This window comes from Muscardinus avellanarius (assembly GCF_963383645.1).
Source record: "Muscardinus avellanarius genome assembly, chromosome: X".
NCBI lineage: Eukaryota > Metazoa > Chordata > Mammalia > Rodentia > Gliridae > Muscardinus > Muscardinus avellanarius.
The window spans coordinates 10,150,264-10,222,352 of record NC_137792.1 but is presented as its reverse complement, the minus strand read 5'-3'; the positions used below and the strand labels follow the sequence as shown (position 1 = coordinate 10,222,352).

At 39.9% G+C, this 72,089-nt stretch overlaps 1 protein-coding gene across 1 annotated transcript; it reads left to right on the top strand.

Moving 5' to 3' along the window:
• Window positions 1–19,417: 19,417 nt before the first annotated feature.
• Window positions 19,418–64,479, top strand: LOC308278786 (mortality factor 4-like protein 2; the record flags this gene model as incomplete). Its single annotated transcript, XM_080718802.1, has 4 exons — window positions 19,418–19,444; window positions 56,914–57,053; window positions 63,364–63,479; window positions 63,590–64,479. 4 exons carry the CDS (start codon window positions 19,418–19,420, stop codon window positions 64,477–64,479), a joined length of 1,173 nt encoding a protein of 390 aa, XP_080574928.1.
• Between the last annotated feature and the right edge of the window lie 7,610 nt (window positions 64,480–72,089).

Below are 72,089 nucleotides of genomic sequence, written 5' to 3'. Positions count from 1 at the left end.
ATAATTGAAACAGTGTAGTACTATTCTAAAGGCAGATATATAAACCATTGGAGTTAAATAAAAGCCTAGAGCTAAATTCTTCCCTATATTGTCAAGTTATTTTTGACAAGGTTTCCACGAACATTTGGTGGTGGAAATAATAATCCTTTAACTAAATATTGTTGAAACATAATAATTACATGGAAAAGAATAAAGTTGGACCCTTACCTAATCCCATATACAAATATTAACTCAAAATAGATAAAAGATCTAAATATAAATCTTAAGACTATAAACTTTTAGGAGAAAATCTGGGGCATAAAACCTCACAACACTGAAATTGGCAGTGATTTCTTGGATATGATTTCAATGGCACAGGCAACAGAAGAGTATACAAACTCCCTAAAAAATAAAAAAATATTGTATATCCAAAGACAACGTAAACAGAGTTAACAGTTACTAATAGAATGGGATAAAATATTTCCAAATGCTATATCTGAAGGTATATTAATATTCCAACTAGAAATCCTAAAAATTAACAACAATAAAGGCAAACAATACCATTTAGAGATAGGTAAAAGACTAACATAAGTAATGAATCTCCACAGATAACCAATCTTAGTTGACTGTTGGATGGAAACTCTTGTTTCTCTGGTTCTGGTGTGTGTTACCTATTTCTTCATTGTAGTTAATCTCTTTGAGTATTTTCTCTAGTGCTGGTTTTGAAGACATAAATTCCTTCAGTTTCTGTTTGTCATGGAAGCTTCTTATTTCTCCATCTAATTTGATAGAAAGTTTTGCTGGGTAGGAAATTTTTGGCTGGAAGTTGTTTTCTTTCAGAGTTTGGAATATGTTACTCCAAGTCCTTCTGGCTCTCGTGACTTGGTTTGGGAAGTCTGGAGTGATTCTAATTGGTTTGACTCTGAATGTCACTTGGCCCTTTGCTTTTGTTGCCTTCAAGATTCTCTGCTTGGCTTCCACATTGGTCATTTTGACAATTATGTGGCGTGGGGATCCTCTTCTCCGATCCTGTCTAAAGGGAGTTCTATAAGTTTCCTGGACCTGTGTATCGACCTCTTGCTCTATGTTTGGAAAATTTTCTGCTATTACTTCCTTGAAGAGATTGTTGATCCCTTTGGTTTCACTTTCTTTTCCCTCCTCTATTCCAATTATTCTTAGGTTAGCTCTCTTAAAATGGGCCCATATTTCTTCAATATCAGATTCCTGCTGTCGGATATTTTTTCCTAGATTAGAAACTATGCGTTCATTTTTGGATTGCTCATCTTCTAAGAGCGAGATTCTGTTCTCCATGTGGTCTAATCGGTTGTTTGTGCTTTGAATTGAGGCCTTTACTTCATTAATTGCATCCTTTATCTCTTTTTGGCTCTCTCTGAGTTCTTTTCGAAGCACCTCTATTATTTCTACACTTATTTTCCTGATTTGATCTTCTAGAAATCTCTGATTTTCAGTTTTATCAGGTTCTGATGTTGTGGGGTTGTGGGCATTCATTGCTCCAGTATTATTCCTCTTTCCCATGATTTCGGAGGTTTGTGCCTTCTCTGGGTTCTTCCCTTGGGTCACTATGACTTCACTTAAGGTGTTCTGGATCTCGAGTCAGTAGTATCTCAGACCCCACTACTCCTTTACTGGGTTGTATCACAGAGTCTCCGACCCAGAGAGTCGATAGAGGCTGCTTTAGACTGTGGGGGGTGCCAGGTTGCACGTTCTCCTATGGTGTGATATCTCTGCCACCGCCCCTCCCCCACTGGTCAAGTCCCAGGGAATACAGTACTGGGATTTCTCCTCTGTGGCGCGCAATTTGACTCACTGTTCTTGAGTACGCAGATGTAGCTGTACTGGATTTGGTGAATTCTCTGCTGCTGCCGCCGGTGTCAATATCTTTTTAAGTTTTATTGATGTACGATCTATGAAAATTTCATTCCTGGCTGAATAATATGGCACTGTACACAAATACCACATTTTATTGATCTGTTCACCAGTTGATGGGCACTTGGGTTGTTTCCACATTCTGCTTATTGTGAGTAATGCTGCTATGAACATTTGTATCTAAGAATTTGAGTCCCATAGACTCTCATTTCTCTTCGGTATATACTTGGGAGGACAATTGGTGATTATATGGTGACTGTTTAACTTTAAATTTGACCAGTAGAGAGTTTCAGGTGATTAATTGCCTTAATAAAAGGTTGACCTCAATCTTATTTTAATTACCAGGTGGCCTGGGTACATTTCAAACAGTCAAGCATTGTTGTGAAGTGCAGATAATGTGGGCTTTGGAGCCGGGCAGATTGAAGCCAGATTCGGTCTCTACCCTATTTATTTATTTATGTTGGTACTGGGGACTGAATCCAGGGGTGTTCTACCTCCAAGCCAGACCCCCAGGCTTATTTTATTTTTGATTTTGAAACAGGATCTCCCTAAGTTGCTGGGGCTGGCCTTCAGCTTTTGATCCTTCTGTTTCAGCCTCTCAAGTCTAGAGACAACTGGTGGGCATCATTGCACCTGACTCCACTTCTAGCATTTGTACCTGAGATGTGGATACTGGGCTCGGGTCAGATCTCCCTTGTGGCACTGCTGTCTGGATTATGGCATATTCTGGAAGAAGGAAGAAAAGAGTATGATTTTCAGTGCTTGGGGATGGAATAAGAACAATTTTTTTCCTATGACTTGATGTACTACAGGTAGTTTTGAGCTGGGCGTGGTGGTACATGCCCGTAGTTCCACTACTTGGGAGGCTGAGAGAGGAGGATCACAGGTTTGAGGACAGCCTCAGCAAATAGTGAGACTGTCATCAACCTAGCAAGACCCTATTTCAAAATAAAAATAAAAAGCTGGGCATGGTGGTGCATGCTTGTAATCCCCGCGCTTGGGAGGCAGAGACAGGAGGATCGCGCTGGTTTGGAGCCAGCCTTGCTGGCATAAGAGACCCTGTTTCAAAAAAAAAAAATATATATATATAATAGGTCTGGGAGTGTAGCCCAGAGGTAGAAGGGCTTCCAGGAAGCCCAGTACCACCAAAAAAAAAAAAAAGAAAGAAATAAAAATAAAATAGGGCATAGCTCAGAAGTAGGATGCCCCTTGTTTCAATAGCCAATCACACACACACACACACACACACACACACACACACACACACACGATAGGGTCTTCTAGTTAGCTGGTTGAGAGAAAATACCACCCATCCATCATGAGCAGATTGCTTTAAAAAACAACCTGATCACAAACAATGCCCACTCATCTCTGCAAGTCCATCGGTGGCTCTTGGCTATCATTTGAAGTGGATTTCCTGAAATCAACGATGCTGTTGTCTGTTGTAACTCGAGGACCAGGAAACAAGGTCAGACACTGCTGGGAAGTGAGATGGCCGTTCATCCGAGGTGGAGCTGAGAGATGCTTTCTCAGCCACTCCAAGGCCAGTGTCACGTGCAGCTGAGCATTTAGAATATTTGTCACTTTCAAGTAATCAGAACTGGTTCCTGCATCTTCTTGTCAAGATATACATTAATAAACTGTGGCTGGGTGTGGTGGTGCATGCCTGTAATCTCAGTACTAGGGAGGCTGAGACTGGAAGATCACAGGTTCGAGGCCAGTCTCAGTAACTTAGTGAGATCCTGATTCAAAAGGAAAAGGGCTAGAGTATTAGCTTGTAGGTAGAACTCCCCTAGGTTCAATCCCTAGTACCAAAACGAACTAACTAACTAACTAACTACTTACTAAATTTATTGTGCATGTGTATGTTATGGTACCTTCTACAGTCATCACTTGTGATTCACGTTAAGCTAGTAAAAGGTTTCGAAGTAGCTCTGAAGGTCATTTGACCTGTGCAAATTCTCAGCAATTTCCTTCCCCTCGATCCGAGGGCTTTCTAATGGCAGGAGCATTTCATACAGTAAATGCATTAAATGCCTCCTCGGATTTTACTATCCCAGCTAATGATTCTATTTTCTTCACAGGGTTATTGATGGAAACGAGGGTGATTTTCATGTGAGAGGCATGATTACACACTTACTATCTGAGGGCTTCCAGCGGTCGCTCTCTGCGCTGTCCTCTGAACCTGCAAGCCATTAGAACTGGAGCGAGTCTGTGATTGAAGCATGCCCCTGCTCCGATGCCGCAGAAGTTTCCAGGGCTTTTGAACATCTTGTGGGAAATCAGTCTCTAAGAAAGCCTGCGTTAACTATGCAGGTGCTAGAGAACATCACAGTCGTCATTCACCTGGGGTGGAGGTGAGTGCACAGGGACCACACACAGGTAGAAATATTCAGACCACGGCTAATCCACGTGCACCTTCCACACCGCATGCAGAAGGATCGCAGGAATCTGGATTATTGTGCAACGAGCAAACAGGCCAGGGCAGGGCGGGGGGTGGGGGGCAGGTCCTCAGATCCTTGCTGGCTAAAAGTTCCGGGAAACACGTTTACTTTAGGGCTCATTTTCCGTGGATTGTTGATCAGAAACTTTAGAAATACCTGCAGAGCGAAGCCCCCAAAGACAGTGCAGGAGCATCAGTGTCTGCCTCGCAGACACAGATTGTCTATTATGTGCAGTTCAGCAGAAGTGAAATAGAGATTATGTATGAAAGATTGCATACTGCATATGATGATCTCAGGTTGCAGGTTCAGAGAGTGGAGTGGGAAGCTTGGCTGCACAAGGTACGTGCAAATATGCAAATACTTATAAGACACACACCCATTCTAGCCAGGCTTGGTGATAATTTAGTGTAATCCCGTTTTAAAGCAAAAATAAATAAATAAATAAAAAGGGCTGGGGGTGTAGCTTGGAAGTAGAATACCCCTGGCTTCCATCCCCATTACCAACCAACCAAAACAAACCCAAAATAACAACAGCAACCCCCCCCCTAAACAAAAACTAACCAACTGCAAACAAGCAAACAAACAAAAACAACAACAAAATACCCATGCTCATTCTGGTTAATAATCTTATGCATATGACAATCATTAACTGTTACTGTAGGCAATCGCAAAAGGTTTTCTGTTATTCTTTTTTGTTTGCGGGTCTGGGAATGGAACCCAGGGGCATTCGACCTCCGATCTATACCCCCTGCCCTATTTTTTATTTTTTATTTTGAAACCGGGTCTCACTGAGTTGCGGAGGGCCTCACTAAGTAGCTGAGGCTGTCCGCGAACCGCGATCCTCTGGTCTCAGCCTCTCAAATGCTGGGATTACAAACGTGTGCCACCACGCCCACCCTGCTAAGATATTCTATTATTCTCTTTACATCAGAATAAAATCTATTACCTCTCCTCCTTAGCATTTTATTTGGTGATTTTTTTCTGGTACTGGGAATGGAACCCAGGACATTGTACCTACAAGTTATACCTTCAGCCCTATTTTTTTATTCTTTATTTGAAACAGGGTCTCACTAAGTAGCTGAGGCTGGCCGGGAACTGTGATCCTCATGTCTCAGCCCCCCCGAATGCTGGGATTATAAGCGTGCGCCAACACACCTGGCTTAACTGGTGATATTGTAAAAGTATTGCCAGGATTTTAAAAATGGTAATAAGGAGTAGGAGAGTAATAGGTGGGAAGGTCCAAATAGTAAAAATCGCAACAAAATGCAATAGTGCCTTGCGCTTTCAAGAGAGAGCCCATGAATTCCCCAAACTATAGACTAGTAAATTTGATATTGATTCTATGTCAGAAGTCGACAAGCTCTTTCTCGAAAGTGCCAGAGAATGGCTATTTTAGTCTTGGTGGGCCACATGGAGTCCACTAAGATCATTTCGCGCTGCTGTTAGAGCACAGAAGCAGTCCGTACACAATGTGTACTCGAGTGAACCTGGCTCCATGCCGGCAAAACTTGATTTTCAAAAATGGATGGAAGGGCTGGGTGTGGTGGTGCACACCTGTAATCCCAGTACTTGGGAGGCTGAGACAAGAGGATCGCAGGTTCAAGGCCAGCCTCAGCAACTTAGCGAGACCCTGTTTCATAATAAAAGGGAATCTCAATGCCAGTCTCAGTATCATGTATGGGGAAGGAGAGAGAGTGAGAGGGAGTCAAGAGGAAGCTCACCCAGTGCTGTGTGTATGTGTGTCCTTATCACTCTGAACTACATCATGATGTGAGACTACAAGAAAGATGCAAATATATGTAACAATAAAAATAAAATTGGCTGGGGGTGTATCTGGGAGGTAGAATGTCCCTGGGTTCAATCCTAGTACCCCTTAAAAATAGAAAAAGAAAAAGAAAAATGGGTAGAGGGCCAAATGCAATATTCTAGAATAGGTTAGAAGAAAAAAGGTCCTGGGTCCTTAAAGAGAGATGTGTTGATCCCCAGGAATTTGCATAAGTGCAGTGGTCCTCAGCTTTGGTTATTACAGTAGAGTCACCTGGGGAAACTTGAAACATCCTGATTCTCAGGTTGCATCTCAAACTAATTAAATCAGAATCTTTGGGGCGAATCCCTGAGTGATTCCAATATGAAGTGAAGTGATTCCAATATGAATTCCACCGCGAAGGCATGAAGTAGTGTCACATTAACCTCATCCCTGTGTTTACGAATTTCAAGCCTACAACACCTACGTTTTTGTCACTTTAGAGAAAATTTTTGCTCACCTCTGACTTAGAATCGGTATCAAATTCATCTGTGTATAGTATGGGGAATTCATGGCCTTTGTCTTTTGAAAAGTATCATTATTTTTTGTTTTTCTTTTGTGTGGTACTGGGGATTAAGCCCAGGTGTATTCTACCTCTGATCTATACCCCTAGCCATTTTTATTTTTATTTCTGCAATTTTCAAACAGGATCTCTCCAAGTTACCATGCCCTTGAACCTCCGATCTTCTTGTTTCAGCCTCCCAAGTACTAGAATTGTAGGTGTGCACCACCACACCCAGTTCATTATTTCCTTACCTGTTTGTTGTTTTAAATATTTGGCCGGCCTTCCTTCCTTCCTTCCTTCCTTCCTTCCTTCCTTCCTTCCTTCCTTTCTTTCTTATTATCCTTCATCTCCTTCTCATTCTTTTTTTGGATAAGTATGGCAATATCAAAATAAAATAGTAGACACTTTTTATAATGCATTTGAGGTGTCAGCTTGACTGGATTACAGAATACAGCTAAGGTTTGTACCTGGAATCTCCCCCCCCCCCCAAAGCTCCTGTGTTGAAGCCTATACAGCAATGTCTGAAGGTGGGGCTTTTAGGAAATGATTGCATTAATCCATTTGGTGGATTAATACTTTGAATAGACTCCTGACTATGTCAACTGTAGGCAAGTGGGACATGGCTGGAAGAAATAGGTCACTGGGGTTGTGCTGCTCTATTCTGCTATGATGTTCTCTTTCACCTTGGGCCCAAATCAATGGATCTGACCCACTCTGGACTGAAACCTCTGAAACAAAATAAACCTTTCTTCCTCTAAGTTGTTTTTCTCACCAGGTGTAGTAGTACACACCTGTAATCCCAGTACTTGGGAGGCTGAGACAGGATGATTGCAGGTTCGAGTCTAGCCTCAGCAACTTAGTGAGATCGTCATCAACTTGGTGTGACCCTATCTGAAAATAAAAATTAAAATAAAATTGGGCTGAGGGTATAGCTCAGAGGTAGAATGTCCCTGGGTTCGTTTCCCAGTAAACACACACACACACACACACACACACACACACACACACACTTGTTTCTCTCCAGTGTTTGTTGCAGTGATGCAAAGCTGATTAACACAAATACACAGAATCCTGAATACATTATTCTGAGCATGTCTGGGAGGTGTGTGCAGAGGAGGTCAGTATGTGAGCTTGAGTGCACTATCTGGGGAAGACCTGCCTCAGTGTGGATGGGTACCATCCAATTGGCTAGGGACCTGGGGAGAATGAATGCAGAACGAGACTCGATACTTCCCCCTGACAGCTGAGGCATGCTCATCTCCTGCCTAGAACATCAAAACCCCAGCCCTACTGGCCTTTGGGCACCAGGATTTACATGAACAGTCCCTTCCCCTGACAGTCAGGCTTTCGGTCTTAAATAGAGTGTGATGCCATTAGCTTCCCTGGCTCTGGGCCTTTGAACTTGGACCGAGCCACGATGCAACTGGCATCTCAGCATCTTCAGGCTACAGACAATCCACTATGGGACTTTTCAGCTGTCATGAATGCATGAGCCAATTTCCCCAACGAATTCCTTCTCATAGATCTATAGAGGTATCTTACTGGTTCTCTCTAGCAAACTCTGGCTAATACATTATTCATTGGGATTTTTGATAGCTATTGCCCAAGCCTTTCAAAACTGTCTCCGTGGACAAATTGGGCCATTGTGGGTGGGTGACAGAGCTGGGCTCTGATGAATGGAATAGATATCACCTCCAGAAGTCTTTGAGAGTCCCATCCCTTCGCACTGGTGACTGCAGTAACAGGCATTCAATAAATCTCGGTTGAGGGCACTGGAAATCCACCTTAGAAGAAATGGTTGAGTGAGCTGAGAATGTTAAGCTGGGAAAAGAAGAAACGTGTGGTGGGGATGGGTATACACGATAGTGGTCTTAAAATATTTGTTGGGCAGTCATACTGAAGGAAACCAGACTTTTGAATTTTCTAGAGCAGAAACAGAAGTCACTGTGGGAAGCCATTGGGAGGCACTCATTCATTTGACAAATAGTATTTGAGCAACTGTTCTGCACCAGGTGTTATTTATTTATTTATATTATTTATTTATTGCTATTGGTGATTGAGCCCAGGGATATTCTGCCTCCAAGTTAGACCCCTGGCCCTATTTTATTTTGAAACAGGGTCTGGCTGAGGATCTTGCTAAGTTGCTGAGGCTAACCTCAAACTTGTGACTCTCCTGTCTCAAACTCTCAAATGCTGGGATTACAGGCATGTCCTACCATACATGGCTCCTACCAGGTACTATTTAGGGACTCGAGATGTGTCTGTGAACAACACAGGCTAAGATTCATGCCATAGTAGACCTTGCAGTCTAAAGAGTTTTTTTTTTTTTTTGTGGTGCTGGGGGTGGAACCCAGAGGCTTTCTACCTTAGGCTATATTCCCAGACCTATTTTCTATTTTATTTGGAAACAGGGTCTCACTAAATTACTGAGAGCCTCACTAAGCAACTGAGACTGGCTTAGAACCTGTGTTAGCTTTCTGCCTCAGCTTTCCAAGCACGGTGATTACAAACATGTGCCACAAGGCCTGGCCTAAGACTTATTATCTTATGTTCAATTATTACAATGGTTGTTAAATAGAATATGCGATGTTAGGAGGGATTAATTGTAGGTTGGACAACCTCTTTTATTTTTATTTTTTGTGGTACTGGAGATTGAACCCAGGGGCATTCTCCCTCCAAGCTACACCTCTCATCCTATTGTCCTACTTTATTTATTATTGTGAAACAGGGTCTTGCTAAGTTGTTGAGGGCCTGGCTAAGTTTCTGAGGCTGGCCTCAAACTTATGATCCTCCTGTCTCAACCTCCCAAGTACTAGGATTACAGGTGTGTGTCACCATGCTTGGCTTATGGCAGAGTTTTGAACCTCAAAATACCTTCAGCCTTGAGTTTCTCAAGAGTCTAGGAAAGCATGCTCCTCCTCTTTGGATTCAGTCTCCCTCCAAGGCATGCCTCTAAGCACACCACTCATTTCCAAGGTAGTAGTGTCAGCAGTTTACAATTCGACCTGGAAATGCTGACTTTCCAGGCAGGAGAATCAACGAGAGGGAATAAAGCTGTGTACAAATTGTCTATCTGTTACAGGACAAAGATAATGGAGGCAGAGAAGGGCTTGACTTTTGCCCTGAGTTTCTGGGAGTTGTTTCATATATAGTGTAACCCAACACATCCCATATAATAAGAGTTTGCAATCTAATGTTTGGGGCCATTAGAATTCAAATTATGTGTCTTTGGAGTTGCAGGGTTTCAGAGACAACCCACTGGCTGGTTGATACATGGTACTGGAATGAGATGCTTCATGTGTATGTATATGTTTCTTCCTTTCAACTGTTACAACCACAGTAGTAATAGGTTGCAATGGGAGAAATGATCCTCTATTTTCTTTCTTAGATCATAGTGATAGTGATATACATGTATATATATATATATCTATATATATATCTGTCATCTATGTCTATCATCTATTTATTATCTATCATCTATCATCTATCTATTCTATATCTATCTATCTATCATCTATCTATCTATCTATCTACAATCACCCATTGGTATCCTTAAGAGATTGGTTTCAGGACTCCCCACAGATAACAAAATATACAAATATTCAAGTATCTTATAGAAAATTACATTAGAATATTTGCATATAACATGCACACATCCTCCTGTTTTATGTATGTATGTATGTATGTATGTATGTATGTATGTATTTATTTATTTTTGCTACTGGCTATTGTTCCCAAGTGTATTTTTCCTATGAGCTCCATCATTATCACTTTGTATTTATTTTTTTGTATTTTTTGGTACTGGGGGTAGAACCCAGGGACTTTTCTACCTCCGGGCTATGCTCCTAGACCTATTTTATGCTTTATTTGGAAACTGGGTATCACTAAGTTGCTGAGAGCCTCACTAAGTAGCTGAGGCTGGCTTCGAACCTGTGTGAACCTCCTGTCTCAGCCTCCCAAGCGCTAGGATTACAAGTGTGTGCCACCACGCCCAGCTATTTTTAAATTTTTAAACAGGCTTTGCTAAGTTACTAAAGTCTTGCCGAGATGCTGAGACTGGCGTCAAACCTGTGATTCTCCTGATTCAGCCTCCCAAGTACTGGGATTATAGTCATTTGCCACTGTGCCTGGCTTATTTTTATATTACAGAGAATATTGAAATTTGCATACTATTTGACGTATTGAGTATTTATATGTCTCCAGAATGTGAAGGACCTGTTGGACTTTGTTAATAACTGAATTGAAATTTTAGAAATATCGGGACAGGTGCCCACTTGAAATGCTAGTACTTGGGAGGCTGAGGCAGGGGATCGCAGGTTTGTAAGTGAGCCTCAACAACTTATTGAGGCTCCCCATGACTTAGTGAGACAATGTTTCAAAATAAAAAGTAAAATAGGGCTGGGGCTGTACCTCAGAGGTAGAGTAGCCCTGAGTTCAATCCACAGCCACCATACACACACATACACACACACACACACACACACACACACACACACACACTAAAATAAAAAGAAGGAAGAAATATCTGAACAATGCAAAAACCATTTAAGTGTTCTTATAGAGAAAGTTTCCATTACAGAATTAAAATATATGAACCGAGTCACCTTTGGTTTCTCTTCTAATGTCACCTATAGTGTTGACATAAAGCAATTCCAAGAAATAGTCTCAATCTCTCCATCTAGGGTCTGGATTTTTCATTGACCTTTGCCTAGAATCTCTCCAAAAATGCAGGCTGGGAGCTGGACTCCAGACTCAAAGTCAGGGGTGGATGATGTAAAAAAAAAAATCAATGTGAAGACATAGCCTTTTCAGGGAGGACAGTTCGTGATAACAATACTGAGCCAGTTTTTAAAATAGCAGAGATACCACCTAACACTGGACTTCTTGTTAGGCCAGTAAGAAACATCCTTGAGGTTTAAATCATTATTGGTCATATTTCCTGATATCCATGGCTAGATTAATTGTCCAGGAGAGAGTACCAGGGATTCTGAGATGAAGTCAGGATTGAAAATATTCCTTTAATACCTTGTAATTTTGGTCCCAGACTTTTGACTACTCACTTAGTGTTTCAGGAAAATCCTATGTTAGGGAGTGTGTGACTAGATTAGGTCAACAGGTATTGGAGTCATGTATTTTTTTTCAGTACTGGGAATTGAACCCAGGGGGCGTTTTACCTCTGAGTTATACCTCCAGTCCTTTTTTATTTTTTGTTTTGAAATAGGATTTCACAAAGTTTCAGAGAGCCTAAGTTGCTAAGGCTGGTTGTGAACATGTGATCCTCCTGTCTCAGATTCCCAAGTACTGGGATTACAGGTGACAGTCACAGTGGTCCAACAGTGAAAATTTAGGAATGATTCTTACAAAGGGGGTTTAAAATCCTTTAAAAAATATTTATACACTTCCATGGGTAACACTTTTCTTGGTAGCTTATAGCAAGGCTTTGATAAAAGCCATTCATACATATCCTTAACTTTTATCCCTTGACGAGAGAGAGAGAGAGAGAGAGAGAGAGAGAGAGAGAGAGAGAGAGAGAGAGAGAGGATGTTAAGAATTGAACCCAGGGATGTTCTGCCTCTTAGCTACATCCACAGACCTTTTTATCTTTTATTTTTATTTATTTTTTTGTGTGGTACTGAGGGTGGAACCCAGGGGCTTTTCTACCTCTGGGCTGTACTCTCAGACCTATTTTATACTTTATTTGGAAACAGGGTCTCACTAAGTTGCTGAGAGCCTCACTAAGTAGCTGAGGCTGGCTTCCAACCTGTGCAATCCTCTCTCAGCTTCCCAAGTGCTGGGCTTGTGGGCATGCACCACCATGCCTGGCTTGACTCTAGGTTTTTGGAGGCTGTATTGAATTGGCTCATAGGTGAGCAGGCCAGAATCATAAACTATGCAATAGTATAAAAAAGAAATGAGATATGACAGCTTTCTACATTCACGTAAGCTCTGGGAAAATGCTTATATAGGGGAGTTTGTCAGCCAATATCTGCAGAATACATTTTTCGTGATAAATGACTGATTTCCTTCAATTTTTAAAATCCTCTCGGCAGAGAAGAAGGAGCCAGTCAAAAAAAATTTTTTTAGTAGAGGAATGGCATGATGAAAACTGGTTAAGGATTACTTACATGAGACTATAATGGATAGATGGCAGGAGAGACAGGACCTCATGACAGCAGTTCAACAATACAAATTATGTCTGTAAATTGAGAGAGCAAGCAACACTGTGGCCAAAAGGCGTAAGAAGGCTTCATAGCAAGGATGGAAATTGATCTGAGACCTGAAAGATGCAAAAGATATTTGGAGGAAGGTGAGAGTCACCCCAGGGTGGGAGACATTTATGATTTGCTATCCAGTCACATTAAAAAAATAAAAGTTTTAGCCAGGAGTTATGGTGCATGCCTGTAATCCCAGTACTTGAAGACTGAGACAGGAGGATTGCAGATTGAAGGCCAGCCTCAGCAATGTAGCGAGACTCTAAGAACCCAGGAAGACTGTGTTTTCAAACAAAAATCAAAAGGGCTGAGAATGCCACCCCCCAAAAAAAAAGAAATAGAAAGAAAAGAAAATGTTAATGTTCTATTCTAGAATCTTCCCTGCTGCCACCCTTGTTGAAATCCTGGCTCACAGTTTTAGAGATTCAGTTCATGGTCAGCCAGCCCCAAGGCAGAAACTGTAGAGGCAGGGCATGTGGTGGAGAAACCTGCCCAAGCCCCCAGTGACTCGCCTCCTTCAGTCATGGCTTCAACACATGAGCTTTTAGGGGTGAGAGAAGATAAAGAAATAAAAGAAACAGGAAAGGAGACCAACAGGGAAGAAAAGAGGGACTGTAGCTTTAATTATAAAAACTTCATGCTCACCCTTCCCTTCACTCTGACGGCCTTATAAGGTCCAATAAATCTTAAAGGACTATAAGTCCAGTTAATTGCTGCCTATATATTTTGTTAGCTTAGAGGATACATTTTAGATTGATCAAAGAAGTCTAGAGAAAGGTATAGGTACAACCCAAGTGCTATCTGTCAACTATATAATGTCAGCCTGATGAGTCTGAGAAGTACCAGACCACCATTGTCTGCCCTGTGCTCTCATTGGGCTGACACCGAACTCAGGCTCATCACCTACAAAGTTTCCTATAAAAGAAGAGCCATGCTCCCCTAAATGTGTGTTGCACTCTGCACACCACCTGTATTTGCCCTTGAGTGTGTATTTCTTGCTTTACTAAAACAACTTCCATCTATGTCTCTGACTGGCATGTGCTAAAATTCTTTTCTGCCACAAAAGCCAAGGACCCTACCAATTCTTAGTTGTGCTTCCCCACTGGAAACTGTTCAGGACCCTTCATGGAATTTACCCTTCTCTTGTGACAAAAGCACAAGTATTATTTAGGAAGCTAGGTCCATATGAGAAACTGAGTTCATAACACAAAGGACTGGGGACAGACTTCTGGCTCTTCCTTGGATGGTCCAAATCCCAGAACTGAATCAGGAGAATGTCTGGAACATCAGGCCTTTGGTTCCAGATCCTCTTCAGCGTCACACAGCAAACACTGGAGAGAGAATTTGAATCTTTCCTCCCAAAGCTGACAATATTTCTCTACCTTGCCCGAAGGCCCTGCCATTCCCAGTCTGTCCCTCCAGGGACTCAAGGCCCAGTGACAGGAGCGAGGAAATCATGAGGAAAAAGAGAGGAGAGGGAATAGAGGGCAGGGAGAGGAGGGTGTCCAGAGCAAAGTGGAGAGCACCAGGAGCCTCTTGAATGAGCAAGTCTAGGTAATGAGCAAGGAGGGTGTTCCTAGCTATCAGCACAAAGGAGCCTAAGAAAGTGAACAGGCAAGGAAGAAAGTCCAGGGTTAATCAAAAGCACCTCAACTGTGGAATTCTTTTAAGAAATTTTTAGAAGTAAATTTCCTGGGCAAATTTTAGTTTATCTTTCATGCCAGGGAAATGTCAGCCTCTCTCCTCTAATTAGCACTACTTAAAGCCACTGTGAAACCAGAGGTAGGCTTTCATTTCCTGTTGCTTTTGTCCTGGGAGCTGCCATCGCAATCGCAGTCTGCAGAGCTTTCATTCTCTTGGCTCTCCTTGTTCTCTTTGACATTAAGAAATTCTCTTCCTCTGTGGAACAAGTGTCATTTTGTTAACACTCGATTAGTCCTTGCAACTAATGTGCATTCTGTCAAAGGGTTCGGATGGTTCCCACAGCTGTTCCACAATGCAGTTGTCCATGGGTGCCATTTTTATTTTCTGGGGCTATTAACTGGCTGGCAATAAAAAAAAAACTATTAAGCAAGCCTGGCATGATGGTGCACACCTGTAATCCCTGAATTTGGAAGGCTGGGAGAAGAGGATCTCAGGTTTGAGACCAGCCTCAGCAATTTAGTGAGGCCCTCCAACAACTTAGTGAGACCCTATTTCAAAATAAAAAATCAAAGCCAGTCATGGTGGTACATGCCTGTAATCCTAGTACCTGGGAGGCTGAGACAGGATTACCATAGGTTTGAGGTCATCTTCAGCAACTTAGAGAGACTCAGTAACCTGGGAGAGACCTTGTGCAATCCCAAGTAACACATAAAACCTAGTAAGAAGTCCTCTTTCCTGAGAAAACTTGGTCTCATAATCAGTGGGATTAAGCATAGACATTAAGAAGAGACAACAAGACCATCGTGCATGTAAACAAGCTTCCATTTAGAGCTTAGCTTATCTGACTAACTTGGGGAATTGTGGGGCACCCCAGGAACTATTTCTGAGATTTAAGTTGCACATTGAGAATTTAGGCTTGTTGCCCAGAAATGGACTCTTCTTAGAGGGAGTGATATATCCATATAACAGCCTTGGGCGGGACTGTAGGTGCTCCCTTAGAGCAAATGAGGGCTTACTCTGGATGGAAAGCAGGCTTTCTCAACTGGGACACTATTGACATTTTGATCTAGGTGACCCTGTGTCGTGGGGAGAGGCTTCTGTGTGTTGGGGAACACTTAGCAGCATTCTTGCTCCTTATTCACTCGATGCCACTGTCCCTCATGTGTGAACCCCAAATGCCCCAAAACACTGTTAAATGTCCACTATAGGAACATATCAATCATGCCTGTTGCAAACCACTGACTCAAAGCAAAATTGTTTCTTCTAATTTTTAGTGGTGCAAGCACTCTACACCCCAGCCCCCATGATTGTTTTTCTGGTGCAGTTGTAAAAGGCTTCACTTTCCTTCAAAAGGCTTTGCAGCCTTAAAAAAACCACTAGAGGGCGAGCAGGGATGCTGATTTGAACTGTTCCATAAAGGTGTCACTAAGGTCCATGGAAGAAACTGGGGAGAAGGGAAAGTCCCCTTGGGAGCTTAATGGAACCATTGATAAGAGCAAGTCCTGGGATTCTAAGAGCTTTAAGGAAGCAGCCACTAGTAGAAACACACTCCACATCCCAGTTGCTGAGAAGACCCTGTATTAGGAAGTGACTGTCCTGTGATAGACTCTTTCACCCAGGCTGAGGGAGCCCTCTGTGGGGGAGGGGTCAGCCTCCTCTGTCTGCTTGATGTGGTGACCTCAGTATAGAGAAGAAGAATGTAATTGTTCCTACCTTGGTTTTCATAAAGGGGAGATAGCATTCATTTCAGTAAACATTTATTTCAAGACTACTTTCTTACCAGGTTCTATGTTTGGTTATGGGGATATTGGCAAATGGTTACTGATATGGTTTGGATAAGTGTCCCACTGTGGCCCATATGTTGAAGATTTGGTCACTGACATGCTGCTATTGGGAGGTGGTGGAACCTTTAAGGGGAGGGGGCTAATGGAAGGAAGTTAGGTCATTGGGGATGTGGCCTTGAAGGGGATAGTAGGACCCTATCTTTTCTCTTCTCTCTTTACCTCTCAGCTCTCTCTTTAACTTCCAACCTTCCTTGAGATAGGAAGCTTCCTCTACTACATACTCCTACTATGGTGTACTGCCTTGCTCCAGGCCCTAAAGCAATAGGGCTTCCTGATCATGGATTGAAATCTCCAAAACTGTGAGCCCCAAAGACATTTTTATCTCTCTAAGTTGATTATATCAGGCATTTGGTTATGGTAACAGAAAGCTGACTATTACAGCCTCAAATTATTTACCATGCCTTTAGGTAGTTCCTTTCCACACTGACTCTGGGCAGAGTGGTGTGATTTGCTCTTGCCAATGGGGTCAATTGCAAATGTGATCCAAGCAGGGACCTAAGAAACTCGTTCTTATTGAAAACTTATCTGCTCTTGAGGCTCCTGGGGCCCTGCCATTGCTATCATGTGAATGATGAGAGACCTGTGGGCTCCTGTTATCCCAGTCGGTAGCCAGCCAATTTCCAGAAGCTGGGATGCCTCACTGGCCAGCAAGTAACTGTCATGGCTAAATACTGCAGAGGATTAGTAGAAGAAAGGCCTGGCTCAAATTGCCAACCTCTCAAATTGTCAGTACCACTAATAGTTGTAGTTTTTAGGTCATTAAGTTCTAGGGAGGTTTGTTATATAGCAAAAACTACCAGAAACACAGATGGGTAAGATATAGTTCTTGCCTTTATCACCTCACAGTCTAATAGACTAATAATTTGTGCTCAAATGGGGAAGCTGCTTGTTTAACTGGACCTTAGAGCCACACTAGTTAGTGATACTAGTCTGTCACAGCTGCCATGCCCCCCCCCCCGAATGCTAGTTAAAAGTATTAACTTGGAAACCAAAGTGCTTGGGCTCCAATCCCAGCTTCATCACTTGCTAGCAATGTGACTGGTTAGGATGCCTGATCGTTGTGACTCTGTTTCCAAAAAAAGAGATAATAATAGGAACACCTCACATAATACGTAAGGGCATTGAAGATACACATTTCTTATAACAGAGCCTGCTTCTTGGTAAGTGTTTTGAAAATACTAGCAATCTATAATTGGTCTAAAATAGAATCGACATGAAAGTTTTTCTTTTTCAACAGCCCTTTCCCTTAATACAAAAGCAATATATGTTCTTTGTGGGAAGTTGGGAAAAAAACTAGGAAACCTGTAAAGAAGGGAACAAATGTTATCCCTTAGATTTTCTGCCAATTTTAGCAATAATACATTTTCTTTGAAATCAAGCTACTCTGATCAGCTGTTGGAGAAAGGTCATTCAAGATACTCAGGGAATAAATGTATCAAGTGCTTAGCCAGGTGGAGCCCTTTATAGAGAATTCACGGAGTGTACATTTCTCTAGTTGGATTGAAGGGGATCAAGCATTTCCTTGTCCTATAGCAACCAGGGAATAATTTGGAGATCCCAATGGACTAAGTGAAACATCAGAGTTGTTAGTCAGCTTTCTGTCTCTGACAAAATACCCGAGAAATTGACTTAAAGGAGAAAAGGTTCATTTTGGTTCTCAGTTTTGGACTTTGCAGTTCATGGTTACTTGGCTCAGATGCTTTTTGGCCTTCAGGGAGGTAGTTTATCATGGCAAAGTCTGGTGCCAGAGGAAAGCCACTCAGCTCAAAGCAGCCAAGAAGGGGAGGGAGGGAAGGAGAGAGGGAGGGAGGGAGGGAGGGAGGGAGGGAGGGAGAGAGAGAGAGAGAGAGAGAGAGAGAGAGAGAGAGAGAGAGAGAGAGAAGCACACACACACACACAGAGAAAATGAATCACTTTTTTATGGTACTGGAGATTTAACCCAGGGGGATTCTACCTCTGAGATATACCCAAGCTCTATTTTTTATTTTGAAATAGGGTCTCACTAAGTTGCCAGGGAGGTAGCTAGTTACTAAGACTGGCCTTGAACCACTGATCTTCCTGTCTCAGCCTCCTAAGTACTGGGATTAAAGGTATGAGCTCATTTTTATAATAAAGCCTCTCCCCTCAAAGTTGTGATAGCACGAATCCACCAATAGGTTAATCCATTGATGATATCCTGAATCAATCACTTCTCAAAGGTCCCACCTCTTAATACTATTGCACTGGGGACTAAGCCTTCAACAAATGAGCTTTGGGGGACACATTGGACCCAAACCATAATATTCCATTCCTAGCCTCCAAAGGCTCATGTCCATTCCACAATGCAAAATTATTTAGTTCTTCTTTAAGAGTCTCCAATGTCTCAATGGTTTCGGCATTGTTTAAGAATCCAACTCCAAACTATAATCCTAGTACTGGGGAGACCGAGACAGGAGGATCACAGGTACAAGGCCAGCCTCAGAAACTGAGTGAGACCCTTTTTCTAAATATAGAGCTGGGGATGTAGATCAGAGGTATAATTCTCCTGAGTTCAATCTCAGTTCCAAAAAAAAATCCAGGTCCAAAGCCTCATATACTCTCAAGATACATTGGCACAGAGTGAACATTCCCATTCTAAAAGGAATGAACAGAATACCAAGAAAGAATAAGACCAAAGCAAGACCAAAACAGGAGGGCAAGCATTAAATCTTAGAGCTTCACATGCAGCATGCAGGGGACATGTTCATGTGAAGCACACATCCAAGGGCTTGGGCAGCCCCAACCCTCATGGCCTTGCTGGTCGCAGCCCTCATGATCACTCTTCTGGGCTTGCTTCGCTTTCTGTCTGCAGCTTCCCTGGTGTTCTCATCTCCATATTTCAAGTATCCAGGGGTTTCCACTGCAGCTGTGACTTTGCTCTCATACATCCTCACAGTCTCCTTTCAGAGACTTCCAGCTCCGACACAAATCACCTGGTCTCATGGGCTTGCCTTTGAAATCTCAGTGGAAGCCTCTGTGATCCCATAGCCCTTGCTTTCTGCATGCCTGCAAAACCAGCACTGAGTGGATGATACCCAGGTCTACCGCCAGGGGGAGAAGTTAGCCAGATCCCTGGGACCATGGCTCTAGTGGCCTCTGAATGCCTGGTGTGTGGAACACAAGGAAATGAATCCTGGAGAATCAACTTCTAGCCCACTGATCCTTGAGATTCCCTCAAAGCAGCTTTCCTATGGTCCAGTGCAGTCCTTGGCAGCTACTCTTCCTCCTCTTCCCCCTCCCCTCTTCCTCCTCCTTCATCCAGGGGTATTCTACCTCTCAGCTATACCCACAACCCTTTTTATTTTTTATTTGCAAATAGGGTCTCATAAGTTGCTGAGGGTCTTGCTAAGTTGAGGCTGACCTTGAATCTGTGATCCTTCTGTCTCAGTTTCTCAAGTTCTGGGATTAGAGGTGGGCACCAGCATGCCCATCTGTGGCCTAGTTTATTTAAAGGGGTCTTTGTTGTTAGGAATTTCCACTGTTTCCAATTTTCTTTAATTTTAAACAAGATTAACCAGTGCTCTTTTTTAAATCTAAATTTTAATTAATTAATTAATTAATTAATTTTTTTATTGGTGCACTGTATTCATACATCATAGTGGGATACAAACTTTTGTAGACATACATGCACACATCGCCCAGTCAGCCCCCACCCGATCCCCACCCCATTCCCTCCCCATCCCTCCTTCCCATGCTTGGCTTAGTGGTTGACATCTAGTATTATAGCAATTTATCCAAAATTAAAAATGATAATCTCACATAACAGTTTCATTTGTCTGATACCAAGCTTTTGATGACTTAAAGATAACATTTCAATATTTCTTTTTTCTTTCTTTCTTACCAGAGAATATTTTTTCTTTTTTTTTTTAGGTGAAACTATCATATATTTATATATTTATTTTTCAGAAAAAAAATCTATCCTAATATGGAATATGGACTCTAGATACCCACAACGATCTTGAAAAAGAACAAAGCTAGAAGATATATATTTTCTGATTTCAAACCATATAAAGCTACAATAATTGAAACAGTGTAGTACTATTCTAAAGGCAGATATATAAACCATTGGAGTTAAATAAAAGCCTAGAGCTAAATTTTTCCCTATATTGTCAAGTTATTTTTGACAAGGTTTCCACGAACATTTGGTGGTAGAAATAATAATATATTAACTAAATATTGTTGAAACATAATAATTACATGGAAAAGAATAAAGTTGGACCCTTACCTAATCCCATATACAAATATTAACTCAAAATAGATAAAAGACCTAAATATAAATCTTAAGACTATAAACTTTTAGGAGAAAATCTGGGTCATAAAACCTCACAACACTGAAATTGGCAGTGATTTCTTGGATAAGATTTCAATGGCACAGGCAACAGAAGAGTATACAAACTCCCTAAAAAATATTGTATATCCAAAGACAATGTAAACAGAGTTAACAGTTACTAATAGAATGGGATAAAATATTTCCAAATGCTATATCTGAAGGTATATTAATATTCCAACTAGAAATCCTAAAAATTAACAACAATAAAGGCAAACAATACCATTTAGAGATAGGTAAAAGACTAACATAAGTAATGAATCTCCACAGATAACCAATATTAGTTGACTGTTGGATGGAAACTCTTGTTTCTCTGGTTCTGGTGTGTGTTACCTATTTCTTCTTTGTAGTTAATCTCTTTGAGTATTTTCTCTAGCGCTGGTTTTGAAGACAAAAATTCCTTCAGTTTCTGTTTGTCATGGAAGCTTCTTATTTCTCCATCTAATTTGATAGAAAGTTTTGCTGGGTAGGAAATTTTTGGCTGGAAGTTGTTTTCTTTCAGAGTTTGGAATATGTTACTCCAAGCCCTTCTGGCTCTCATAACTTGGTTTGGGAAGTCTGGAGTGATTCTAATTGGCTTGCCTCTGAATGTCACTTGGCCCTTTGCTTTTGTTGCCTTTAAGATTCTCTGCTTGGCTTCCACATTGGTCATTTTGACAATTATGTGGCGTGGGGATCCTTTTCTCCGATCCTGTCTAAAAGGAGTTCTATAAGTTTCCTGGACCTGTGTATCAACCTCTTGCTCTATGTTTGGAAAATTTTCTGCTATTACTTCCTTGAAGAGATTGTTGATCCCTTTGGTTTCACTTTCTTTTCCCTCCTCTATTCCAATTATTCTTAGGTTAGCTCTCTTAAAATGGGCCCATATTTCTTCAATATCAGATTCCTGCTGTCGGATATTTTTTCCTAGATTAGAAACTATGCGTTCATTTTTGGAATGATCATCTTCTAAGAGTGAGTTTCTGTTCTCCATGTGGTCTAATCGGTTGTTTGTGCTTTGAATTGAGGCCTTTACTTCATTAATTGCATCCTTTATCTCTTTTTGGCTCTCTCTGAGTTCTTTTCGAAGCACCTCTATTATTTCTACACTTATTTTCCTGATTTGATCTTCTAGAAATCTCTGATTTTCTGTTTTATCGAGTTCTGATGTTATGGGGTTGTGGGCATTCATTGCTCCAGTATTATTCCTCTTTCCCATGATTTCGGAAGTTTGTGCCTTCTCTGGGTTCTTCCCTTGGGTCACTATGACTTCACTTAAGGTGTTCTGGATCTCGAGTCAGTAGTATCTCAGACCCCACTACTCCTTTACTGGGTTGTATCACAGAGTCTCCCACCCAGAGAGTCGATAGAGGCTGCTTTAGACTGTGGGGGGTGCCAGGTTGGTCGTTCTCCTATGGTGTGATATCTCTGCCACCGCCACTCCCCCACTGGGTCAAGTCCCAGGGAGTACAGTACTGGGATTTCTCCTCTGTGGCGCGCAATTTGACTCACTGTTCTTGAGTATGCAGATGTAGCTGTACTGGATTCAGTGAATTCTCTGCTGCTGCCTCCGGTGGCAATATGGCGCTGCTGCCACGCCCTCGGCCGTGAGGCTGGCGTATTTCTTCTTGGTTTTGATTTCCACTCTGAATACCTGCGGTGTGTGCTGAGCTCAGCCACTGGGCGCTTTAGATTTTACCTGCGGCGAGAAATCCCGCCTGGCCGTTCCGCAGTGGCTCACCTCGGCTTGCTGTAACCATCCGGTGAATTCGCCGCTTCCGCCGGCAGTATGGCGCTGCTGCCGCATCCTCGGGCATGAGGCCGGTTATCTCCTCTGTGGCTCTGAGCTCTATTCTCAGTCCGCTTTCTCTCTGGAGCCTGGTGATTTTTTTGTTTCTCTGGTGATGGTATTTTCTGGCTATGAAAGGCGCTGATTTTGTGGTAATGGAGATTGGTTGTTAGCGGGGCTCTTAAGCCCCGCTTTTCTCGGTCGCCATCTTCCCCTCCTTCACCAGTGCTCTTTTATTACATGGTATATTACATTGATTTTCTTATGATAAATTATAAGAAAAGTTGAAGTCTTGGTCAATGCTCATCTGTTATTATGCCTCTTAACATACCTTGTCAAATGGCCTTCCAGAAAGTTGTATCCACCTATAACAGAGCCATCTATGTAGAATAGTGACTGCTTCCTTCTATTTGTTTGAGCCCTTGGCAATATTGCCTTCCCTTTCTTTCTTTCTTGGATTAAACCCAGGGGCATTGTATCTCCAAGCTACATCCCCAGACCCTTTGGCAATTTTTATTTTATTTTTCGGTGGTACGGGGGATTGAACCCAGGGGCATTCTACCTCTGAGCTCCACCATCATCCCTATTTTATTTTTATTTGTTCCACAAGGTGTTGCTAGGTTGATGAGAGTCTCAGTATTTGGTGATCAAACCTGCAATCCTCCTGTCTCAGTCTCCCAAGTACTGGGATAACAGGCATGTACCACCACATCCAACTAGTTTTTATTTTGAAATAGAGTCTTGCTAAATTGCTGAAGTTGGCCTTGAACCTGAAATCTGTCTGTTTTAGCCTTCCCAAGAACTGAGGTTATAGTTATGCATCACTGCGCTCAGCTTTATTATTCTTTCTTAAACTTAATCAAGCAGGACTTTCAAGTATGCATTTAAAATAATTCTTATTTGAATTACTCTGTTGTTTTTCTTCATGAAAAGCCTCTCCCTACTGTCCCCTAGTTCATCCACTCCATTAAAATTTGGCTAAATAACATACGCAATCATTTCTGGTTAGTGTTGACAATTCAGTAAGTTTTTCCTGTTCCTAAAGGTGGGAAGAGCTTGTTAAACTGGCACATAATTTTCTTTCGAATTTAACATTTTTAAAGGGATGAAGCAATAAGTTCAAAATAAGTATAAAAAAAAAATCTCAGAGTATATTTTGAAATTGTTAGATGTTAAACTTTCGGTGAATTCCTAATCAAGAACCTCATAATTGCTAAAACACTAAAGAAAACTCATTAAAAGTAAGCTTCATTATGAAGGTACATTTTCTTTTTTTTGGGAAAATTTTTGGACATACTTTAAGATTAGGCACTAATCTTTGAGTTCTTTAAGACCTCTTCAGAATGTTTTTTTTGTGTGTGTGTCTGGTGTTGGGGATTGAACCTGGGGGCATTCTACCTCTGAGCTACATCCCTACACTTTTTTATTTTTTTTAATTTGGGTCCTCCTGTCTCAGCATCCCACGTACTGAGATTACAAATGTGCCTTTGGCGTCAGAATTTTTTTGAAAAGCTGAGACACTGGGTGGGGCAGCTCATGACTGTAATCCCAGTACTTGGGAGGCTGAAACAGGAGGATAGCAGTTTTGTGGTCAGCCTCAGAAACTTAGTGAGGCCCTCTGCAATTTAGTGAGACCATGCTTCAAAATAAAAAGAATAAAATAGGGCTGGGAATGTAGCTCAGAGGTAGAATGCCCCTGGTTTCAATCCTCAGTACCAAAAAGCAAAGTCAAACAAAACAAAAACCCAGTAAGTTGAGCAGTCTTAATAAGCAATCTAGAATTCTTTGCTATGTTGATAGAAAAAACATAAAGGTAAAGAAAGTACTATATGTGTATAAATGTACATGTATATATCTAAATACATGTTCTGTTTCTCTTTGTTACCTGGAAAGTCACTGGATGAAATAATTTGTGAGAGAATATCGACCAGGCTGCTCAAAGATGAAAGGAAATTAAGAATTGCTGCCACAGTTTGATGTTTTCATCTTTCTGGATTAGTCATCAAATACAGATTGAAGTCCTATTATTATACAGGACTATAGGTTGCCTAAATGGCTTGTTCCAAATTCAAATTTTTCCTTCATGAATAATATCCCCACAAAAGGTAACCTTTCTTTTGTATGAGCATAATAGAAGTGTGTATACAGAAATAACAAAGGTAAATGCACTATAGTTTGTAACAATATTAAGTGGTGAAACAAAATGGCGTTTCCATACTCTGTAGCTGTTCTTTTCTTCTCCTAGATGTGGAGGGTTATGAGAGTGTTGACCTGTTATTGTAGTTGTGTGTGTGAGATCAGGCTCCCATTAGAGGGGAGAGGAAGGGGTCATGGATCCCATGGTAAGGTTTAGCACTCGTCAAGTACCAAAAACATATTTTCTGGTATATACCTCTGGTTTCTCACATTTCTGTTACTTGCTCTCATCAGTTCTTTAATTGCTTCTTGTTAATTTTTCCAGAAATTTTCTTTTTTCCACCTAAAGTCTTCCAATTTTGCCTCTCATGCCATTAACTTTACTAACCTATTCTTCTCTGGACTCCTGGGTCATCCTTCTTCCTTGAAAAAAAAAGTATCTTTCTGTCATTTTTTTGTGATACTGGGGATTGAACTCAGGGGCATTCTACCTCTGAGCTACACCCTCAGCCCTTTTAAAAAAACGTTTTTTAATTTTGAAGCAGGATTTCCCTAAGTTGTTGAGGCTGGCCTCAAACATGTGATCCTCCTGTCTTCACCTCCCAAGTACTGGGATTACAGCTGTGTGCCACCATGCCTGATTATTTCAGGTCATTCTTTCTAGCACTGCCTTGTATAATTCTTGGGCATTTAAATACAGTTGAATAAGTAATACATGCCAGAAACAGAGAAACAAGAATTTCCATCCAGCAGACAACTAAGCAAAGAACAAACAGTATTTCAAACAGAAGTAAAATCTCAACATGATAGGAATTAAAATCATATCTCAATAATCCCACTGAATGTAAATGGTCACAACTCCCCAATGAAAAGACATAAAGTGACAAAATGGATTAAAAACCAGAATCCATCTATATGTTGCTTGCAAGACATGCACCTTACAAGAAACACACCTACTTAGAAGACCCAACAAACTCAACATAGAACTGATCAATGAATTCAGTAAAGTGTCGGAATACAAAATCAATCTTAAAAAATCAGAAGCTTTTCTGTACAACAACCATAAATTCACTGAAAAAGAATTTCAGAAAACATTTCCACTCAGGACTTCCCATAAAATATACTTAGGAATAAACTTAACCAAGGAGGGAAAAGATCTCTACCAAGAAAATTATAAAACATTGAAAAAAGAAATCGAAGAAGATCTTAGAAGATGGAAAGACCTTCCATGTCATGGATAGGCAAAATAAATATCATTAAAATGGCCATCCTTCCAAAAGTGATCTACAGATTTAACACAATGCCCATTAAATTACCAAGATCATTCCTCACAGACATAGAAAAATCAGTCCTTAAATTCATTTGGAACAACAAAAAACAGAAAGCCAAAGTAGTTCTCAGCAACAGAAAACCATGCAGGAGGAATCACAATACCTGACTTCAAACTATACTACAAAGCCATTATAATAAAAATAGCATGGTACTGGCACAAAAACAGATACATAGACCAATGGAGCAGAATAGAAGACTCAGAAACAAATCCACACACTTACAGCCAATTGATTTTTGACAAAGGGGCCAAAAACATACACTGGAAGAAAGAAAGTCTGTTCAACAAATGGTGTTGGCAAAACTGGTTAACCATATGCAGAAAATTGGAAATTAATCCCACTTTCTCACCCTGCACAAGAGTCAATTCAAAATGGATAAAAGACTTGGAAATCAAACCAGAGACTTTGAAGCTCCTTGAAGAGGGCATAGAGCCAACACTACAACACATAGGCACAAATAAAAACTTTCTCAACAAAATCCCAAAGGCACAAGAAACTAAAAGGTGAATCAATACATGGCATTGCGTTAAACTGAAGAACTTCTGTTCAGCAAAGGAAACGGTCAAGAACCTCAGTCGAGAGCCAACAGAATGGGAGAAGATTTTTGCCACCTATACCACCGATAGAGGACTAATAGCTAGCATATACAGAGAACTCAAGAAACTCAACACTCAAAAAATATGGGCAAGCTAACTAAATAGACATATCACAAAAGAAGAAATTCAAATGTCCAATAAATGCATGAAAAAATGCTCAACATCATTGGCAATCAGAGAGATACAAATCTAAACTACCCTGAGATTCCACCTAACTCCAACTAGAATGGCAATAATTCAAAACACAAACAACAACAGATGCTGGCAAGGATATGGAGAAGTGGGAACTCTTAAGACATTGTTGGTGGGATTGCAAATTAGTGCAACCACTTTGGAAAACAGTATGGAGAATCCTCAGAAGAATGGGAACAAATCTACCATTTGATCCAGCAATACCACTGTTGGGTATCTACCCCAAAGAAAAGAAACCAAACTACCAAACTAATGCATGTGTATCTATGTTCATAGCTGCACAATTCACCATTGTCAAACTATGGAACCAGCCAAGATGTCCATCAACAGATGAATGGATTACGAAACTGTGGGATATGTACACAGTGGAATTTTACTCAGCCATTAAAAAAACACAATTACATAATTCTCAGGGAAATGAATGGAACTGGAAGACATTATGCTAACAGAGATTAGTCAGTTACAAAAAAAGAAGAAATTGGATGTTTTTCCTAATATGTGAAAGCTAAGGAGAAATGGGTCAAAGGAGAAATTCTAGATGAAAAAGGAGATCTTACAGAGGATCAAATAAGGCAACCTAACTGAAGGGATGAGGGGGGAAAGAAGAAGACTTTATAAAGCACAGGATGTACTTAAACAAACATACTAATGTCAATAACTAAGCCAAGTAAGGGAAGGAGGGATGGGGAGGGGATGGGGTAGGGATTAGGTAGGGGCTAACTGGGCGAAGTGTGCATGTATGTCTACACAAGTTTTTTTTAAAATCCCATTATGATGTATGAATACAATGTACCAGTAAAATTTTTTTTCAATGCCCTTTGATTCAGTAACCATGTGCCCAGGTCTCCTCATCTATTAAAAATATAGGACAGCCGAATTCTAAGGTCCTTTTAGATTTTAGAAAATTTATGATTAAAGGAGAGTTTGCAATGTTTAAAAAAATCAATACAGTTGATACTCACTATTTGTGGTAGATATATTCTATAAGCTTGTGAGCACTGAGTTAGTGAGTAATGAAGCATTGTTCCTAGGGGAAATCCAGGATTAGGGCCCTACAAGCTTCTGGCCAGGTGTTTCCCTTTGCCTGAGACACTGTTTCCTGGTAAATACTTACAGGTCTCTGACAGAAGATGGGAGGCATAGTCCCAGTATATTTTTGTGAAGTAGTTTTAGGATGCTTCTTTAAGAGTTCCCTGAGTTATCCTTCACTACAGGGCTCAGGACCTGTAAACTATGATATAGTCGTCCTTGTGCAAGGTAAGTCTAGCAAAGGAAGAGAGTTACAGAGTCTATATAAGGTGTGAATTGCCTCATAAAATGTGAGAGGAAGAGTGGCTTAAGGTAAAGCCTACAGTTTAGTGGATCTGGGGAAGCTGGGTATCTGAATCCTTAGCATTTTTTTTACCATTAAAATTCCCTGTGTCTACCCCTTTTTTTTATCTAAAAATTTGGTACTAGGGATTGAATCCAGGGGCATTCTACCTCTAAGCTACTCCCTCGCCCCTTTTTATTTTTTAATTTTGAAACAGCATCTCTCTAAGTTGCTGAGGGCCTTGTTAAATTGCTGAGGCTGGCCTTGAACCTACGATCCTCCTGTCTCAGCCTTGCAAGTACTGGGATCAGAGGCACATGGCACCATACCCTGTTTGCTCTTTATTAATGATATAACTTTCATACAAGAGTCTTGACAAGGCTATAAATCATAATTGATGTTATAAACTAGCCCTACATCAATATAGAGATTTGAGTTTGAGTAGTTTTATACTTCTGTTATAAAAAATAAGACATCCTTTTTAGCACAGAGCTAGAAAGTCCCTAGTGTGGTTTCTTTTTGTTTGTTTTTGACCAAGAATGAGGGATTTGAGTATGTCATTCTCTTTAATCTCTCCAGTATTAGCCACATCAATCTTCAGTTCTGGCTTCTCATGCTGTTATATGTGGCACTGACAATGTGGCCCTGAAGGCTTGCTGAAAACAGGATTCTGCAAATGGTTGTCTGACGTGTTGTGTTTTTACTCTGGGCCATGGGCACTAGATTCCTCTTCCTGCATGTTTCCTGCCTTCACTCCAACCAAATTAGGGAATGAGGCCTGGATTCCCCTTAACTATATGATCTGCTGTCTGAAGCCCCCTCCTGATAAGAACTTCTGATGCAGTTGCAGCTCATGACATACCTGTCTTTATCTGAAGCAGAAAAAGGAACTGATTGATAAACTATCGACGATCTCATGAGACGGGTGGGAGAGCCAATGAACCAGGCTTAGAGAATGAACCAGAACTAATGGAAGAATTTTGTGGTCCTTCTGGAGGAACAGTAAAAAATGGCATGAGCCAGGTGCTTTGGGTTCTACCAATCGTGCATTTGTCATTATCATCATCATTATTATTGTTATTATTTCTTATGGCACTGGGAATTGAACCCAGAAGGATTCTACCTCTGGGATACATCCCCAGCCCCACTTAATTTTTTTTGTATTGAAACAGGGTGTCATTAGGTTGCTGAAAGTCTCGTTAAGTTGCTGAGGCAAACCTGTGATCCTTCTGTCTCTGCCTTCCAAGTGTCAGGATTACAGGTGTGCCCCACCGTGTCTGGATTTACTGGGCATTGAATGCTGTAATGACTACCAATATTGGAAGAGATTCTAAACTGAAATTAGGTAATGTACATGACCTTCCTAGATGCCAGGTCCAGGGAAAGCAAGTGCTGGGCCTTTTGGCTTTTGTGGGCAGGGGACTTTTTTGCAACAAAGATTCAAACAATGATAGATCTCTTAAATTTATCATGGGGATATACATTAGGATGTTGGAATCATAACTGTGACAAAGGGTTAACCTCAGCACTGGGCTGATGATCCAGGCCTGCCTGTGAGAACGACTGCAGAGTCCTGTTTCTTTGGGAACTGCAGAGATCAATCAATGTGGAAGGTTGGCTCACTCTGTTTGCTGGGAAGCTTTGCTCTGCGGGGCTGCTCCTGGACTGGAGCTGCAGGGAGCTGGCAGGCAGATTTGATTCTTTGTCACTGAAACTATATAAAAGATTGCTGGGAACCCCGACATGGTGGCACACACCTGTAATCCCAGTACTTGGAAGGTTGAGACAGGAGGATCGCAGGTTCTAGGCCAGCCTCAGCAACTTAGTGAGCCACTATTTCCAAATAAAAAATCGATTTAATGTGGAGGTAGAATGCTGCTGGGTTTAATGTGTAGTACCCCTCCCCAAAACAAGAACAAGAACAACAACACCAACAACAGAAAGATTATTGGGAAGCTGTGGCTCCTTCTTTGCCAAGTTGATCTACCCATATTTTGCTTGGATGTCATTTAGTCACAACTTTGCATTTCTTTCTTTTAATTTTATATTGGTGCATTGTAGTCATACATCTTAATGGGATACAAGATGATGGAGACATACATGCACACATCACCCAATTAGCCCTTCGCATCAAAGTCAATCACTAAGCCAAGCATGAGAAGGAGGGAGGGGGAGGGAATGGGGCAGGAATTGGATTTCTTGTATAGGTGTGAAAGCAAGAGAAGCTGTACCCTTGGGTTGCTGTTGGGCATTGTATTTGTTTCTCTCATTGATGTAACAAACCATCACAAAACTAGTGACATGGAGAAACATAAATATGTTCCCTTATAGTTCTGTTCATAGGACAGGAGTCTGAAATGGATCATACTAGCTATGATCAAGAGAGTCAGCAGGACCATCTTCCTTCCCTCTCTCCCTCCCTCCCTCGCTCCCTCCCTCCCTTCCTTCTTCCCTCTCTCCCTCCCTCTCTTCCTCCATTTCTTTCCTACTGAGGCTTGAATCCAGGGGAATTCTACCTCTGAGCTACACCCCCAGCCCTGTTTTATTTTTATTTTAAAATAGGGTCTTGCCAAGTTTATGAGTCTTGCTACTTGCTGAGACTGTCCTTGAACCTGTGGTCCTCCTGTGTGTCACCATACCCAGCTCAGCTTTGTCCCTTTCTGAAGGCTCTAGGGAAGAATTTGTTCCTTTGCACTTTTTTTTTGTGGTACCGAGGGTGGAACTCAGGGGCATTCTACCTCTGAGCTATACCTCCAGCTCTATTTTTTTTTATTGGTTCATTGTAGTCATACATCTTAATGGGATAAAAGATGGTGGAGACATACATGTACACACCACCCACTTATCCCTTACCCAATCCCCACCCTTCCCCTCCCCATCCCTACTTCCCATGCTTGGCTTAGTGACTGACTTTGATATTTTTAAGTACATCATGTGCTTTAGAGAGTTTCCCTCCCCCCCCATACCTTCAGTTAAGCCGCCTTATTTGCTCCTCTATAGAATCTCCTTCTTCATCTAGAGTTCCTCCTGTTACCCATCTCTCCCTAGCTTTTGCATTAGGGAAAATATCCAATTTCTTCTTTTTGTGACTGACTAATCTCACTTAGCATAATGTCCTCCAGTTCCATCCATTTCCCTGTAAATGATGTAATTGTGTTTTTCTTTATGGCTGAGTAAAATTCCATTGTGTCCATATCCCACAGTTTTGTAATCCATTCATCTGTTGATGGACATCTTGGCTGGTTCCATAGTTTGGCTATGGTGAATTGTACAGCTATGAACATAGATATGCATGCATTAGTTTGGCAGTTTGGTTTCATTTCTTTTGGGTAGATACCCAGAAGTGGTGTTTCTGGATCATATGGAAAGTTCATTCCCATTCTTCTGAGGATCCTCCATACTGTTTTCCAAAGTAGTTATACTAATTTGGAATCCCACAAGAAATGTTTTAAAGTTCCCATTCCTCCACATTCTCACCAGAATTTGTTGTTGTTTGTGTTTTGAATGATTGCCATTCTAGTGGGAGTTAGGTTAAATCTCAGGGTAATTTTGATTTGCATCTCTCTGCCAAAGACGTTGAACATTTTTTCATGCATTTTTTTGCCATTCGAATTTCTTCTTTTGTGATCTTTTTACTTTTATTTTGAAACAGGGTCTCGTTAAACTGCTGAGGCTGGCCTTGAACCTGTGATCTGGATTACAAGCAATTACCACCGTGTCTGGCATTAATCTTCCTATTTTAAGGTTAGCTGATGAATCAACCTTAATTCCATCTGCAGAATTAATTCCCCTTTTCTATATAATGCATCACAGATTAGGGTGTGGATATCTTTAGGAGAACATGATTCTGCCTACCACAGGTATCCTGAAGAAAGGAATGCACTGTGGATGTTATTTCATGTACTCTGTCTTACAAAATCAAATCAATGGAGACTTAAGCCTGTAGTGTGTCTTGAGTCTGATTGCCAATTTGAACCTGCCAGCACTGCTGTGTCAGTGCCTATTAGAGCACATTTTGAGAGGGTGGATATTTGATTGGGGGCATTTTCACACTGTCATGTACAATTTATTAAGTGTCTACAGGGGGATACTGTTATCCTGAAAATGGACTAATTTATTAATTGCACAGTTCTGAGGATTTCTTCCCTCTCTCAATTCTCTGAAAATAATTATAAAAATAAGATGCTGGGTGATATGTCTCTGGGATTCTGGGAACTAGCCAAATCTCTAAAGTTTTAGGACTTTCCTTGGCCAACAGAAAGAGCTGAAAGGTATTGTTCTTTTTTAGAGGAAAAGTGTTAAAATCCCTCTCTGATATAATTTTAAATGGATCCAATATGTGAGGCTGGGCTGCTATAAAATTATTTCCATCATCACATTCATTGTGTCAACCAGATCTTTGGCTCCAAATATGCTATCCTTGTAAAAATTTCATTTCAGCTGTCAGGGTAATCAAAATGATTTCAAAAACTTTCCTTGAATACTGAATTGAAATAAAATAATAAAATACACTATCGAATGCCAGAGTCTGCAGAAAGAAGATACCAGATATGGGCAGGTTTTGCATTTTAAAAAGTCAGTTGTATTAAATTACTTACTTTGATATAACTTTAACTATTCCTGAAATAACACAATTTCAGAATAAATCAAGTGGATTTTAAATCCCAAATCGGATTTGTGACTTCTGCATAATTAAACACACAAAATGCAGAACAATGTTTCATTCGTTTAAATTATTTTTGATGGCATAGTGTAGGTTGTGTAATGGCATTTTTATGTCATATTGCATAGACAGAAAGAATGTCTACAAGTTTTGTCTTTGAAAATTTTGACACTCCAGGTCTGTGTTTCCTCAAACCACAAGCTACAGATGTCTGTAAGCTACATGATCTTATTATTTTAGTACAGAATGAAAATGTTATTGAGGTTGTGATGACACAAATATAGATATCAGGAACAATTTTGTAGTGAATTCATGGAGGAGTGAAAGGTCTATGCAAAATATTGTTAAGAAGCTTTTGGCTGGGCGTGATGGTGCTTGCCTGTAATCCCAGTACTTGGAAGGTTGAAACAGGACGGTTGCAGGGTTGAAGGCAGCCTCAGCAACTTAACAAGACTCTTTTAGTAGTCTATCAAGATCCTGTTCACAACAAAAAATAAAAAAAAAATTGCTCAGAGATAGAATGCTTCTGGATTCAATCCCCAGTACCTAAACAAACCAACAAACCAACAAACCTCTGCTTTAAAATATTACCCAGCTTAGTTACAGGTAAAAACTAAAATAACCTAAGAACCAAGGCCTAGACCTTTTTAGAGGTAGTGTGGATCTAATTGTACAAGTTTTATATTTGTGTGTGTATCAGAGGAATAATCGTATAAACCCAGTGTCTGGGAGATTGAGACAGGAGGACTGAAGGTTCCAGGCAAGCCTCTGAAACTTAGCAAAATTCTGTTCCAACATAGAAACAAAATAGGGCTGGGGGTGTAGCTCAGAGATAGAATGGCCCTGTATTCCATTCCAATACTACTCCAGTTTTATACAGTATTCCTACTTCTGTGACCCAGAATACTTGAAGACCACAACTTAGGGGAAGGAAGATCTATTTGTATACAGTTCTGGAAGTTTCATTCCAAGTCAGGTTGGGGCACATCTGCAGAGCTTAGGACATGGCAGTAGGAGGCAGAGAGAGAGAGGGGGGAGGGGAAGAGAGAGAAAGAGGAGAGAGAGTCAGGGGATGGGGATAAGTCACACACACACACACACACACACACACACACACACACACACACTTCTCAATGCCACACTTCAAGGATCTACCTTCTCCAGCAATACCCTACCTGCTTACCTTATACCTAATAAATCCATTAATCCACCAATTAATTTATTTAGTGATGTTATCAGAACTTTTATGATTCAAGTATTTCACCTCTGAACATTCTTTTACATGAGCTTTTTCAAGGGGCATTCTATGTTCAAATCATAACACCCTACCACATACAAAGAGTTAAATGTAGGAAGCCCGAGATGCTGATGATAACCCACAGTCTCCCGAGGCCTTAGAATTCTTGATACTCCTATACACACCAGTTACTCCTATACACACCAGTTTGGTGGTTTTGCTCCTTATTCTTTTTCTGGGCTTAAGCTACTTATTAACTCCCTAAACCTCTGATTTCTCTTTGGTAGAATGAGGGCAATAATAGCATTTACCTTATGAAAGTTTCGTGAGGAGTCAATGAGCTGATGCAGGGAAGGAACTCAGCATGGTGCCTAGCCTGTATTGTAAGTGCTCAATAAATGTGAGCTGTAATTGTGTCATTATCACATCCACGGGCTTTGAAGCATACACTCTCAATTTCACAGAATCCTTGGAGTTGCTACAATGGTTCGCTGACCAGACTACCTTGAAATGATGAGTAATTTCTGGGTCTTGGCTCCCTCCTAATCTTTAACGACTGATGTCACAGGAGGATATGGATAATGATTTCTTGTTCATCTCAAGCCCTCTGGAAAGGGAACTGTCTTTGCAGCTAGTGGTTTCTAATTTTCTGCCACTTCTATTGGGAAAACAGAAACTTTGAACTCAGGAGAGATGCTATTTTGTTAGGCAAGACTCAGCCATTCTGAAAGATGAGAATTCCCCATATGTTCTCATTCCCTAACCTTTGGGGGAAATTATTGCTGTTTGCTTTCTTCTTCATTAAATGGCAGGAAAATTCTTCCACAGAAGCAATTAATGAAAAGCTAACTATATTAAAATCATATTTTCTGTCTTCATTATAGTCAAAATGGCAGGTTTAATGAATCCTTGAAATTATGAGTCAGGGTTTCTATGGCAACCAGCTAGGGATGGGGAAGGAGGCCAACTTTGGGGTATATGTACTTTTCTCCCACTCCTCTGGGACCCTAGAGATGCTCATGTTTGTAGTTCAGGGATGTGTTTGGCTGGGAGTTTTCTTGCCATGACTCTTACCTCTTAAAGACTTTCTACCCAAGGTGGGGCTGAAGGAGGTTGAAGTGATCACTGCCATGCATAATAACACCACATATTGGTTATTTTCAAGTCCACAAAATTGGTTCCCCAGCCCTTTTTTGTGGCACTAGGACACAGGAGTATTCTACCTCTGAGCTATACCCCCAGCTCTATTATATTCTTTTATTTTGAAACAGGATCTCATTAAGTTGCAGAGGATCTTTGTGAGTTGCTGAGGCTGATTGAACCTGAGATCCTTTTGTCTTAGCCTCTGAAGTACTGAGATCACAAGTGTGTGCCACCATGCCTAGCTCCCCAGCCTTTAAATTTTTTTTGTGTTTTGAAACAGGGTCTCACAAAGTTGCTGAGGCTGGCTGAAAACCTGCAATTGATCCTCTTGTCTCAGCCTCCCAAGTACTGGGGTTACAAATGAGTCACTACACCTGGCTCACAGGATGTATTTTTTTTTTCATGGTACTGGGGGTAGAACCCAGAGGCTTTCTACCTCCAGGCTATACTCCCAGACCCAATTTATATTTTATTTGGAAACAGGGTCTCACTAAGTTGCTGAGAGCCTCACTCAGTAGCTGAGGCTGGCTTCGAACCTGTGCGATCCTCCTGTCTCAACCTCCCAAGTGCAGGGATTACAAGTGTGCGCCACCACACCCGGCCACAGGATGTATTTATTTCCATGATTTTATTTAATCATGTTACCTTGCCCTATTACAAGGTGTCTCCATTCTAGAGGTGAGAAAGCAGATTCAGAAAGGCAAAATGGTTTGCTAGAGTCAAGTGGCAGGGCCAGGGCCTTTGTCATTCAAATTCAAGACCAGTGTCCATTCTTTTGGGCCATAGTATGTGTCAGAAGGTCTGCTATGTCCTCTGTGGGATGTTGGGTGGTTAGAGGAAATGAGGTTTTATAACTGTGTCCTTCTTGGAGATGATTATGGAGAACAGGACACTGACTGTGTATATGTGTGTGTATGTGTGTGTATGTGTGTGTGTTACTAGGAATTGAACACAGAGGCATTCTACTTCCCAACGTATACATACACCCAACCCCCATTTAAAAAAATTTTATTTTTTATTAGTGGAACATATTGAGAGTGGTGTACATTTACATTGTGCTTCATGCCCTTCCCCCTACATTTCCCTCCCCCACAATAGAGAGTGTCCAGGTTAATCATGTTGTATTTATGCTATTACACATATTCGTATGTAGCTCCTCCATTGAACAACCTCAGCTTTCTTCCTCTCCTATCCTTTCATTCAAGCTTTGCTGAGATTTCCCCTCCATTATCTGGAGTCCTTCTGGTATTACCACTACTCCCTAGCTTGGGCATATTAGAGAAAACATATGTCCCTTCTCTTTCTGTGCTTGACTAATCTCACTTAACATAATGTTCTCCAGTTCCTTCCATCTTATTGCAAATGCTATTATTTTATTTTTCTTTATAGCTGAATAAGAATTCCATTGTGTGTATTTCCCATAATTTTGCAATCCATTCATCTGTTGATGGAGATCTAGGTTGGTTCCATATTTTGGCTATTACAAACTGTGCTGCTATGAACATGGGTATGCATCTGTTAGCATAGTTCTCTGATTTCAACCCCTTTGGAAAGATACCCAGGAGTGGTATAGCCGGATCAAATGGTGGATCTATTCCCAGTTTTCTAAGGAATCTCCATGCTGATCTCCATAGTGGCTGAACTACTCTGCACTTCCACCAACAGTGTAAAAGAGTTCCCCTTTTCCCACATCCTCACCAGCAATTGTTGTTGTTTTATTTCTTTATGTTTGCCACTCTGATTGGCCCAACCCTCATTTTTGCGGTACTAGGATTTAAACCCAGAAGCATTCCATCTCTAAGCTATACCCCCAGCCCTAATTTTTATCCTTTATTTTGAAACAGTGTCTCACTAAGTTGCGGAGGGCCTCATTAAGTAGCTGAGGCTTTCTATGAACCTGTGATCCTCCTGTCTCAGCCTCCCAACCCTTAAAAAATGTTTTGTTTTAAAACAGTGTCTTGCTAGGTCACTGTGGCTGGCCTTGAGCCTGCCATTCTCCTGTTTCAGCCTCCCAGGTACTGAGATTATAGGCATGTGCCACCACACCCAGTTTAGCTTATATTATGATATAGTGTTATATTATGATATGTGTTCTCATGAAAGGCTCAGTTGCCAAGATGGGAAACCAATACTTTATAGGAAAAATGCACATTGTATTTCTTCTATGGTTTCCAATTCTTTGTCTCCTGAAGTGTGTAGCTTCTCATTGAGTGTGTATTTAAAGACATTCTTTTATTGTATCTATTAGCATAACCCTTCTGTAGTTTTTTTCAATGGCATTGCTTATTACCCATTATGAATTTCTTCTTTTGTGATCTTCTCTCCTCACCCGGCAGCTTCTGCAACTTTATTTCCAATTATTGTATTATTGTAAGAAGCTGCTCTCCAGCGGCACAATGGAATGGATGGAGTTTGTGTAATTTTGACCTTTTGTATAAAGCATCTTCTAATTTTTGTTAGAGATGAAAGAGTTGGTTGCTGACTGGAGTTGGATGGACTGTATGAGTATTCTAGATTTTTAATTATGATGAAATAACATTGTAATTATTTCCTAACTTTAGAATCATCTTTCTCGTTTACTTTCTACTTTCAGCTTGCCACTCAGCATTTCTTCCTCTGCAGCAGCATTTCTTGGCCCGCCTGCTTCCCTTTTATTTCCATACTAATCCCATAATAATCCATGGCCATTTTAGGTCCACTGTGCATCATCTGTTTCTTTTTTTCTTTTGGGACTGGAGATTGAATTCGTGGACATTCTATCTCTGAGCTACACCTCCAGGCCTTTTTATTTTTTATTTTGAAACAGGGTCTTGCCAAGTTGCTTGAACTGGCCTTGAACCTGCAATCCTCTTGTCCCAGCTTCCCAAGTACCAGGATGACCAATATGCACCACTGCACCCAGCTCACTGTGTCCTTCTTTAAAAGAAATGTGGTGACAGGGTGGGAGATGGAGGGAAATACACCAGGTGCAGGTGTATGCAGGGATGTATCACTTTGAATGTCACTGTACTGTATTAACTATAATGCATCAATAAAAGTATAGACAAGAAAAAAAAGAAGTGTGGTGAGAAAGAAGTAAAGGAAAAGGACTTGCAAATAGATTTCTTGACGTTTTAGTTTCCAACCTCCAAATTACTCTTCACAAATCTGAGTTTACTGGGGCTGTCTCCCTAGTATCATGAACTATATTGTTTTCACTGTTTTGCTCTCTGGGGATGTAAACTAGAACTGGAATCCAGTCCCAGTTCTTCCCCCAACTATTTATGTAATCTTGGGCAAATCACTTCATATGTCTGAATTTAATTAGCTCTCCTCATTTGTGAAATAAAGTGGTCAGAGAAGATGATCTCTCAGGGCCTTTAGAATTCTAAAAAATATATTCATATAATGGGAAGAAAAGAAATAACTCGAAGACCCAGAAACAAGTCCACACACTTTCAGCCAATTGATTTTTGACAAAGGGGCCAAAAACATACACTGGAAAAAAGATAGCCTCTTCAACAAATGGTGTTGGCAAAACTGGTTAACCATATGCAGAAAATTGGATATTAATCCCACTTTTTCACCCTGTACAAAAGTCAACTCACGATGGATCAAAGACTTGGAAATTAAACCAGAGACCTTGAAGCTCCTTGAAGAGGGCATAGGTCCAACACTACAACACATAGGCTCAGACAAACATTTCCTCAACAAGACCCCAAAGGCACAACAAATTAAAAGGAGAATCAATACATGGGATTTCATGAAACTGAAGAGCTTCTGTTCAGCAAAGGAAACTATCAAGAACCTCAGTCGAGAGCCAACAGAATGGGAGAAGATTTTTGCCACCTACACCACCAATAGAGGACTAATATCTAGAATATACAGAGAACTCAAGAAACTCAACACTAAGAAAACAAAGCATCCAATAACAAAATGGGCAAATGAACTAAATAGACACTTCACAAAAGAAGAAATTCAAATGGCCAATAAATGCATGAAAAAATGCTCAACATCACTGGCATTCAGAGAGATGTAAATCAAAACTACCCTGAGATTTCACCTAACTCCAACTAGAATGGCCATCATTCAAAACACAAACAACAACAGAGGCTGGCGAGGATGTGGAGAAGTGGGAACTCTAAGACATTGTTGGTGGGGTTGCAAATTAGTGCAACCACTCTGGAAAACAGTATGGAGAATCCTCAGAAGAATGGGAACAAATCTACCATTTGATCCAGCAATACCACTTCTGGGTATCTACCCAAAAGATAGGAAAGCAAACTACCAAACTAATGCATGTGTATCTATGTTCATAGCTGCCCAATTCACCATAGCCAAACTATGGAACCAGCCAAGATGTCTATCAACAGATGAATGGATTACAAAACTGTGGGATATGTACACAATGGAATTTTACTCAGCCACAAAGAAAAACACAGTTACATCATTTTCAGGGAAATGGATGGAACTGGAGGACATTATGCTAAGTGAGATTAGTCAGTCACAAAAAATAAGAAATCAGATGCTTTCCCTAATATGTGAGAGTTAGGGAGAAATGGGTCATAGGAGGAACTCTGGAAAGAGGAAATCCTATAGAGGAGCAAACAAGACAACCTAAAGGAGGAGAAAGGAGGTGGGAAGAGGAAAATCTCTAAAACACATAAAGTACTTAAACATATCAAAGTCAATCACTAAGCCAAGCAAGGGAGGGAGGAACGAGGTGGGAGAGAAACAAGATTTTCCATCCAAAAGACAACTAAGATTAGTTATCTGTGGAGATTCATTATTTATGTTAAGTCTTTTACCTGTCTAAATTGTATTGTTTGCTTTTATTATTGTTAATTTTTAGGATTTCTAGTTGGAATATTAATATACCTTCAGATATGGCATTTGGAAATATTTTATCCCATTCTATCAGTAACTTTTAACTCTGTTTACATTGTCCTTGAATATACAATTTTTTTTTATTTTTTAGGGAGTTTGTTTACCCTTCTGTTGCCTGTGCCATTGAAATCATATCCAAGAAATCACTGCCAATTTCAGTGTTGTGAGGTTTTATGACCCAGATTTTCTCCTAAAAGTTTATAGTCTTAAGATTTATATTTAGGTCTTTTATCTATTTTGAGTTAATATTTGTATATGGGATTAGGTAAGGGTCCAACTTTATTCTTTTCCATGTAATTATTATGTTTCAACAATATTTAGTTAAAAGATTATTATTTCCTCCACCAAATGTTCGTGGAAACCTTGTCAAATATAACTTGACAATATATGGAAGAATTTAGCTCTAGGCTTTTATTTAGCTCCAATAGTTTATATATCTGCCTTTATTTTTTTTAATTTTATTTTATTGGTGCACTGTATTCATACATCATAGTGGGATACAAACTTTTGTAGACATACATGCACACATCGCCCAGTCAGCCCCCACCCAATCCCCACCCCATTCTCTCCCCATCCCTCCTTCCCATGCTTGGCTTAGTGGTTGACATCTAGTATTATAGCAATTTATCCAAAATTAAAAATGTTAATCTCACATAACAGTTTCATTTGTCTGATACCAAGCTTTTGACGACTTAAAGATAACATTTCAATATTTCTTTTTGCTTTCTTTCCTACCAGAGGATTTTTTTTTGTTTTTTTAGGTGAAACTATCATATATTTATATATTTATTTTTCAGAAAAAATCTATCCTAATATGGAATATGGATTCTAGATACCCAAAACAATCTTGAAAAAGAACAAAGCTAGAAGATATATATTTTCTGATTTCAAACCATATAAAGCTACAATAATTGAAACAGTGTAGTACTGTTCTAAAGGCAGATATATAAACCATTGGAGTTAAATACAAGCCTAGAGCTAAATTCTTCCCTATATTGCCAAGTTATTTTTGACAAGGTTTCCATGAACATTTGGTGGTGGAAATAATAATCTTTTAATTAAATATTGTTGAAAAATAATAATTACATGGAAAAGAATAAAATTGGACCCTTACCTAATCCCACATACAAGTATTAACTCAAAATAGATAAAAGACCTAAATATATATCTTAAAACTATAAACTTTTAGAAGAAAATCTGGGTCATAAAACCTCGCAACATTGAAATTGGCAGTGATTTCTTGGATATGATTTCAATGGCACAGGCAACAGAAGAATATACAAACTCCCTAAAAAATAATAAAAAAATTATTGTATATCCAAAGACAATGTAAACAGAGTTAAAAGTTACTAATAGAATTGGATAAAATATTTCCAAATGCTATATCTGAAGGTATATTAATATTCCAACTAGAAATCCTAAAAATTAACAACAATAAAGGCAAACAATACAATTTAGAGATAGGTAAAAGACTAACATAAATAATGAATCTCCACAGATAACCAATTTTAGTTGTCTGTTGGATGGAAAGTCTTGTTTCTCTGGTTCTGGTGAGTGTTACCTATTTCTTCTTTGTAGTTAATCTCTTTGAGTATTTTCTCTAGCGCTGGTTTTGAAGACATAAATTCCTTCAGTTTCTGTTTGTCATGGAAGCTTCTTATTTCTCCATCTAATTTGATAGAAAGTTTTGCTGGGTAGGAAATTTTTGGCTGCAAGTTGTTTTCTTTCAGAGTTTGGAATATGTTACTCCAAGCCCTTCTGGCTCTCATGACTTGGTTTGGGAAGTCTGGAGTGATTCTAATTGGTTTGCCTCTGCATGCACTTGGCCCTTTGTTTTTGTTGCCTTTAAGATTCTCTGCTTGGCTTCCACATCGGTCATTTTGACAATTATATGGCGTGGGGATCCTCTTCTCCGATCCTGTCTAAAGGGAGTTCTATAAGTTTCCTGGACCTGTGTATCAACCTCTTGCTCTAAGTTTGGAAAATTTTCTGCTATTACTTCCTTGAAGAGATTGTTGATCCCTTTGGTTTCACTTTCTTTTCCCTCCTCTATTCCAATTATTCTTAGATTAGCTCTCTTAAGATGGGCCCATATTTCTTCAATGTCAGATTCCTGCTGTCGGATATTTTTTTCTAGATTAGAAACTATGCGTTCATTTTTGGATTGCTCATCTTCTAAGAGCGAGATTCTGTTCTCCATGTGGTCTAATCGGTTGTTTGTGCTTTGAATTGAGGCCTTTACTTCATTAATTGCATCCTTTATCTCTTTTTGGCTCTCTCTGAGTTCCTTTTGAAGCACCTCTATTATTTCTATAATTATTTTCCTGATTTGATCTTCTAGAAATCTCTGATTTTCAGTTTTATCAGGTTCTGATGTTGTGGGGTTGTGGGCATTCATTGCCCCAGTGTTATTCCTCTTTCCCATGATTTCGGAGGTTTGTGCCTTCTCTGGGTTCTTCCCTTGGGTCACTATGACTTCACTTAAGGTGCTCTGGATCTCGAGTCTGTAGTATCTCAGACCCCACTACTCCTTTACTGGGTTGTATCACAGAGTCTCCGACCCAGGGAGTCGATAGAGGCTGCTTTAAACTATGGGGGGTGCCAGGTTGCACGTTCTCCTATGGTGTGATATCTCTGCCACCCCCACTCCCTCACTGGGTCAAGTCCCAGGGGGTACAGTACTGGGATTTCTCCTCTGTGGCCCACAATTTGACTCACTGTTCTTGAGTACGCAGATGTAGCTGTACTGGACTCGGTGAATTCACTGCTGCTGCCGCTGGTGGCAATATGGCGCCGCTGCCACGCCCTCGGCCGTGAGGCTGGCGTATTTTTTCTTCTCTGGTTTTGAGTTCCACTTTGAGTTCCTGCAGCGTGTGCTGAGCTCAGCCACTGGGAGCTCTAAATGCTCTCTGCGCCGAAAGATCCCACCTGCCTGTTCCGCAGCGGCTCACCTTGACTTGCTGTAGCCGTCCGGTGAGTTTGCCGCTGCCGCCGGCAGTATGGCGCTGCTGCCGCGTCCTCGGGCGCGTGTATCTCCTCTCTGGCTCTGAGCTCTGTTCTCAGTCCGCTTTCTCTCTGGAGCCTGGTGGTTTTTTTTGTTTTTCTGGTGATGGTGTTTTCTGGCTATGAAAGGCGCTGGTTTTGTGGTAATGGAGATTGGTTGTTAGCGGGGCTCTTAAGCCCCGCTTTTCTCGGTCGCCATCTTCTATATATCTGCCTTTAGAACAGTACTACACAGTTTCAATTATTGTAGCTTTATATGGTTTGAAATCAGAAAATATACATCTTCTAACTTTGTTCTTTTTCGAGATCGTTTTGGGTATCTAGAGTCCATTTTCCATATTAGGATAGATTTTTTTCTGAAAAATAAATATATAAATATATGATAGTTTCACCTAAAAAAAAAAGAAAAAATATTCTCTGGTAAGAAAGAAAGCAAAAAGAAATATTGAAATGTTATCTTTAAGTTATCAAAAGCTTGGTATCAGACAAATGAAACTGTTATATGAGATTATCATTTTTAATTTTGGATAAATTGCTATAATACTAGATGTCACCCACTAAGCCAAGCATGGGAAGGAGGGATGGGGAGGGAATTCGGTGGGGATCGGGTGGGGGTTGACTGGCAATGCGTGCATGTATGTCTACAAAAGTTTTCTTTGTATCCCACTATGATGTATGAATACAGTGCACCAATAAAAAATAAAAAAATACTCAATATCAACAAGCCAGGAGGGGATGCAATGTTAAAATGATATAATAAAACAAAGCAATGGATCGAAGCCAACCACTAAGCTGAGCAAGGGCAGGAGGGATGGGGAGGGAATGGGGTGAGAATTGGGTAGGGGTTAAATCAGTGATGTGTACATGTATGTACACACAAGTTTTTTACCCCAATATGATTTATGAATATAGTGCACAAATAAATATTATAAAAAACCAAAGCAATGGCAAAATACAACACTCATATTTTTGTTGCAAACACTAATGAGCTTTGACTCTCTAACCATTTGCTTTTCTTCAGCCTTCCCCGTTTGTGGTACTGGAGGTTGAACCCAGGGGCATTCTACCTCCAACCTATATTCTCCTGCCCTATTGTATTTTATTTTTTTAAGTTTTGAAACATGATTTTGCTAGGTTCTGAGGGTCTCACTAAGTTGCTGAGACTGGCCTTGAAACGGTGATCCTCCTGTCTCAGCCTCTCAAGAATTGGGATTATAGGCATGTACCACCACACCCAGCTTCTGTAGCCTTTTGGAAGTGCCAAGTGGTACAAGGCCATTGATAGAGTGAGGGGCTTCTGTTGTGGCAGGAAAAGTGACAAAATCGGCTTATGTCAATGATGCATATCATTGTATACATCTGTCTGTTTGTTGAGCGTCTCTCCATTGGAGTGGAAGTTCCATAAGGTGAGGGTAGAATACCCCTATGCATTTTGTCCATCATAGGATTTTCAGTCCCTATGACTGTGTGGTATGTGCTCAATAAGTATTTGAAGAATTAATGAACTGAAATATCTTTGTGGGAATCTAATTCATAGATAGAACTTACTTAAAGAGTAGCAGGATCTTCTTGCTACTTGCTAATTTTTTTGAACCCTAATCATGTTTTCTCAAAATATGCCCTCATAATTTTTATGTTAATTAGGACAATTCAGTCCTGTTTAAGAATGATTGACCAAAAAATCAAATGAGACTTCCGGGAAGATGGCGACCGAGAAAAGCGGGGCTTAAGAGCCCCGCTAACAACAAATCTCCATTACCACAAAATCAGCGCCTTTCAAAGCCAGAAAACAACATCACCAGAGAAACAAAAAAATTCACCAGGCTCCAGAGAGAAAGCGAACTGAGAACAGAGCCACAGAGGAGATCCTCACGCCCGAGGACGCGGCTTCACGCCAGAGGACGCGGCAGCAGCGCCATACTGCCGGAGGCACCGGCGAATTCACGGGACGGCCACAGCAAGCCGAGGGGAGCCGCTGCGGAACAGCCAGGCGGGATTTCTCGGCGCAGAGAGCATCTAAAGTTTCCAGTGGCTGAGCTCAGCACACGCTGCAGGGATTCAGAGTGGAAATCAAAACCAAGAAAAAAAAAAAACGCCAGCCCCATAGCCGAGGGCGTAGCAGCGGCGCCATATTGCCACCGGCAGAAACAGCACCAAATTCACCGAATTCAGTAGAGCTACATCTGCGTACTCAAGAACAGTGAGTCAAATTGTGGGCCACAGCGGAGAAATCCCAGTACTGTACTCACTGGGACTTGACCCAGTGGGAGAGGGGCGGTGGCAGTGATATCACACCATAGGAGAACGTGCAACCTGGCACCCCCCACAGTCTAAAGCAGCCTCTATCGACTCTCTGGGTTGGAGACTCTGTGATACAACTCAGTAAAGGAGTAGTGGGGTCTGAGATACTACTGACTCGAGATCCAGAGCACCTTAAGTGAAGTCATAGTGACCCAAGGGAAGAACCCAGAGAAGGCACAAACTTCCAAAATCATGGGAAAGAGGAATAATACTGGAGCAATGAATGCTCACAACCCCACAACATCAGAACCCGATAAAACAGAAAATCAGAGATTTCTAGAAGATCAAATCAGGAAGATAACTGTAGAAATAATAGAGGTGCTTCGAAAAGAACTCAGAGAGAGCCAAAAAGAGATAAAGGATGCAATTAATGAAGTAAAGACATCAATTCAAAGCACAAACAACCGATTAGAACACATGGAGAACAGAATGTCGCTCTTAGAAGATGATCATTCCAAAAATGAACGCATAGTTTCTAATCTAGAAAAAAATATCCGACAGCAGGAATCTGATATTGAAGAAATATGGGCCCATTTTAAGAGAGCTAACCTAAAAATAATTGGAATAGAGGAAGGAAAAGAAAGTGAAACCAAAGGGATCAACAATCTCTTCAAGGAAGTAATAGCAGAAAATTTTCCTGACATAGAGCAAGAGGTCGATACGCAGGTCCAGGAAACGTATAGAACTCCCTTTAGACAGGATCGGAGAAGAGGATCCCCACGCCACATAATTGTCAAAATGACCAATGTGGAAGCCAAGCAGAGAATCTTAAAGGCAACAAAAACAAAGGGCCAAGTGACATTCAGAGGCAAACCAATTAGAATCACTCCAGACTTCCCAAACCAAGTCATGAGAGCCAGAAGGGCTTGGAGTAACATATTCCAAACTCTGAAAGAAAACAACTTCCAGCCAAAAATTTCCTACCCAGCAAAACTTTCTATCAAATTAGATGGAGAAATAAGAAGCTTCCATGACAAACAGAAACTGAAGGTATTTTTGTCTTCAAAACCAGCACTAGAGAAAATACTCAAAGAGATTAACTACAAAGAAGAAATAGGTAACACACATCAGAACTAGAGAAACAAGATTTTCCATCCAACAGACAACTAAGATTGGTTATCTGTGGAGATTCATTATTTATGTTAGTCTGTTACCTATCTCTAAAGGGTATTGCTTGCCTTTATTGTTGTTAACTTTTAGGATTTCTAGTTGGAATATTAATATACCTTCAGATATAGCATTTGGAAATATTTTATCCCATTCTATTAGTAACTGTTAACTCTGTTTACATTGTCTTTGGATATACAATATGTTTTTTATTTTTTAGGGAGTTGTATACTCTTCTGTTGCCTGTGCCATTGAAATCATAACCAAGAAATCACTGCCAATTTCAGTGTTGTGAGGTTTTATGACCCAGATTTTCTCCTAAAAGTTTAGAGTCTTAAGATTTATATTTAGGTCTTTTATCTATTTTGAGTTAATATTTGTATATGGGATTAGGTAAGGGTCCAATTTTATTCTTTTCCATGTAATTATTATTTTTCAACAATATTTAGTTAAAAGATTAATATTCCCACCACCAAATGTTTGTGGAATCCTTGTCAAAAATAACTTGACAATATAGGGAAGAATTTAGCTCTAGGCTTTTATTTAACTCCAATGGTTTATATATCTGCCTTTAGAATAGTACTACACTGTTTCAATTATTGTAGCTTTATATGGTTTGAAATCAGAAAATATACATCTTCTAGCTTTGTTCCTTTTCAAGATCGTTGTGGGTATCTAGAGTCCATATTCCATATTAGGATAGATTTTTTTTCTGAAAAATAAATATATAAATATATGATAGTTTCACCTAAAAAATAGAAAAAATTAGATTCTCTGGTAAGAAAGAAAGCAAAAAGAAATATTGAAATGTTTTCTTTATGTCATCAAAAGCTTGGTATCAGACAAATGAAACTGTTATGTGATACTATCATTTTTAATTTTGGATAAATTGCTATAATACTAGATGTCAATCACTAAGCCAAGCATGGGAGGGAGGGATAGGGAGAGAATGGGGTGGGGATCGGGTGGGGGCTGATTGGGCAATGTGTGCATGTATGTCTACAAAAGTATGTATCCCACTATGATGTATGAATACAGTGCACCAATTAAAAATTAAAAAAAATAAAAATAAAAATAAAAAAATAAAAAAAACCAAAAAAACCAAATAAAAAACAAAAAATCAAATGAATAAAGAAGTGAAAAAATGGAGCTAACAGGCAGATAAAATGAACTTGGCTATAAATTAATCTTTTTAATACTTTTATTGGTACAATGTAATTATATATAATAGTGAGATTCAAAGTGCTACGAACATACATGCACACAACACTTGGTGTACTTACCTCCTAAAAGTTATTTTTAAAGGAGAGCTTCGATTGTGTGATTTTTTTTCTTTTGCCTCTAAAATTTTTATGAATATAATTCTGGAAATATGCTTTACAAATATGATTATCATTTATGAGAACAGAGACTCATGAAAACAGATACTATCAATTCTTTGTAACAACTTAGAATGTAGAATAATGCATAATAAAAATGTTCAGAATAATGTTCATAAACACATTAACAAGAAGGGTGATGAAACTACAGATGGAAACACATGGGAGGGAAGCCAGATCAGGGTAGTGCAACAACTCCAACCCTTGTGCTCTATTTGATGATTCCTCGCTTGTAAAATGAGAATTGAAACTGGTAAACTTGGCAAAGGGATATCTATGATTGCAAGGCATTTGCAAACTACAAATAGATTTTAGTTAAATTATAATTGTAGCAGCAAGCCCTTTCAAAATCATGTTGGAGAACTTCATTTTGCCTTGGAGATGTAGACTTGCAATTCTAAAGAGTACCAAATTTTGATGCTATGTAATTACATCTAAATATTTTTTCCACAAGTTCAACAAGACTGGGATATAAGTCCATAAGGCTGCCAATTGTTTTATAATAAGCTTTCAAGGTATATGGACAAGTTCAATAAATACCCCAAAGTAATAAGATAAAGAAGAATCTATCTGAATCACATGAGACTGTTTTTTTCAGTCTCTGAAGACTGAAAAAGTTATGTTACCACTTCTTAAAATGGAATCTCCATTTTCTATGGTAATTGAAGGCAATCTAAGAAGCATTCAAAACATGTATTTGGCACTGAGCTTACACTTAAAGATTTATTTCTCAGAAAATTTTTATTCAACCTGTTTCATTCAGAGTTTCCATTGACTGCACTGATGATGTTTAACTAGATTGTGGTAGAGACTACTGGGCTATTCACCACCCTTGTTTCTTTTCTGCCTGGAAACACAGCTGGACTACTTTTCCCAGCTTCTCTTGCAGTTATGTAAGTTAGATGTAACTGACCACTGGCTAGTAGTGGAAGCAACACGGACCGCTTTCAGGCTTGATGCGTTACAACTACCTACATGCTCCTCTAAGGTGGCAACATTTTAGTCAGCCTGGGTCCTTGGGGTACCCTGGAGTATAGGTGCACCCCACTTTCCCAACACACCAACTTACTGGACATTATTTTAGAGGGAAATCAACTTAGATGGTTTAAACCATTGAGATTCCAGGGCAGCTAGTTTTGGCCTAATACAGAGGCTAGAGAATGGGAACACTCTAGAATAGAAGCAACAGGAACACATAAATGATCCTTGTAACTGTAAAAATAGGAACAGCGAAAGAACAAAGGCATGCCTGGCCTCTCTGTTGCAGTGATCTGGGCCAATCAATTTACCAGATATTATGCAACAGCTGTTCATATGCTGGGAAATAATTCAATTAATAAGAGCAAACAACAATAATAACTGATCTGACTGCAAAAATAATCTCAAAAACCATTAAATATTTGAGGATACTTTTCTATTTCTATTTCAATGACAAAAAAGCTCTATTGCTATTTTACTTACTGTGTGTGGTAGGTAACACATTAAAGGAGGAGAAATAGAGAGAAGGGAGAGAAAGGAAGTTAAGGGAATAGCTGTTGGCTTTCTCTAACTGGAATTTCGAGTGCAAGGCTTGATCCAAATGAATGGGTCACACTGGGTATGAGCACTTCTGCAAGTCACACTGTAGCTGCAGACTGTTAGGCCAGTCAAGGGCAAGTCCTCCTTAGCAACAGGCAAAGTTCTTAGTAACTCAGGAGTTAGAAACCTTCCTTGAGCATAATTAAAATGGAGCATAATGAGAAAGAATCAGGAATATAATGAACACAGGGACAATATCAAAACCTGCTCCCCAAAGATACCAAACAGAAAGGAAAGAAGGAAGAAGAGATCTCTGTGCAGAGTGATATTAAGCATCTGTTCTGCGTTCTCTCTTCTGATGGCATTGAAGTGTCTGTTCTTTTAATATAATTATATTAGCCCTGTGGAAACACAGATCACACAATTATGAGTTGGTTCATCATGTCATTTGTAGTTCAAACCAAGATTCTTTCAGAGTGAAAGGGGAGGGTTTAAAATAAAAGATATATTTATTTTGGCCAACAATTTGATTTTTCTATAATGATGGACCTAAAATAGTTTGATTAATTTTGGGTGTGGTGGTGCATTCCTGTAATCTTAGTACTTGGGAGGCTGAGAAAGGAAGATTGCAGATTAGACCAGCATTGGCAACTCAGCTAGACCCTCGACAACTTAGTGAGAACTTCTTCCAAAAATGGAAATAGACCAGGTGATATATGCATACAGTTATGTTTCACTTTGAATCTCACTGTGATGTATAATTACAGTGTAGCAATAAAAGTATAACAAATGAGCCAAGTGTGGTGGTGCACAGTTGTAATCCCAGTGCTTGGAAGGCTGAGACAGGAAATCACAGGTTTGTTGTCAATTTTAGCAATTTAGTGAGGCAGGCCCTATGCAGCTTAGTGAAACCCAGTTTCAAAATAAAACAATAAAATAGGGCTGGGGGTGTAGCTCAGAGGCAGAATGGCCATGGGTTTCACTCCCAATACCAACAATAATAATAAAATAAAAAGTATAATAAATAAATAAAAAGTAGATATCAGCAATAAATAAGCACCTCTAATAAAAAAAGAAGACAACCCAAAGTGGCAGAAGTACCAAAATTACTTGGAATAAAGAAGTTACTTTAAAATACTAAAAAAGTAGATGCAGAACAATGATTTTTGTAAATATTGACACATTTTATTAGTTTTGAGATATATCCCTCTCTAAGATTGTGTCACTGATTTTTATCTGAAGAATGCATTTTAATATAGTTTTATTGTTTTAAATTATTTTTTAAAATTATCTAAGTCTTTCTTTAAAGTTGTATCTTGGTGGTTAATAATTTGAAATTGTTCATACATCAATGAAATCTATCTCCAGACCATAGTTTTAATTGAGGATTTATTCTCATTACAGATTTTGAGCAAATTCTGCTAAATAGGAGACATCTGTATCTCTGTATTTGTAGATATTGAAATGTATAAGTATTTAAGCCTTAATAATTAAAAAAGTACTATCATTTTGCCTCCAGGGATCTTTCTTTAAAAAATATTTCTACAAAACAAAACTCATCCGAAAATTCTCTTTTTTATGATTTTTGTTAATAAGTCACCAAATTTAGATGCTGTAAAATTATAGGTAAGAAGCAACCCATTTTGTGAAGAATATATGAATTTATCTAGTACTAGGACTGCTAAAGGTCTTTCTCACAAGTCAAAATATCCCCAAACAAAACAGTAGGATGAAAAATTAAATCATGTACATGATTTGAGTTCTCCTCATTTACTTTGTTTGATTTCTATCTTGTATAGATGTTTCTATTTCTTTTTATTTTTTATTGATACACTATAGTCTCACATCATAATGTGAATCATATTGACAATGGCATATATTCACACAGTATTTGGTATCCTCTCCACCCCTTCTTCCCCTTTTCCCTTCTTCCCAATACTGAGTGTCCAGGTTAACAATGTTATATTCACATGTATACCCATAGTCGAATGTAGCTGTTATATTCACATGTATACCCATAGTCGAATGTAGCTTTTCCATTAATAAACTTCAGCCTTGTTCCTCCCCTCCCCTTCCTTTCTGGCTTTGCTGAGATTTCTCCTCCATTATCTGGAGTCCCTCTGGTATCTCTAATACTCCCTAGCTTGAGCATATTAGAGAAAACAAATGTCCTTTCTCTTTCTGTGCTTGGCTAATCTCATTTAACATAATGTTCTCCAGGCATTTCCATCTTCTTTTGAATGACACGATTTTTTGTTCTTCTTTATTGCTGAGTATAATTCTATTGTGTGTATTTTCCATAATTTTTCAGTTTATTCATCTGTTGATGGAGACCTCGGTTGGTTCCATATTTTGGCTATTGCAAATTGTGCTGCTATGAACATGGATATGCATATGTTACTGTAGTTCTCTTATTTTTGTTTTTTTTGGTGGTACTGGGGGTGGAACTCAGGGGCTTTCTACCTCCAGGCTGCACTCCCAGACCTATTTTATATTTTATTTGGAAACAGGGTCTCACTAAGTTACTGAGAGCCTCTAAGTAGCTGAGGCTGACTTTGAACCTGTACGATCCTCCTGTCTCAGCCTTCCAAGCACATGGATTACAGGCATGTGCCACCATGCCTGACTAGTTCTCTGATGTTAATCCCTTTGTAAACATACCCAGTAGTGGTAGATCTGGATCATATGGTGGATCCATTCCCAGTTTTCTAAGGAATCTCCACACTGATCTCCATAGTGGCTGAACTAGTTTGCACTCCCACCAACAGTGTAAAAGAGTTCCTCTTTCCCCACATCCTCACCAGCATTAGTTGTTATTTGATTTCTTTATGCTTGCCACTCTGACTGGGGTTAGATGGAATCTCAGTATAGTTTTGATTTGGATCTCCCTGATGGCTAATGATTGAACATCTACTGACCATTTGTATCTCTTCTTTTGTGAAGTGTCAACTCAATCCAGTTGCCTATTTCTCAACTGGGTTATTTGTTTTGCTAGTGTAGAGTCTTTTGAGCTCTTTGTATATTCTGCATATTAGCCCTCTATCAGCATGGTGGCTGGTAAAGATCTTCTCCCATTCTGTAGACTTTTTCTTTTGATTCTTGATGGTTTCTTTTGATGAGCAGAAACTTTTTAGTTTGATGCCATCCCACTTGTTAATTCTTGTTTTAATTTCCTGTGTTTTGGAGGTCTTGTTGAGGAAGTTACTACTTGTCCCTATATGTTAGCATGTTGAACCTATGCCCTCCTCTAATAGCTTCACGGTCTCTGATCTGATTCCAGGTCTTTGATCCATCTTGAGTTGATTATTGTGCATGGTAAGAGGTAAGGATTTATTTCCTTCTTTCTACAAATGGATAGCCAGTTTTCCCAGCACCATTTGTTGAAAGGGCTGTCTTTTCTCCAGCATATGAATTTGTCCCCTTTGTCAAAAATCAGTTGACTATAAGTGTGTGGGTTTGTTTCTGTATCCTCTATTCTGTTCCATTGGTCTGTGTGCCTGTTATTGTGCCAATACTATGCTGTTTTAACTACTATTGGTCTGTAGTATAATTTGAAGTCAGGGATTGTGATTCCTCCTGCACTGTTCTTATTGCTGAGAATTACATTGGCTATTCCAGGTCTTTACTTTCTCCATATAAAATTCATGACTGAGTTTTCTAGGTCTATGAATAATGTCATTGGTATTTTGATAGGAATTGCATTGAATCTGTAGATCACTTTTGGCAGAATGGCCATTTTGATGTTATTTATTCTGCCTATCCATGAGTAAGGGAGATCTTTCTATCTTCTAAAGTCTTTCTCAATTTCTTTCCTTAATGTTTTATAGATTTTATTGTAGAGGTCTTTTATGTCTTTGGTTAGGTTTATTCCTAGGTATTTTATTGGTTTTGAGGTTATTGTGAGTGGAATTGTTTTCTTTATTTCTTTTTTCATGGATTCATTGTTGCCATATAGGAAAACAACTGATTTCTTTGGGTTGATTTTGTATCCTGCCACTTTGCTGAATTGGTTAATTAGCTTCAATAGTCTTTTTGTTGAGTTTCTTTTTGATCTTCTAGATATGGGATCTTGTCATCTGCAAATAGGATAACTTTAACTCCTCTTTTCCTATTTGAATCCCTTTGATATCCCTCTCTTGTCTTATTGATGTGGCAGGAGTCTCAAGGACTATATTGAAAAGAAATGGTGATAGTGGGCATTCTTGCCTTGCTTCTGATTTTAGAGAGAATTCTTGCAGTTTTCTCCATTCAAAATAATGTTGGTTTGGGATTTATTATATTGACTTAATGATATTGAGATATATTCCTTCTATTCCAATTTTCTGCAGTTTTTTTTTAACATGAAGGGGTTTTGGATTTTTTCAAATGCTTTTTCAGCATCTATTGATGTGATCATGTGGATTTGTTTTCAGTTATATTTATGTGGTGAATAACATGTATTGATTTGCATACATTGAAACCAACTTGCTTGTGGTGTACAATTCTCTTGATATGGTTTTGAATTCATATAGCTAGTATTTTGTTTAGAATTATTGCATCTATGTTTATTAGAGATATTGGTCTGTAATTTTCTTTTTAAAAATATTTTATTGGTGCATTATATTCATACATCATATTGGGGTAAAAAAACTTGTGTACTTGTATCCCACCCCATTCCCTCCCCATCCCTCCCTCCCTTGCTTGGCTTAGTGGTTGACTTAGATATGTTTAAGTTAGATTGTATATTTTAGAGATTTTCCTTCTTCCCCCCTCCTTTCTCCTCCTTTAGGTTGTCTTGTTTGCTCCTCTGTAGGATTTCATTTTTCATCTAGAGTTCCTCCTATGACCCATTTCTCCTTAGCTTTCACATATTAGGGAAAGCATCTGATTTCTTATTTTTTTGTGACTGACTAATTTCACTTAGCATAATTCCTAACATGTTGAGATTTTACTTGTGTTTGAAATACTGTTTGTTTTTCTCTTTTTAGTTGTCTGCTGGATAGAAATTCTTGTTTCTCTCATTCTGGCATGTATTTCTTGTTTCTTATTTGTAGTTAATCTCTTTGAGTATTTTCTCTAGTGCTGGTTTGAAGATACAAATTCCTTCAGCTTCTGTTTTTCATGGAAGATGTTTTCCCCGTCTAGTTTGAGAGATAATTTTGCTGGGTAGGAAATTTTTGGCTTCAGGTTGTTTTCTTTTAGAGTTTGAAATATGCTACTCCAGGCTCTTATGGCTTTCATGACTTGGTTTGGTAAGTCTTGAGTGATTTTAATTGGTTTGCCTCTGAATGTCACTTGGTCTTTTTGTTGCCTTTAATAGTCTCTTTTTGGCTTCTACATTGGTCATTTTGACTATTATATGGCATGAAGAACCTTTTCTCTGATCTTGTCTAAAGGGGGTTTTATAAGTTTCCTGTACCTGTATGTCAATCTCTTGCTCAATGTTTGGAAAATTTTCTGTTATTACTTCTTTGAAAAGATTGTTGAGCCCCCTTTTTTCTCCTTCTTTTCCCTCCTCTATGCCAGTAATTCTTAAGTTAGCTCTTTTAAGATGGGACCATATTTCTTCAGTGTCTAATTCCTGTTTTTTCTATGTTATAAACTATTGTTCATTTTTGGAGTGATCCTCTTCTAGGAGCGAGATTCTATTCTCCATGTGGTCTAAGTGATTGTTTATATTTGAATAGATGCCTTTACTCCAGTGATTGCATCCTTTACTTCTTTCAGACTCTCTATAAATTCTTTTTTGAATTCCTATATTAATTCTACAGTTACATTCCTTATTTGACCTTCTGCAGATCTCTACAATTCTGAGTTATCAGATTCTGTAATTGTGGAGTTGTGGGAGCTCATTGCTCCTTTGTTGTTCCTCCTTTTCATGATTCCAGACGTTTGCCTCTGTAGCTTTTGATAAATTTCTCTCAGTTTCTAGGTGTCAACTTGTATATCTGAGGGAAGTTTGAATTGTATTCAACAGTGAAGGTTGAGGAAGGAGGGAAGTACAGGAGTAAATGGAAGAATAGGGTAAAATCTCAGAGTTGAGTAGAATGAAATTTTGAGTTTGGTACAGTAGTATATACTAGGGATTAGAGATAGTAAGTGTAAAGTAGTATTCTAGTAACCAATGTAGAGTTTGTGGTATAATGATATGAAGTGGGTTTGATTCAAGACAAGGGAGAGATAAAAAGCAGAAAAAAGATAGGAAAGGGATAGTGAGAAGAGAGTTGATATGTACAAAGGAAGAAGCTTGGGCAAAGTTTTGGGAATAGGATAAAAATAAAAAAACAAAACAAAACAACAATAAAACCAACGAGGTGTATATACTCACAAACACACACACACAAAAGAATAACAAAAAGCCCCAAATAACCTCAACAACAAATTAATGCAACTCTACAACTAAATGACTATTCAGCAGATAGGTCTGCTGCAGTCTCTCTCTGTGCAGATACCAAGTATCACTGGCACCATTCCTACTGTGAGTTTGATTCTCTGAGATTTTCTCAGTCTATGTAGATGGCCAATACCATTTGGGCTATGTTAAGTATTAAGTATAGATCACCCTCATGCTTTCCATTGGTTTGGAGACTAGGTCTCTCCCTGCCACTGCTGCTGATGTATGTCTCTGAGACCAAACCCAATGTAGGAGTCTCTGTTCTCCACAGCTAGGGCTGGTCCATGTTCACCACAATTGGGAGGTCTGTGGTGATCCCATAGGTTCTATTAGTTTGGTCTAGCTAGATTTCCCCCTCACATTTTCTGTGGGTCAAAGCCTGAGACTGTCAGAGCTTCTGTTATTTCCAGCAGCAGCCCCCTCTCCCACTTTCTCTAGGCTGTATTGGGAAGTCTCAGACCCGGGGTGTTTTTTGGGGCTGTGTGAGACCCTAGGGGTGCCTGGGTGAGTGTTTTCCTATGGGGACTATGACTTTGCTTAGTGTTATTGAGAAAAGCTCTGAGTCTCTAGAGAGTGTGATAATCTCTGTCACCTCTCCTCCTTCACTGGGTTGAACCACAAGATCTCAAACCCATAGAGTTTATTGTGGCTGTGTGAGTCACTAGGGGCACAGTGCTGAAAGTTCCCCTTTGGGATGCAGATTCACTTACACTTTAGGTGCTCACTGGGCTGGGACTCTGGAGGGCTATTTTTACTATTATTATACTACTTTTGAGGCAATGGAGATCAGCTGTCAGCAGGACTGGTATGGGCTGCTTCCCTAGGTCATCTCTTTCCAGGAAGTCTACATGATGTACTTTAACAAACATATCAATGTCAATCATTAAGTCAAACATGAGGAGGAGGGATGGGGAGGGACTGAGGTGGGAACTGGGTAAGGGCGAATTGGGTGATGTGTGCATGTATGTCTCCACCATTTTGCCTTCCATTAAGATGTATGAATACAATGCACCAATAAAAAATTTAAAAAGACAAAATAAAAAAACCCTAGTAACAGTAAGAAAGAAAAAAATGTATTGTTAATTTTACACTTATAAGGCCCATATAATGTCTGTTCACTGTAGTAGATTATGGAGTATGTTTCAATATCTCATTTGCTCCATAACCTATTGTCAGTTTTTGGACCCACCCTATGAGTGTTTGTGCCCCTCTCTTGCCTCTCAGCGTTTTGTGCTCAGGTGTCAGGGTGGCAGGTGTCACTGTAAATGGGTTCCGTGTAAGCACAGGGTTCTATGTGTTCTGGCCCTGGGCTCTTCTCTTTCAGGCCCTGGATCCTGCACTCTCTGTTCCTCAGCTCTGTGTTTTTAGGCCTTGGGCTCTGGATTTTCCAGCACTGAACTCTGCACCTGCTGGCCTTTGGCTGGGCTTGCACCTTCCTACCAGCATAGGCAGAGGGTATCCAGTGTAAGTAATCTCAGAGTAACCCCCTGGGACCCTGTGCTGATACTCTGCCTTGGGCATTAGGGGCCTTTTCCATGTCTGTAGGTTCTAACCCAACCACCTCGGGGTTGGGCTGCCAGATCTTAGCATGCTGGGGTCCTGTGGCTGCTCTGGGTGGCCATCAGCTGAGAAATGAAGTTAACACTGTCTTCCAGGCCTGAGTCTCTGGAGGGCACAGTGCGCTGCCTCTGGTGAGTGTAAGGGCTTTTGGATCTTTTTCTCTGTCCCTGAAGCACAGAGTTGGTCGCTTAAGATGTTGGAGCTCTGCTGCTGCTTTCTGCACTTCAAGACCTTGGTTTACTTGCTGGAATTTCTTGGGTCTGTGGAGGTGGCTGTCCTAGTTCACACAAGTGGCCTGAGATGGAGCAGGCCACCACACCAGGTTAGTCATGTGCTTGGGCTCTTTGCTGTGGATCTTGCCTTCTGAGTATTGGGTTTTATTCCACTGTCATTTTCTTTTTTCTATTTTCTTTCATATGTATCTTCACTGCTTTATTGTCGCGACCCTAAGGCTCTGAGAAGCAGAGCCTAGGGAAGAAGACACAAACGCCGAGTCTGTTGATGATGCTTCCTCTTTAATGCTTCCTCCTCCAATGCACACAGCAGGCAAATATATATCAGTCTCATAACCCCTCCCTCATCACTCCACCAACCCCAAGCTTCCCACAGCTAGGGCATGCACATTTCTTTTTTTTAAAATTTTTATTGGTGCACTGTATTCATACATCTTAGTGGGATACAAACTTTTGTGGACATACATGCACATATTGCACAGTCAGCCCCCACCCAATCCCCACCCCATTCTCTCCCCATCCCTCCTTCCCATGCTTGACTTAGTGGTTGACATCTAGTATTATAGCAATTTATCCAAATTTAAAAATGATAATTTCACATAACAGTTTCATTTGTCTGATACCAAGCTTTTGATGACTTAAAGATAACATTTCAATATTTCTTTTTGCTTTCTTACCAGAGAATATTTTTTTCTATTTTTTAGGTGAAACTATCATATATTTATATATTTATTTTTCAGAAAAAAATCTATCCTAATATGGAATATGGACTCTAGACACCCAAAACTCTCTTGAAAAAGAACAAAGCTAGAAGATATATACTTTCTGATTTCAAACCATATAAAGCTACAATAATTGAAACAGTGTAGTACTGTTCTAAAGGCAGATATATAAAACATTGGAGTTAAATAAAAGCCTAGAGCTAAATTCTTCCCTATATTGTCAAGTTATTTTTGACAAGGTTTCCACGAACATTTGGTGGTAGAAATAATAATATTTTAACTAAATATTGTTGAAACATAATAATTACATGGAAAAGAATGAAATTTGACCCTTACCTAATCCCATATACAAATATTAACTCAAAATAGATAAAAGACCTAAATATAAATCTTAAGACTCTAAACTTTTAGGAGAAAATCTGGGTCATAAAAACTCACAACATTGAAACTGGCAGTGATTTCTTGGATATGATTTCAATGGCACAGGCAACAGAAGAGTATACAAACTCCCTAAAAAATAAAAAAAAATATTGTATATCCAAAGACAATGTAAACAGAGTTAACAGTTACTAATAGAATGGGATAAAATATTTCCAAATGCTATATCTGAAGGTATATTAATATTCCTAAAAATTAACAACAATAAAGGCAAACAATACCATTTAGAGATAGGTAAAAGACTAACATAAGTAATGAATCTCCACAGATAACCAATCTTAGTTGTCTGTTGGATGGAAACTCTTGTTTCTCTGGTTCTTGTGTGTGTTACCTATTTCTTCTTTGTAGTTAATCTCTTTGAGTATTTTCTCTAGCGCTGGTTTTGAAGACATAAATTCCTTCAGTTTCTGTTTGTCATGGAAGCTTCTTATTTCTTCATCTAATTTGATAGAAAGTTTTGCTGGGTAGGAAATTTTTGGCTGGAAGTTGTTTTCTTTCAGAGTTTGGAATATGTTACTCCAAGCCCTTCTGGCTCTCATGACTTGGTTTGGGAGGTCTGGAGTGATTCTAATTGGCTTGCCTCTGAATGTCACTTGGCCCTTTGCTTTTGTTGCCTTTAAGATTCTCTGCTTGGCTTCCACATTGGTCATTTTGACAATTATGTGGCGTGGGGATCCTCTTCTCTGATCCTGTCTAAAGGGAGTTCTATAAGTTTCCTGGACCTGTGTATCGACCTTTTGCTCTATGTTTGGAAAATTTTCTGCTATTACTTCCTTGAAGATATTGTTGATCCCTTTGGTTTCACTTTCTTTTCCCTCCTCTATTCCAATTATTCTTAGGTTAGCTCTCTTAAAATGGGCCCATATTTCTTCAATATCAGATTCCTGCTGTCGGATATTTTTTTCTAGATTAGAAACTATGCGTTCATTTTTGGATTGCTCATCTTCTAAGAGCGAGATTCTGTTCTCCATGTGGTCTAATTGGTTGTTTGTGCTTTGAATTGAGGCCTTTTCTTCATTAATTGCATCCTTTATCTCTTTTTGGCTCTCTCTGAGTTCTTTTCGAAGCACCTTTATTATTTCTACAGTTATTTTCCTGATTTGATCTTCTAGAAATCTCTGAATTTCTGTTTTATCGGGTTCTGATATTGTGGGGTTGTGGGCATTCATTGCTCCATTGTTATTCCTCTTTCCCATGATTTTGGAAGTTTGTGCCTTCTCTGGGTTCTTCCCTTGGGTCACTATGACTTCACTTAAGGTGTTCTGGATCTCGAGTCTGTAGTAACTCAGACCCCACTACTCCTTTACTGGGTTGTATTGCAAAGTCTCAGACCCAGGGAGTCGATAGAGGCTGCTTTAGACTATGGGGGGTGCCAGGTTGGGCGTTCTCCTATGGTGTGATATCTCTGCCACCGCCACTCCCCCACTGGGTCAAGTCCCAGGGAGTACAGTACTGGGATTTCTCCTCTGTGGCCCGCAATTTGACTCACTGTTCTTGAGTACGCAGATGTAGCTATACTGGACTCCGTGAATTCTCTGCTGCTGCCGCCGGTGGCAATATGGCGCTGCTGTTACACCCTCGGCCGTGAGGATGGTGTATTTCTTCTTGGTTTTGAGTTCCACTCTGAATCCCTGCAGCGTGTGCTGCGCTCAGCCACTGGGAGCTTTAGATGCTCCCTGCGCCGAGAAATCCCGCCTCACTGTTCCGCAGTGGCTCACCTCGGCTTGCTGTAGCCGTCCGGTGAACTCGCCGCTGGCGCTGGCAGTATGGCGCTGCTGCTGCGTCCTCGGGCGTGAGGCCGGTGTATCGCCTCTGTGGCTCTGAGCTCTGTTCTCAGTCCACTTTCTCTCTGGAGCCTGGTGATTTTTTTGTTTCTCTGGTGATGGTGTTTTCTGGCTATGAAAGGCGCTGATTTTGTGGTAATGGAGATTAGTAGTTAGCGGGGCTAAAGCCCCGCTTTTCTTGGTCGCCATCTTCCCGGAAGTCGCACAAATTTATTTCAAGATTCATAGCTTGCCTTGCTGGCATGCCATAGACTTCTAGAAGCTTCATTTGAACCTACTCAGTCTATTGCCTGTTTCAGACTTAGAAGACTTATTACGTCAGATTCAGTCCCTGACAACTGTATAAGAAAGATATGAGCTGACTGGTCCCAGGTGTCAATGGGTAGCGTAGGAGTTCTACTTGTGCAGAAGGGCTCACTGGGTCAGGGGGAGGTGGTATCGACACATGGTCTCCATAGGGTTATCTTTGTGTGGTGAATTGACCAGAACCCTTGATCTGGGTGTCAATATTATAACATATATAAAAATCCAGTTGTTTAAACATATGGAGAATAGATTTTTTCTCCCCAGTGGACTCATGTTATCCTCAGTGATAAAGATGTAACCTGGGTGTGGTGGCACATGCCTGTAATCCCAGTACTTGGGAAGCTGAGACAGGAGGATTACAGCTTTGAGGCCAGCCTCAGCAGCATAGCAAGACACTAAGCCTAGTGAGACCCTGTTTCAAAATAAAAATGAAAAGTTTTGGGCGTGTAGTTTGGAGGTAGAATGCCCTTGAGTTCAACCCCAGTAAAAAAAATTTAGACCTAAATGGTAATTAACTAATTTTCAATAAGAAACATAGTTATTAGAAAGCTCATATTTTTGTAGTTAAAATATGAGATAGCTGGGCATAATGGCGGCACACTTTTGTAATCCCGGTACTTGGGAGGCTGAGATAGGAAGATTGCAGGTTGGAAATAAGTCTCAGCAATTCTGTGAGACTCTCAGCAACCTAGTGAGACCTTGTTTCTAAATAAATAAATAGGCTGTGATGTAGCTCAGAAGTAGAATGCACCTAGGTTCAATCCCTCATACTCCCCCCGACACTGCACACAAAACCAAACACATGAGATGACAAATTAAGAACAGAAGAGCTGTGCATGGTGGTACACACTTGTAAGCCCAGTGCTTGGGAGGCCGAGACAGGAGGAACGCAGTTCATGGCCAGCCTCAGCTACTCAGTAAGGCCCTCTGTGACTTAGTGAGACCCTGTTTCAAAATAAAGAATAAAAAATGGGTCTGGGAGTGTTGCTCAGATATAGAATGACCCTGGGGCAATCCCCAGTACCCCCCCAATATTTTTTGAACAGAAAACTGAGATTGGTGAGATTGGGATCCCCAGAGGCATCATCAGTCATCTAATTGGAATGTTAAAGGGTTTATGGGCCAAGTTCCTTGGATACAGGCAACCAAATTCTCTGTCAACTCACCTAGTCAGGAAGGGAATTCATGAGAACTACTTGGGCAGCTCACAGAAATGACAGGCAGGCCAGAGATGCAGGCTCAGAAGACAGTGGGAACCAAGAAAGGCTAGGAATGGCAGGGCATGCCATATTTGTTCAGTGAACCATTGCTGACTCAGCTCTGAAGAGTTAGTGCTGTTGCTACCTGTGAACTCTCAATGCTGCTGCTGCTGCTGCTGCTGCTTCTGATCTTTAGAAATGGTCATACCACCAAGTATGGCTTCTCAATTGTCCCTGTATCCTTCCCTCCGTCAACATTCGAAGACCCAGATTGGAGCATCTGGTTGCTGGGTTTAGGTCAGGTGTATCTTTGCAGAAGCCAGGATGCTAGAAGACAGAATATGTATCTCCTGGCCTGAGCTCAAAATGAAGTCTGCAGACTGGTGCCAGGCCCTAGAATGATTGTGTGTGTGTGTGTGTGTGTGTGTGTGTGTGTGTGTGTGTTGCTGAGGATGGAACTGCATTCTACCTTCAAGATCCACTCCCAGCCCCATTTTATTTTAAAAAGGATCTCCTTAGGTTGCTAAAGGCCCCCTAAATTGCTGAGGCTGACCTCCAACCTGTGATTCTCTTGTCTTAGCCTCCCCATTACTGGTATTAGAGGCGTATGCCACCATACTTGGCTAAATTTTTATTTTGTGATGATGCAAGGAATTTGTGTTAGCTTGTCAATAGATTTTATGCTTTCTCTATTGAGAACACACACACACACACACACACACACACACACACACACACGATGGTTGCACAAGATTTCTTTCTTAGGAGCTGGAAGTTGTGGTCCTTGCATGTAATACCAGTACTTGGGAGGCTGAGACAGAAGGATTGCAGGTTTTAAGCCAGCCTAAGCAATTTAACAAGCCCCTGTTTCCAAATAAAAAATTAAAAAAGGGCTGGATTGTAGCTCAGAGGTAGAATTCCCTGGAGTTCAACCCCAGTAACCCCATCCCCCACACACAAATTTAAAAAAAAAAGATTTCCTTTTTAGGTTTCTAAAAATTGAACCCCACTCACAATTTTGTGCATCAGTTGCCTTCTAAAGTAAATTTGGAATGCAACAAAGATAACTTAACCTGAAATCATGAGAGGGAAGAATAGCAAGGAAGCAATGAGTTCCCACAACCCCATAACAGAATTTACCAACACAGAATTGCAAAGACTGCCATAAGGACAAATCAGATCTTTAATAGTAGAAATGACACAGTATTAAAAAAATTTTAGAGAGATCCTGAAAGGAATAAAGGAACAAATAAACAAATAATCTGATACACTGAACAGGAATCAGAAATTCTGAAGGAAGTGAAGGATGCAATCATTGAAGTGAATACATCAACACAAATTATAAACAGTAGAGTAGACCACATGGAAAATAGAATCTCACTCTTAGAAAATAAATACTCCAACCCGCCTTTCCTGCGGCAGAGTGTCACTGCTGACATGGCTGCTGTGGGCCAATCATTTGGCTATAGAACATTCTAAAACTTAGGCATGGCGACTGTGATTGGCTGACAGGCATAAGCCCGCCTCCATAGTGACGTGTCTGCCTATGGATATCAGTTGCCAGAGAAACCTAGCTTTACAAAGGCGGTTGGAGGCTCGGCGGTGGTCACGCCTTGGAGGATCAGCGGTGGTCACACGTCGCCTCCTGGTAAGAGTCACCGTCAGATAAGCTAAGTTTGCCGTACTGTGAGGATCAGAAGATCTGATCCTGATTTCAGAACTATCCCTAATTATAAAATCTTGCGTTGTGTCTCCCAGTTCATCCTTGCAGATCATCCCAGAAGATTTTTAAGATTCATCTGGGTTCTCAAAATCAGCAGTTAACCCCAGAAGAAGACAACTTTAAAATGCCAACTCGAAGCAACATGCGGAGAAGCAAAATGAGAGGCACCTCCTCGGGAAAGAAGACCGCACGCCCGCAGCCCAAGAGTCTTGAGCCAGCTCTCCGGGGAAGACGGGGGCGTCGCTCTGCGGAGAATCCCCCTTCTGGATCAGCGAGGAAGACATGGGAAAATAAGCAGAAGACTCCTGGCAACGGAGATGGAGGCAGTACCAGCGATGCCCCCCAGCCCCCCCAGAAGAAAAGGGCCCGGGCTGACCCCACCGTGGAAAACAAAGACGCGTTCAAGAATCAAATGGAGGTTAATGTGGAAATACCCCAGGAGCTGAAACCGTGGCTCGTGGAGGACTGGGACCTAGTGACCAAGCAGAAGCAGCTATTTCAACTCCCTGCGAAGAAAAATGTAGATGCCATCCTGGAGGAGTACGCCAACTGCAAGAAGTCTCAGGGCAACGTTGATAACAAGGACTATGCAGTGAATGAGGTCGTGGCAGGAATCAAGGAGTATTTTAATGTGATGTTGGGCACTCAGCTGCTCTATAATTTTGAGAGGCCTCAGTATGCCGAAATCCTTTTGGCTTACCCTGATGCGCCCATGTCCCAGATTTATGGGGCACCACACCTTCTCAGATTATTTGTCAGAATTGGGGCAATGCTGGCCTTTAAGCCCTTTGATGAAAAAAGCCTTGCGCTGTTACTTGGTTATCTGCATGATTTTCTGAAATACCTGGCAAATAATTCCGCAACTTTCTTTACTGCCAGTGATTATAAAGTGGCTTCTGCTGAGTACCACCGCAAAGCCCTGTGAGGAGGGTCTACTGACCTCTCACTGTTTAATGTCTGGTATCCATAAACACTTTCTGTTCTTAGTCTTTTTCTTGTATAATTGATGTTCTTTATAATTGTTCATGTATAACAGGGCTTACATTTTGGTTGATTTCTGTTTTGTTTTAAACAGAAAATAAAAGGAGTACAAGCTCCTTTTCTCATTTCAAAGTTGCTACCAGTGTATGCAGTAATTAGACAAAGAAGAAACATTCAGTAGAACATTTTATTGCCTAGTCAACAACATTGCTTGAATGCTGGTGGTTCTATCCCTTTGACACTACACGATTTTCTATGTGTTCAATGCTATGTAACAACGCCCTTATTCCTATTGCCAAAGGTTCAACTTAATGTTTATACCCAGAAACCCATGCATTTGTGCTCTTTTTTTATGGTGCTTGACGTAAAATTGCCCATCCGATAAAAAATCCATCGATGTTGTTCCTTAGGCATTCTATCTTTGCTCAAATTGTTGAAGGATGGTGATTCATTTCATGGTTTTTGTATTTGAGTCTAATGCACGTTCTAACATGATAGAGGCAACGCATTATTGTGTAGCCACGGTTTTCTGGAGAAGTTGATATTTTAGGAACTGTATTTCAGATCTTAAATAAAATTTGTTTCTAAGTTTCAAAGCAAAAAAAAATAAAATTACTCCAAAAATAAATGGATTGTATATAATTTATTTATTTATTTATTTATTTATTTTGGTGGTACTGGGGGTGGAACCCAGAGGCTTTCTACCTACGGGTTATACTCCCAGACCTATTTTTTATATTTTATTTGAAAACAGGGTCTCACTAAGTTGCTGAGAGCCTCACTAAGTACCTGAGGCTGGCTTCAAATCTGTGCAATCCTCCTGTCTCAGCCTCCCAAGCGCGGGGATTATAAGCGTGCGCCACCACACCCAGCTGGATCGCATATAATTTAGAAAAAACATTTTGAAAATTGTCAACATCATTAGCAATTAGAGAGGTGCAAATCAAAACTACCCTGAGATTTTATCTAACTCCAATTAGAATAGCAATCATTAGAAACACAAACAACAAATGCTGGCAAGGGTGTGGAGAAGTAGAAACTCTAGTACATTGTTGGTGGGATTGCAAATTAGTGCAACATCTTTGGAAAATAGTATGGAGGATCCTCAGAAGAATGGGAATGAACCTACCATATGATCCAGCAATACCACTTCTGGGTATCTACCCAAAAGAATGGAAACCAAAATACCAAACTAATGCATGTATATCTATGTTCAAAGCCATACAATTTACCATTGCCAAACTATGGACAGCTAAGATGTCCACCAACAGATGAATGAGTTATAAAATTATGGGCTATGTACACAATGCAATTTTACTCAGCCATAAGGAAGAACAAAATTACGTCATTTACAGAGAAATGGATGGAACTGGAGAACATTATGCTAAATGAGATTAGTGAGTCACAAAAAATAATAAATCAGATGGTCTCCCTATTATGTGGAAGCTAGGGAGAAAAAGGGTCATAGGAGGAAATCTAGACAAAGAAGGATAAACCATAGATGAGCAAGTAAGGTGACCTAGCTGAGGGGATGGGAGGGGGAGAGGGAAATTCCCTAATGTACATGATGCACTTTCACAAACATATCAATGCCAATCACTAAGCCAAACATGAGAAGGAGGGAGTGGGGAGGGAATGGGGTTGGAATTGGGGAAGGGCTAAATGAGTGATGTGTGCATGTATGCCTCTACCATCTTGTACCCCATTAAGATGTATGACTATAATCCACCAGTTAAAAAAAGAGTACTTGGAAATTACATAGTAGATACAACACAGCTTTGTAGTTATTCCATATTATACTAACACTTGTTCATTGCTAATACATCCTCAAATTTCCATATGCAACTTCTTTATGATGGTGAAGGATGAATGGCGCTACAGTGAAGTTGTTCTGTTCCAATATTCAGAGCTCTTCCTGCCTCTGATTTTGGAGGAAGGGAATTCGGGGAAGCCTTAGTTCAACCTACATTCTCATTTCTCTCCCTGTTTTAAAACAGGGTCTCACTAAGTTGTGGAAGGCCTCACTAAGTAGCTGAGGCTGTCCGTGAACCACGATCCTCTGGTCTTAGCCTCCCGAATGCTGGGATTATAAGCATGTGCCACCATGTCCAGCTTTCCTGTACAGATGTTAAAAGAGCACATTAAATGTGTTAGCTCTTGTGTTGCTGTGACAAGAACACCTTAAAAGAGGAAAGGCTTATTTGGCTCATGGTTTCAGAGGTATAGTCCACAGCTAACCAGCTCTAAGACAGACACATCATGATGGCAGAAGTGGCAGAGGAATGCTCCTTAGCTTATGGTATCCAGGATGCAGGGAAAGAAATAGGAGAGGGACAGGGTCAGATATGGTTCTCAAGTGCATGCTCCCAGTGACCCACCTCCTCCAGCCATGTCCTACCTCTTGTTGCACTGGGCACCAGGTTTCAACACATGAGCTTTGTGGTGATACTCTACATCAACATCATAATAATACATGTTTCATTAAGCTGTTATTATTATTATTATTATTATTATTATTATTATGTGATACTGGAGATTGAATCTGGGAGTCTTCTACCTCTGAGCTACACCCCCAACCCTACTTTATTCTTTATTTTGAAACAGGATCTCACTAAGTTGCCAAAACAGTTCTCAAACCTGTGGTCTTTCTGTCTCAGCTTCACAAGTACTGAAATTACAAGCCTGCACCACCATGCCTTCCTTAATCTGTATATATATTTTTTGACACACTGCCATTAATGTTGGGTTGGAAGGCCACCAAAACATTAATGTGCTTGGTAAAATCCAACAAGGTGGACTCATTAGCTGGAAACACAGAAAACAATCATTCAACTGCATTACAAAAAAGGTGTAGATTAGTGCTTTAAAAATACTTATTGAAACTGGGAATGCATCCATTATATTATCTGACTATACCACTACTGGGTATCTTTCTAAAGAGTATGAAACCAGAGGACTATAGTAATACATATAACCCATGTTCATAGCAGGACAATTCACAATAGCCAAATTATGGAACCAACCTAGGTGTCCATCAACAGATAAATGCACTACAAAATTGTAGGAAATACACACAATGGAATTCCTTTCAGCAATGAATAAAATCAAATCACATCATTTGCAAGAAGATAGGACCTGGAGAACATTATGTTAAGTGAGATTAGCCAGTCATAGAGAGTGAAGGTTCATATGTTTTCTCTAACATGCACAAGCTGGGGAGTAATTGTGGTAACAGAAAGATTCCAGATAATGAAGAAGAAACCTCAGTGGGGCCAGAGAGGAAGGGTAGGGGAGAAGGAAGACTGAGGTTCATTAATGGAAGTTCTACCATTAACTATGTGTATATATGTGAATATTCCAGCATCAATCTGGGTACTATGTATTGGGAGGGAGGAAAATGGGGAGGTGAGGGGCATCAAGTGCTGTGTGCATATATGTTATTGTCAGCATGATTTATAGTATGATGTGAGACTATAATGCACCACTAATATCATAAAAAAGTTGTTGAATCTATTTCACAAATCAAAGGATCCAGAGGTGGAAAATGTAAGGTTAATGACTTGCTAATGATGCCAGGGCTCAAGGCTCCATCTCTTTTCTCAGTTGTCTGCACTGTGTGGTTGTTGCTCAGGCCATAGTTCATTGCTTTCCCCCTAGTGCCATGGTTGCATTGCAGGCAGAAAAAAAGGCAGGGCAGATGCCACAGGACTGAGGGTGCCCTATCTTGGTCTTCCCTGGTGCCTTCTTTTGTTTTTTTAGTACTGGGAATTGAATCCCAGGGATGTTCTACTTCCAGGCTACACCCCTAGCCCTATTTTTTATTTTGAAGCAAGTTCTCACTAAGTTGTTGAGAGCCTTATTAAGTTGTCAAGACTACCCTCGAATATTTGATCCTTCTATCTTAACCTTTTGAGTACTGGCATTATAGGCATATGCCAACAAACCCAATCCACCTATTCTTCATTGGCCTGAACTGGATCACATGGTCATCCCATCTGCAAGAGAGGCTGGGGAAAATAGTTTTTACCTGTGCTTACTGCCTTCTCTAGCAATTCTCTTTGTAAGGAAAAAGAAGGAGTGGAAACTGAATTGTTCAAGGTAGAATTCTGTTCACTGACTTGAGGTTTCCCTTACTGTCACACAAGATTAAAGTGAAACTGGAATTACAAAGTAGGTGTCTATTAAACCCACCCCAGTCAACTCTGCCACACATCAAGTTTTTCATTTTCCCTCCAGTTGTCATGAAGTCACACTGATACAGCCATTCAGGGACTGGAGGAATTTATAAGCACCTGGGGGACCCATCTCTCAAAATGTTTATCTGAAACACCATTTAGCCAATTCGGAAGATTGTATTGTGAACAATCTGTCTTTTTAGAGGGGTATGGGGAGAGTCAAGCCATAATGCTTTATTTGAGGGAATTTATATCAACCTGTCCCTGGATAGATTTTAACACCACAGGCAGGAAATAAAAAACACGATTTTCTCTTGTTCTCAGAGTATTTCAGGGACAATAATATCTTGGAGAACAGGTTTGGTTTGGTTTTCCCTGGTTTCTCTGCAACTGTTAGCAAAAGCTTATTGTGATAATACACCAGTCTTAGGAATAAAAAGGATGAAAAATCACAGCAGAACACTTTCCTGTGTAGAAGCAGATCTAGTTACTTTTCCTTCCTCAATAAAACCCGCTTATGTAATCTCTCTACGTAATCTCTCTATGTAATCTCAGTCTCTCTCTCTCTCCTCTCTCTCTCTTCCTGTTTATTTATTGGTACTGGGTATTGAATCCAGGGACATTCTACTTCTAAGCTCTACCTCAATCCCTCTTTTACTTTTTGTTTTGAAACAGGATCTCACTAAGTTGCTGAGAGCCTCTATCTTAGTTGCTGAGGTTGGCCTTGAACCTGTGATCTTCCTGTCTCAGCCTCCCAAGTACTGGAATTACAAGTGTGAGATACCACGCCCAGATTTCCCTACATTCTTGTAGTACTCTGGTCCCTCTATTCTTCTTATATTCGTTCTGCCTTCTAATAGTTACTTTTGGCTCTATTGCTTTTCTCTTTTTTTAATATATATATATATATATATATATATATATATATATATGCACTGTATTCATACATCATAATGGGATAAAAAAAAACTTTTTTAGACATACATGCACACATCGCCCAGTTAGCCCCTACCCGATCCCCACCCCATTCCCTCCCATCCCTCCTTCCCATGCTTGGCTCAGTGTTTGACATCTAATATTATAGCAATTTATCCAAAATTAATAATTATAATATCACATAACAGATTCATTTGTCTGATATCAAATTTTTGATCACTTAGAAATAACATTTCAGTATTTCTTTTTGCTTTCTTTCTTACCCGAGGATATTTTTTTTTTCTTTTTTTTAAGGTAAAACTATCGTACATTTATTTTTTTTTCAGAAAAGATCTATCCTAACATGAAATATGAACTCTAAATACCCAAAACAATCTCAAAAAAGAACAAAGCTAGAAGATGGACATTTTCTGTTTTCAAACATTATAGAGCTACAATAATTGAAACAGTGTAGTACTGCTATAAAGGCAGGTATATAAACCAGTGGAGTAAAATAAAAAGCCTAGAAATAAATTCTTCCATATATGGTCAAGTTATTTTTGACAAAATTTCCAAGAACATTTGGTGAGGGAAATAATAATCTTTTCAGTAAATATTGTTGAAAAATGATAATTACATGAAAAAGAATATAATTGGACCCTTACCTAACACCATATACAAATATTAACTCAAAATAGATAAAAGACCTAAATGTAAATCTTAAGACTATAAACTTTTACAAGAAAACTTGGGTCATAACACTTCACAACATTGAAATTGACAGTGATTTCTTGGATATGATTTCAAAGGCACAGGCAACAACAGAATAAACAAACTTCCTAAAAAATAAAAAATATTGTACATCCAAAGACAATGTAAACAGAGTTAAAAGTTACTGATAGAATGGGGTAAAATATTTCCAAATGTTATATCTGAAGGTATATTAATATTCCAAATAGAAATCCTAAAAATTAGCAACAATAAAAGAAAAAAATACAATTTAGAAATAGGTAAAAGACAAAAAATAATGAATCTCCAAAGATTTTAACCAAAAAACACATGAATATATTCTTCTTTGCTTAGTTGTCTGCTGGATGGAAAATCTTGTTTCTCTGGTTCTGGTGTATATTACCTATTTCTTCTTTGTAGTTAATCTCTTTGAGTATTTTCTCTAGCGCTGGTTTTGAAGACATAAATTCCTTCAGTTTCTGTTTGTCATGGAAGCTTCTTATTTCCACATCTAATTTTATAGATAGTTTTGCTGGGTAGGAAATTTTTGGCTGGAAGTTGTTTTCTTTCAGAGTTTGGAATATGTTACTCCACGCCCTTCTGGCTCTCATGACTTGGTTTGGGAAGTCTGGAGTGATTCTAATTGGTTTGCCTCTGAATGTCACTTGGCCCTTTGTTTTTTTGCCTTTAAGATTCTCTGTTTGGCTTCCACATTAGTCATTTTGACAGTTATGTGGCGTGGGGAACCTCTTCTCTGATCCTGTCTAAAGGGAGTTCTATAAGTTTCTTGGACCTGTGTATCGACCTCTTGCTCTATGTTTGGAAAATTTTCTGCTATTATTTCTTTGAAGAGATTATTGATCCTTTTGGTTTCACCTTCTTTTCCCTCCTCTATTCCAATTATTCTTAGGTTAACTCTCTTAAAATGGGCCCATATTTCTTCAATGTCAGATTCCTACTGTCTGATTTTTTTCTAACTTATAAATTCATTTTTGAGAGTGATACTCTTCTAGGAGGAAGATTCTATTCTCCATGTGGTCTAATCGATTGTTTATACTTTGAATTGAGGCCTTTACCTCAATAATTGCATCCTTTATGTCTTTTAGACTCTCTCTAAATTCTTTCCAAAGGTCCTGTATTATTTCTACAGTTATATTCCTGATTTGATCTTATGGAGATTTCTGAATTTCTGTGTTATCAGGTTCTTATAATATAGGGTTGTGGGTATTCTTTGCTCTATTGTTGTTCCTCTTTCCCATGATTTCAGAAGTTTGTGCCTTCTCTGCATCACTATGACTTCACTTAGGGTGCTCTGTATCTCGAGTCTGTGGTAATTTCAGCTGCCATTACTCCTTTACTGAGTTGTATCGCAAAGTCTCAGACCCAAGGAGTTAATCGAGGCTCTGCAAGACCGTGTGGGTGCCGGGCTGGGCATTTTCCCATGGGGAGCTGCGACTAAGGTGTGGTATCTCTGCCACCGTTACTCCTTCACTGGGTTGGACTGCAAAATTTCAGACCCAGGGAGATTATCAAAGTCCCTGGGCATGCAGTACATGGATTTCTCCTTTAGAGGCTGCAATTTCACTCACGGTTTTTGTGCGTGTTGATCAGGAGCTGTCAAGGGCACAGGGAACTCGCTGTCACTGCTGGCAATATTGTGCTGCTTCCATGTCCTCGGCCATGAGGCTGGAGCTTCTGGTAATATGGTGCTGCTGCCACACCCTTGGCCGTGAGG